Source organism: Amblyomma americanum, chromosome 11 (assembly GCF_052857255.1).
Source record: "Amblyomma americanum isolate KBUSLIRL-KWMA chromosome 11, ASM5285725v1, whole genome shotgun sequence".
NCBI lineage: Eukaryota > Metazoa > Arthropoda > Arachnida > Ixodida > Ixodidae > Amblyomma > Amblyomma americanum.
In genome coordinates, this window is record NC_135507.1 from 48021725 (window position 1) to 48093813 (window position 72089).

Here is a 72089-nt window from a genome sequence, read left to right on the forward strand (position 1 = left end):
GCAGCCGAAAAGGATGATGGGGAGAGTGTGGCGTGGTGGTCACCACATAGGGAGCATGCAGTGGATGTTCCGCAATAGTGGGATAAAAGCTGAGGGGATGACAGAGAGCGGGTCTGGAGGCGTCTGAAAAGGATCTGTTGGGAGTGGGTAAGAGAGGGGTGGGGAGGAGGGTAAGTCCGACGGTCCAAACGGGGTATTTGCGTGAGCTCCGCAAAGGTGTGCGCCCGCTCCCTCGAGAATCCTTGATCGAGATTGTCCTGAGCCCGACAAATCAGACCTCGGGCCAATTTATCGGCAACCTCGTTTCCAGGGTTCCCCGAGTGAGCCGGCACCCACTGAAGCTCTACCCTGCGCGGTAAGTTTTGGGTAGGGGTGTTCAACAATTGCCAGGCAGGGGCGTGAATCCTGCCCCTGAAAATGTTGGACAGAGCCGTTTTGGAGTCGCTTAAGATGTATTGGACGTCCGAATGTGCAAGGGCTAGGGCGATGGTGGTCTCCTCTGCCTCCTCAGGCGTAGAGCCCGAGGGAAGACGGTGAGTTAGAGGGTGAGGTAGGGTTGGATTGTAGGCAACTGCTACCGCTTCATGCGCTGCATTGCGGCATCTACCCAAACGGCATCGTGGGCTTGCCCATAGTACTTATGGAGGGCATTAGCGCGAGCTACGCGGCGAGGGATGTGATACTGGGGATGGACGTTTCGAGGAAGGGGTTTCACAACGAGAGGTGTATGGATGTGTCGAGGGATGGGCTTAAGGGTTGACTGGTTAGCGGGTATGTTGATGCGAAGGGAGAAGAGTATATGGCGGCCAGTGGCGCACGAGGCAAGTCTAAGGTACTGTGTCTGAAGGTGCGTGTCAACTAGTTCCTGAATGGTGTTATGCATGCATAGTGCAAGAAGTTTGGCTGTGCTAGTGCTACGAGGTAGGTTTAGGGCTGCCTTAGTCGCAAGGCGGATCATTGCGTTCCCGCGTTCGGTTTCCGTGCGGTTCAATTTGAGATATGGGGTTGCGTATAGAATGCGGCTAAGCGTAAATGCGTGCACCACTTTCATGTTGTCCGCTTCGTCTAAACCCTTGTTAAGGGAGGACACTCGGCGTAGAAGGTGCAACACGGATTGCGTGGTGGTGGTGGTAGTGGTTTATTTAAAATAACATAAAAGGAAGGTAAAAGATTTTTGCTAGCCCCGGCATCGGCCATCACGTGCGGCGGCACCTGAGCTGGGGCAGCGGAAAGAAGGGATAGCAGGCAGGTGGGAGAAATGAAATAAAAGAGGTGAGGGGACAGAAGAAAGACATGGGGGGAGGTAAATAGTACACTACATAAAATAGATATACACTGCATAAAAACATTAAAAGTGAACATTATAAATGCAAAATAAATATACTATATACATTATTTACACAAACAGTCAAAAAGTCAGTTGTCTTCGCGGCGCGCGTGTGCTGATGACGGGAAACTCGGCAGTCAATGGTCACACGCGCGCCGCACTTTGCACGCAACAGCTGGTGTGGGGCGCCCAGCTGTTAGAGCGTCCGAGGTAGATTGCGTGGAGGCCTTGAGCCTTTTAAGGGTATGTTCATTTCGTCCAGAATCCTGCAAGTGGAGGCCACGGATGCAGAGGGCGGGTGTGATGGGGATAGGGGATCCTTTTAAATTGATGTGGATGGACGAGGTAGCGCTAGATTTTGGCCTAATTAGGAAGAGCGCGGACTTAGATGGGGAACATTCGAGCCCGATGGGTGACGCGTGAGAGGAGATGGTGTCTGCTGCTAACCGAAGGGATTTCATGCGGGGTTAACTGCCGACTTAAGTGTTCTCCAACTATAGGGAGGGAAAGCTATGTGACGTAACAAAGAGGATGCAAAAATGAGAGGCAGTACAGCTACCCAAACAGAGGTAAGCTATTAAAGGGTAACTGCGGATTACTTGAAATTTGCTGAAAATGATCGATTACGACCCCCTCATTAAAAAACGCTACGTTTACACAAAAACAGGCATGATAAAAGCGAGGGAACGGTTAAATATAAGGCACAAGTGGTGACACTAGCGGCCGCTTCGAGCAGCTCAGTTCGGTAACGTCACAAGAGATTACTTGCGCAGTGCACATATTGGAATATAAGGTAAGTATTGCATCGCTACCACTATTGGATAATTACCGCATAATAAACGCGAATTCTGGGTAACCATAAAAAAACACCGAAAGAACATCATAGTACTCAGTATCATCACCAGCGCCATGATTTTCATCCAGTGTGCCAAGAGAGAGTATTTCAATTTGAAGTTTACAATTCCCAGCATTGAACGCGTCTTTTCCTCCTGATAAAAACCGACAGAATCAGGAAAAGTTCAGCCGTTACAGTTCGTGGAGTACAAAACCAACATTAGTTTCTTCAGTGGCACCCTGTACAAATCACCTTCCAGATTGACACCGGTGAGTAGTTCGGCTGAGTAACCGTTCGTTTTTTTCCATAGCTAGGGAATAAAAAAGGCCAGCTCTATCATTTGCTTTTTCAGTTGAGCATTTGGAGGGGCAATTTCCCACTTGAAAAATTTTAGAAATCTTTAAATATGTGGAAGAAGATAGATATAGGGGCAGAGCGATTATTAGAAAGAGGTCACATCGATGTTAATGTGCAGCGTTTGTGGTGTTTTCAGAGTTTCCCCAGCTTAGTCATCTTAAAACAAAAAAAAATGTATTGTTCATGACACCATATCTTCTATTATTGTGACCGCTAGTTAATTAGACAGTAGTCTGAAGCCCTCGATGGTGAAAACGACATCTCGGCTTTGTCCAGGATCAACCACAGATGCGGGAATACTTGAGCACCCGCGATGTGTGGCTCGCTCAGCACCATCTCTCGGCGTGTCGCGTAGACAGGGTCGCCATGTAGAATCAAAAGGGCAGCGCGAAAATGCTCTGGCGCTGTGCCAGCTTCAAGATGTGCACGCTAGTGGCACTGCGCAGTGTTACCACGGTGTCCACTCTGTACATCTGTCCAGGCATGTACCGCGAAAAGGGAGGCTTTATCTTTGGTTGACAGCAGCCGTCCTAAGGCATCTTAACGATGTGGCGTCGTGAGCAGACCGCGGCGTATATTACTATGAGTGCTATTCAAGCTGATCAGTAGTCGAAAATAGTCGCATTTAATATTTATCGCCACCACTTACAGGAACCAGAGAAAAGATGCTCCTCTTCTACATAAAAAAATTTAACATTTCATAAATGCATATCACTCCTCAGGCATAAAAAACCCCGCTAACAGTGTTTCTAAACTCTCATAAAAAACCGAAAAGATCATTTTAGTGTACCGGAAAAGGCACCCATAAGAGGAAATAACCAGTACTAGAGACTTAAAAGTTCTCGAAGCACTAAGTTATATTTCATGTAACACAAAAATGCAGAAAAAAATAACCTCTAGAGTGACTTTTCTAGCGGCAAAGGAAAATAAATTAAAGCAGATTTCCTAAGCTTTACACAGGTAAGTGTTGTACATCCACTCCCTGTAGCATGAATATTGGTATATCTCATTTGTTAATGCTGCGTACTAGTGACGTATCCTGCTAGCTATCATTAACGCAGAAGCTGACTGCGGTCAATGGTAAAATGGCGAAGCAACAGAATGAAACGTAAAAAAGCTTTCAACACCCGGTACTTAAAATTTGTGATAAAAAAAAATTCACGTTTCAAGTAGGAAGAGAACTCGCTGCAGCCTTCACGAGAAAGAAACTTTTTATTTCTCAACAACTTCTTTCCGGAATGTGTCTGTAAAATAGCTCCTGGTTAGAACCATTAAATTAAAGGGATAGGAGTTTCAATACCCGGTCCCTAAACTCCGACACAAAACTGAAATTCACGTTTCATGCTGGAATCACACTCGCTGTACATTCGCGAGAAAAAAAAATGTTTTTATTCCTCTACAATTACTTCCTGGAAGCTTCCCGGAAAATCTTCTGCATTGCAGTCCTTACGTATTCAAACCTTACTTTCTCTTCCGAAACTGAAGTGGAAGCCCGAGAGCAAACTGCGCGGTGCGAAACACGGTTTTGCTTTCAAGGCGCCTACATACACTTGCTTGAAAAGAAAACTTGTTTTCCTTTTGTGCCAAAGTAAAGCAACATCGCCACCCGTCTTGCGATGTTTACTCGACGGCGTTGCAACAAGAATATAGAAACGATACCCTTCGTCAAGGAGATACAGAGTACTACGCCGAAGCCATCAACTTTGATCGTTGCTCATTTTGCGGAGCGCAGCTTTTCGAGGAAGAACCTATGCGTACCGTAAAAAAAATGCCCCGAATACGGCCATGAAACAAACTATCTGACGAACCTCGAAGCCAAATTACCCCCCCATGAGCAGTTTGCGCGTTCAGGCATCGCTATCGACGCCAACCAATACATCGTAGCGGTGGAGCGCTCAACCGGTCAAAGTGTGCATTCTTGGTGTCTTCAGTTGCTTGCAGTAGATATAGGTCTAGCACAGCTTGCTCCTGTCTTGAGAGAGAGAATATCTCACACATTCAAATTAATATCCTCATTTAACATCTCTTTGGAAATTTCTTGCAAGTTCATTTATTATTTCACTCAGTTCGCGTTATCAAAACAGCATATAGGCTTGCCTGAGCAGCAGCCGATATATAGTTGAGAATTGACGAGGTGCCAAGAAGTTCTACGTACCATGCAACAATAATAAAAAAATGGCTTGCATATTTCAAGACATACCATTGTGCTCACACCAGCAGCAGCTATACCGAAAATTGCAACACATGGTAGATTTCTGCCGCTCATAAAAACACTGGGCAGTGTTGGCCAACGAATGTTTAGTTTTTTTTCTTTTTGACGAAAAAAAAAGTCCTCAGTTGGGTTGATTGAGAAGCCCTCAAATCAAAAATGAGAATCTTTCTTTCTAACTTTTTTTCATACGATGTCTCGTAACCGTTTGAGGCACGCCGTTCTGTCAACATACTGCACATAAATATCCGAATCCGGGTCCTGGTTTGTATTGACTGCGTGAGCCAGAAGCAACAGAGCGCTAGATTGGCCTCCAACAAACCAGAAAAAAAAACAATAAGAAAACAGAAAAGGAGCTTAAGGGCGCCTAATCATCGACCGTGAATGAATGGGAAAAATATTTATAAAGAAAGAGAACATTCCCTCCTTTCGGCATCTCTTCTCCGCTAGTTGGGAAGATATGAAGCTAGGCGTACATGGGCTGCATCGTGGAAGCACCGTGCCAGCGATGGAAAGAGCTGGAGCCGTGAATCATTAACGGACGGCGATGGATACACGCCGAGACATAAGCTTATCTCCTGTATGGCGCCCTCTGGAATAAGTTCCCTAAACAAAGATGTCGGAGTTGGTAAATACATGTGCTGAGGAGCCGCGCCAAATTCACTAGTAGTTCTGAAAGACAAAATGTAACAGCTAATTGCTTTCTCTTCGTTGAAACTAATTAGGTTGCATAGTTTTTACTGCTCATCTTACAAGAATACGAAAGGAAAGCACACGCGGTTTAGAAAGTGATGTGCTACAGTACGACATATGGGAGGCTGCCAATGAATGCCAAGAAGCTAATCCAATTTAGTTCACTAATTTATTCCTATTTCAGCCCACTAATTAAGGTCGGCGGGTGCAGAAGAGCCCGAGGAAAATTGAAACACAGTTAGAGCACATTTCAAGCTCCGAGAGATGAAAAAAAATAGTTTATTTCTTTATCTACATTGAACTTAATTAGGTTCCATTTTTTTGCTGCCAGTCTTACAGGAATTCGAAAGCACAGCACACGCTGTTTAGAAAAAGGGTACTATTTTGCGACGCACAGTATGCTGCCAATGAATGCCAATAAAGTAATTCAATATAGTTTACTAATGTATTGGTATTTCAGCCCACTAATTAAGGTCGGCGGGTGCAGAAGAGCCCGAGGAAAAATAAAACATTGTTAGAGCACATTTCATGCTCCGAGAGGTGAAAAAGAATAGTTTATATCTTTATCTACATTGAACTTAATTAGGTTCCATTTTTTTGCTGCCAACCTTACAGGAAATCGAAAGCACAGCACACGCTGTTTAGGAAAAGGGTGCTATTGTGCGACTCACTGTAGGCTGCCAATGAATGCCAAGAAGGTAATTCAATTTTGTTTACTAATATTTTCGTATTTCAGCCCAGTAATTAAGGTCCGCGGGTGTAGAGGAGCCCGTGGAAAAATAACACATGGTTAGAGCACATTTCATGCTCTGAGAGATGAAAAAGAGGAGGTTAATTTATTATCTACATTGAACTTAATCAGGTTCCGTTTCTTTGCTGCCAACCTTACAAGAAATCGAAAGCACAGCACACGCTGTTTAGAAAAAGGGTGCTATTGTGCGACGCACAGTAGGCTGCCAATGAATGCCAAGAAGGTAATTCAATTTAATTTACTAATGTACTCGTATTTCAGCCCAGTAATTAAGGTCCGCGGGTGTAGAGGAGCCCGTGGAAAAATAACACATGGTTAGAGCACATTTCATGCTCCGAGAGATGAAAAAGAGGAAGTGAATTCTTTTTCTACATTGAACTTAATTAGGCTCCATTTTTTTGCTGCCAACCTTACAAGAAATCGAAAGCAGAGCACACGCTGCTTAGAAAAAGGGTGCTAATGTGCGACGCACAGTAGGCTGCCAATGAATGCCAAGAAAGTAATTCAATTTAGTTTCCTTATGTATTCATATTTCACACAAGTAATGAATGTCGACAGGCTTAGAGGAGCCTAAGGAAAAATAAGATACCGGTTAGCGCATATTTTAAGCCCTATATATCTATATTTCTTATTAAGAAATAATCAAGCGTATATAAAAAATTCGGGGGGAGGGGGGCACTTTGGTGAACTAATGTGCGGTGAAGGGAAAGCTTTTAGCGCAGTGTTGCTGCTTGTGTCGCTGATGTCTGGTTAAGATGTTAAGTGCACAATTCTTCGTGAATCTTAAATGCACGAGACACTGGGAGGCATCTGTCTTATTCGCCGCTTTTGCGCAAACATTCTCCAGCGTCCTAGACAAGGAGAACTACAAAAGCGTTGGCAGGAAGTATCGTAGTCGTTATCACGCTCAGCTGCGGAACAGAAGGTGTGGTTCGAATCCCATCGTGCACAAAGATTATTTTCTTATCAATTTGAAGAGCGTAACGGACGGCCGGATGGCATGACGTCACTTCCGCAGTCGTGACTTCCGGTTGGCAATGTAACAGACGGACAGGAGCTCGACCGCGAATACGAGCCATTAAAGGCTTTCGTCTTAAAGACACCTTAGCACGGGTTTGTTGAAAAGGAACGTTCAGTTCCGAGCATCATTACCAACCTTACAATACCTTAAATATTTATCTTGGTATCGGTTGCATCAGGAAGAAAGATAAACGGTGACATCAGAAAAAGAGAAAACAACAACCATCAAGAATTTAGTTGTTTTGTTTCTGCTGTGTTGAGGGACCTTTTGGAATTTCTAATCCTTGTAATCTAAGTGCGGTAATCTCTAGTAACCCATCTAGGTTTACAACAACGCAGATGCTGACGAATATACGAGAACATCTCTGCAAACAGATTTGCATCTTGTGCAGTAGAAGAGAATTTCGCTCTATAAGTTACGGTAAAACGAAAAGAAGAGTGCAAACTTTTTTAAATACAAGTTGTAATTCTTTTTGTGCAGTGAGCAAACGCGGTACCAGCACTAGTGTGTTTTGTTTTCTGCAGTGTTTTTGTTGCAATAAAAATAAATAAATGAGGGACTAAGAGAAGAAAGGAAGAAAGGGGTGCTGTAGTGGAGGGCTCCGGAATAATTTCGACCACATGGGGATCTTTAACGTGCTCCGACATCGTACAGCACACGGGCGCCTTTTCAGTTTCGCCTCAATCGAAACGCTGCTATCGCGGATTTGGACACTACTGAAAGCCGCGGTTTTTTCTCAGTCGTTTATGCGTGCCGAATTGTACGCGTCTGCACAACCCAGCGCTCTGAGGAGCAGTGCTGGCAGTGGTTAGCAGAGTTCGCCACCTAGCTCCGTCTTGTTGCGAAACCTGAGTGTCTAGCGAGATCGAAGTGCTGGTTTGAATCCAGAATTGGTTCATGAGAAGTGCCGGAGGCGGTTTTGTGAATGACGTTCCACGGTGCAGATAGGTGAGAAGCGATGGACTTCTTGGCAGAAATAACTAAAAGGCGCATGAGGTTCTAATTTTAGCATATCGGTGCTCGTAAAACCGGCTTGCCGGGCATTTTTACATGCTCTCTTAAGTGTCTTCATCGTCACACTTTAGTCAGACAATATTATTGTGCGCTTAGCAGGAAGATGTTATCCCTCCTTCGAGGTCGACAATGTATTCAACATAGTGCTCATGGGGTGTAGCTTTAAGCCTAAGAAAATGATAGCAGGTCTACCTCAAGGAATGAAATGTCTTGACAGGGAAGGACAGTAAGCTTGTCTGATTCTAGCTATTGGTTTGCTTCTGGGAAACAAGTTCGTCAAACGCTCTTCTTCAAAGTGCTGAAAAAAAACTGTGAGGTCGCTAGCAGCGCTCTCTTCCCTCCTCCACTCTTCCGTCATCACCACAGTTCGCAACTCCGGCATCAAAAACCAATTTTTCAGCTGTTGAGGGACCTTCGCCAGAAGCTTGCGGGAGCGAAACTAGCTGGGCCTTTTTTTGTGCAAGCGAAACGGTATGCAAATCAGCAACTGTGAGCTCGGGCGGGTTGATTCAAAGTTTGTCCTTCCTTCTCAGAATCGAGCAAATTTCCCAGGGTCTATGCAACTCAGAACAAATTAAGAACACTAAACCTGGCCCGGGACTTTCGCAGCTCCTTATTCTAAGAAATGAATACCGAAAAAACATTCACAGGAATGATGAGAGCAGAACATTGTTTTTTTAAGATAGTTAAACCCTGCTCTGTAACATGGATTGTGGTTCTTGCTTAAGTTATTGCGCAAAAAGGGTACTTTTACTCTGCTTCCAATCAAATAGTGGGGCTTATTTAAGAGGAAACAGAATTAAGAGAAAGCCAAGCTCACTATTTCGCAAATAAGACAACATTGAGAGCACTGATACTGAGAAATCCTAACTGGCTGTTCCCTGCTCGACGGTCGAAATCGAGCTTCAAGTTTTGTTTCTCTCGTTACATTGCTTGCTCACAACCGGGCCTTTCACTCCGCGTTGAGAATTTCTCCGCACGCCGATGAACTTCGAGCAACCGCACAGCAAGTGCAACGACGCCGATAGTTGTCGGGGTGTCGACAATAGCCGCAACTACTACTGATTTCCATCAGACGCAGATTATTCAAAAATTTATCAGTGCCTACCAGTCTTAAGGAATAACAGACTATGTTAAAATGGTATCTAAACACTGAGAAAACCTGAAAGGTCACTTTAGACTAACAGTGAAGGCTGACTTTTCTGTGTTTGTGCTTGCGCTCAGGATGAGAAATAAACTCCACATATCTTTTAAAAAGTTTCAAAAGTACTTATTCATTTATTTTCTATATAGCACGAACTTACTGTAAAATATACCTTAATGTCATTTTTTCAGTTCAAAAATAAAACAAACCTCGTTGAGCCATAACCGGGTAAGCGATGTGTATCTTTTGTTTGCTTGTGGCCTGCAAAAAAAGCATGCCCAAGTTTGTGACACAGCCTACCAGTGATTTTGAGCCGAAGTCTCTAATGGATCATTCTCGTGGCCACGAGCCTGTCGTCCGATGTCATGCTCTTCTGCAACTCGATAAGAAAAAAGTACTTGTGCGCCATGGAATTCGAACCACCATCCTTTCGTTCCGCGGCCGAGCATGCTAACGATGCGCTACTACCTGCCTTTTATTCATCGCTATTGCACGCTACTTCCTGCCAACACATATGTAGTTCTTGTCTGGGACGCTGTAGGGGGGGGGGGGGGGGGAATCCGACTTTGAGGCCTGGGATTATACCCGCGATACAATAGTGGTGCGGGAGAGGACGTTATTCATTTTCATTTTGTTTCCTCAGCATACTATATGTCTAGGACGCTCGAGAGTGCCTCCCAAACGCTCTCCAGTGCCTCCAGTATTTAAGATTCACAAACAATCGTGTACTCAATCAACATCTTAACTCATATCAGTGGCACAAGCAGCAACATCGCGCTAAAGGCTTTACCCTCCCCGCGCTTTAGGTCAACAAAGTGCCCCCCCCCCCCCCCCCCCCGAGTTTTTGGTTGCATATCTCATTGTTGAAGCAAAAACTGATTGGGACCTATGACATAATCGCGAACCAATAAATAAAGAAAATAAATGTTTCAACACTCGGTCCATAGCTACGTGAACAAAACAGAAATTTCGTGTCTCCAGCACGAGCCGAAGTCGCTCAGAATTTCACGCGAAATAAATTTTTAACTTTCCTTACGAACCCGATCAAGAATTTACGAGCTATTAAGCTCCTGCATCCTGGTGCTCATGTATTCAAAGCATACCTTCCTTTCCGAAACAGAAGAGCAAGCCCGAATGCAAACTAGGGAAACACGTCTGTCTTTGCTTTCAAGGCACGTACATCGACTTGCATGAAAACTAAACATCTGTTCTTTTGGGGGCACCGGTAACTAAGAATCTCACACGTCTTGGGATAGTTGCTCGACGGTGAACAAAATACAATAAATAAACACCAGTCTTTGTCAAGCAGATACAGAGTACTGCGCGGAAGTCATGAGCGTTGATAGTGCTCTTATTGCGAGACGCTGCTTTATCGGATGAAAACTCTGTGAACCGTAAAATAAGAGCGCCATATAAGGCTAAAGAACGAACTATCTAGATGAACTCGAAGCCAAATTACTCCCACGAGACCAGTTCGCGCGTTCGTGCATTGTCATCGAGGCTACTAATAGATCAGAGAAAAAGGCACAACGATCCAAATTATGCATTCTAGTTGTCAGTTGCTTGATTTAGAGGTTGAGCACAAACGTAGTGCGCTGCTGTCTAGAGAGGCCGAGTGCCGCACATATTAACGCGATAGCGTTAAGGAGCTATAGTGTCGCAGAAAACCCGGCGTCGTTGTCATCGACGGCGTATTTGACGGTAAACGAAAAATCCACGAAAAATCATGATTGAAGCAACCTAGGAGGCAGCTGGGCCACCTTGGTCACGTAACCATGAGACCTAGGTGGAATGGAGCAGAGGGCTTGCTCAGCGCTGGCTGCAAACACACTGATAAAAAAGTCCAAGAGAGATTCGCAAAGCTTCCTAGCATTGGGAAACATGCAATCACCAGATAGACAATCTACATAAACTGTGACAGACTTTCTAGTTTTCTTTAGTTTCTTAGCTTCATACCCATACACAACTGTCCGGAGTTTATGGCTGCAAATACGCCATCTTCGCAATAAAGTACCAATAAACGAAAGGTTAATGACATTTAACAGATGAACAGCATTGCCGCCAGACGTCGTACATGGCACTGCTTTGCTGTTTCGGCCGCCATCAGGATTTCCTCTCGAAGTGACCCGCATTTTCGATCCGTGCCTCGTGGTAGAGGGCTTAAGGCTTTCATACGTCTTACTTCAGTCGTAGCCTGAGGGCAGTGCCAAGGAGGATACAACGACTTCTGGCGCGAGTCTTCTAGTCTTCCATTATTGTATTCTCTTGCTTTGCTTTTGGTTTGTGCTTTTTATGGTGCTCCACGCGCAGGATGGGGATCTCAAGCTATGCGGGTCGGCTTGGTAAGACGGCTATTCGCTAAAGGCATCGGCCCATGAGGCATGACGGGCTTTCTTGCCGTCAGAGGCGAGACGTCCTGGAACCTCGTGAGAAAGAAATATAGGATACCCAGTCTTGCGGAGGAGACGCCTAGGCGAGAACGATGCGACGAGTAACGAATGAGTTAAGGGCTGTTGCCAAATCCTTTACATCCCACACGTTGTTTTCCTTTCTATTCATACTCTCGTACAACCCTTTAACAATTCGACTTGAAGAAGGAGTCCGTGGTGTTCTCCAGAGTAAATTCAAATATGCCGTGAAAGTTGAAGCAGTCCTAAGAATAAAATCATCGCTCCACATTGGGTTCACTTGCTCAGATGGCATGAGAAGACATTTCTCTTCGAGCTTCAATGGTAAGGTTTTGCCCAAGTAGTATTGCCATATCCTTGTAAGATAACGCTTCCATTATGAAACAAACCTGCCGTTTGCTATGTTTTTGACGCATACGTCAGATCCAGCAGCCAAGGCGCGAGCGGATATCAAAGAGTGGTCACTGCCTTGACATCTTTAAGTATTGTCTTGACGTAAGGGCGGTCTGAGCATCCTCTCAAATTTATTGTCTTGTATGAATCAGCTGTATGCTCCCTACTTAATATTTCCAACGTCTCTCGCTCTGCACTGGAATTTTTCATTTATTATGTGTTCAGCTGTGTAATTTTCAGCAAAAGTTGCTTCATAAAACGGTGTGCTACGTTTCTAAATGCACAGCGACTCGTATTTCAGAACATGATTAGAGATCACAGCAAGAAAACTGTTCGGCCTGCTGCTGCAAATTATATGTAGTGCACGTTCATGTGACCACCTAGATTTTAGTAATAATTTCTTCAATGCGGAAAAATCGAGCTTTTCTTTGGGCTTGACAGGTATAGCCTCGAAGGAAAAGCAAAGAATCGACCGCAAGCAATATGGGCGGCTTCGATAAAAAAATATTAGTAGAGTGTTTTATTGAAGCAAGAAATTAGAGTACGAACAAAACTATAAGCTTGTTCGTTTCGGATAACATTCCTCAAGTAGGTGACAATGTGAGCTTTATTTGGTACGATACTAGGCAGCAACGTAGGACGCACCTGAAGAAAGACAAGAAAAAGGCAAGTCAAGAACTTCTTTACTATTTCAAATCCTATCTGGAGCGCTGAAAGAACATTGCTGGTGAGTGTGTACAAAATTAAACTGACGAGTTCTAGGGAAAAATATCAGAGAAAAGGGAAGTAAGGACAAAGGCGCAACATATCAAGATTAATGAAACAGAGCACTAAACAAGTGTAGAACAGCAGTACATTCCTTCCAAAATTATTGGTTCGAAACAAAAGTGGAACCAGAAATTGCCCTTAAAAATATGGCGTCTATGCTTTTATGGAGGCAAAACGCTAAGGCGCCCGTGTGCTGTGTGATGTCAGCGCACGTTAAATATCCCCAGGTGGCCGAAATTATTCCGGAGCCCTCCGCTACGGCACCTCTTTCTTCCTTTCTTCTTTCACTCCCTCCTTTATCCCTTCCCTTAAGGCGTGGTTCAGGTGTCCAACGATATATGAGACAGATACTGCGCCATTTCTGTTCCCCAAACACCAATTATTATTATTATTATTATTATTATTATTATTATTATTATTATTATTATTATTATTATTATTATTATTATTATTATTAAAAATATATTCCGATGAACTTTCAGATATTCAGAGGGTATCTTATCCAAGATATAAATACTGCGGTGAAAAATTAAGTACTACATGGAGATTGATGTCCAAATAATTCCACACTTTTGAAAACATTGGTCTCTCCTTCTAGAAGTGTATTCTTGTGTTTTGAAGTAAGTTTGCTTATCAACGGCTGTCTACTCCATCCATATCGAGTGCAGAAGTTCGAGCATTTGCTTCTAGTGCTTGATCTGTAGCGGTTCTAGTTAAATGTGTTTCTCTATCTGAGTTAAGCTGACATATCCGGTCTACTGGTTTAATATAAATCTAGTTCCGTGGTTTTGTATGGCTTCTCACCAATCAATCATTAAACTGATGGTGGAGATCCCAGACTACTGATGCACATTCCAATTGCGGCCTTACGAGTGGCATGCATGCTGTACTTTTAGCAACCGAGGAGCAGACCCGAGGGTCCTTATAAAGAGGCTAAGCTTTTTGACATTCTAAGGCTAAGGCATTTGACAGGCTAAGGCATTTGACAGTCATACCTACATTGGTTTGAAAAGGGAAGATCAGCAATTAGTATAAGACCCGTCACTCAATCTTTCAATAAATCGGTCAATCAGTTTTGACGTAGTTAAAAAACGTGCAATTGAGAGGCACACTCAAAAAGCGAAGAGAGGGCTTGACGACGAATGTGCCTTCTGTGCATAGGGCAAGCGGTTACACTGGATATTTAACTTTGTTTGCATTACTGGGAAAGGCATTGCTTAGTTTGTATGATATTGCTTAGGAGATACCTGAACAAGTATGTTCCGGTGCAAGACAATAAAGAGAACGGTATAGCTGAGATCTCTCAAAATGTGTTCTATGTAAGCTCGAAAGACAAAAAATGTTCATTTCAAGAGCCGGCTAGGCGCTAAGCTAACCTGCTAGGTCGTTTTATCAAATCACCCGAACCAAATCGTCAGTTTTATCAGGAGAAGGGATAAGGGAAAGGCCGTAAGGGAAGTCATAAAGCAGGGAGTGAAAGAACAAATGAAGGAAGAGGTGCCGTAGTGGAGGGCTCCGGAATAATTTCGACTACCCGGGGATCTTTAACGCTCACTGACATTGCACAGCACTCGGGCGCCTTACCATTTTGCCTCCATAAAAACGCAGCCGCCGCCGTCGGGTTCGAACCCGGGAACTCCTGATCAGTAGCCGAGCGGCCTAAGCACTGAGCCACCGTGGCGGGTGGTTCAAAGTTCAGGTTTTGTATTCAATATCGGTGTCGGTGCCTACAAAAACAGTACTGTACACGTCCGAGCTACTTGCGGAAGCCGCGAACCTGGATTCGTCCACCTCTGAAAGCATAGTTGGTATCCTAGGTTGTCGAACCTTTTATCCCTGTTCAGACAAAAGGTGATTCTTCTTCTTCTTCTTCTCCTCAAGTAATATGGCACATACCCACGTGGGGGGGATTGGCCAAGGTATAGAGTAGAATGCCAATGAAGCATTTGCGCGGGGAAGGAAACGTCAGAAGACTGAATCAAGATAAAAAAAAAATGGAAAAATAAAATGAATTCAAGAGGTATGAGTCATCCGGAATAGAATCAATCTAGCCTTTTTTGGACATGCGAAAGAATTTTGTATATAGCTAACAAGATAATCGATTAGTTGCACTTATGTAATCGTGAAGGTAGCCGCATACACTGCTTAACGGGAATCCGTTGGCACTCGCACCCAACGATAGAAGAACTGGAAGAGACAGAGGCAGTCCTAGTCTCGAAAGAGGAACCTCCAGATATTGCTTTCTCTGAACCGCGAACCGCCAGCAAGAGAGGAGAAAATGAGCGATTGATTCAACTTGCCCACATGATACACAAAGGTTTGTCGCAGCGAACCCGCACCTGCATAAGTACAAGTTTAAGTGAGGGATTCTACATCGCAGGAGCGTCATGGACATTTCACAAAGCCTTGACTTACACCACCGGATATTCCATGGGTACTTTAGGTGTTGAAAGTCCACGGTATTGAGCAACGGATCACTCACAGTGGCTGAAATATGTTGGAACCGCTGGAAACGTGAAGCTGCAAACAGAATGAGGTGAGGGACGGGATATATTACAGGTGCGCTGAGAGCTGACCTTGCCAATAAATCAGCCACCTCGTTAAAATAGACGCCTGAATGCCCAGGTACCCAGACCAAACGGATCTCGCGCACTGTGCTCGGAACAAAAAACCTAAGTGAACGAGTCAAGAAAGATTTTTCCGAATTTTAGAGAGAGACAATACCTGAAAGGCAGTCTGTAAGAATAAGAACCAGTGCGACATGTCTGGGAATTTTGAGAAGAGCCAAACCAATGGCCAAAAACTCTGCGAAGAGTATAGGAGTATAATCAGGGATACGAACGGAGTAGCTCCAAGCTAGATCCTGTGAATATATGCCAATCGCCCCCTTCTCACAGCTGCCGGAGGCATCAGTGGAGAGAACAGTATGATGTGGAAAATTCTGTAGGTGTTCAGAAAGAAGACCATTTAGGGTATGTGCGGGCATATGCTTCGCATGGGACGGGAGAATAAAGTCGTAATAGAAGACGGGATCAGCCTGCGTGTCAGCAACTTGTTGCAAGGAGATCAGATCAACCTGAAGCGGAGCTAACAGATTCTGCGTGAACCTAACTTGCGGAAGCTGATGATGTGGCCAGTGATTAGTCAAAAAAAGGTGTGGTTGGGATACAAAAATTGGATCCAAAGAGCCAAGCGAAAGAAAGAAAAATATTCTGGTAAGACTAGTGCACATTGCAAAAAAAATTTCTCTTTGGTTTTCAGTGAAAAAAGTAAGTGCAAAAACATCAATAGCAAGTAAATAAAATGAAAAAGAGAATCAACATAGACTTAGGTCTCGAAAATGCCAAGTGGATTAAAGGGCGGTGAACTGCGCACCCGGAAATTACAGGGAAAATTTCTATTCTTTAATCCGTTATCGATCCCTTCAACGCAGACAGTTGTTAGCTATAGGAAACAAAAACTATTATTATTTCGTGGTATTGAGAAAAATAACGATGTTACAGGCACAGTCATGTACCTCTATGCGAATTCATTAGATTCCAATGTTTATATTAGACCTTGACATTTGAAGCTAGCCGGATTTCTTTCAAAAACAAAAAGCTTTCCTTTAATCCAAGCACTGCAAACAAGATGGGGCTGGGAAACTGCGCTTATATATTTAGCCAGGAGAACATCAGATATTCAGTCTCTTCTAGATTGATTATTCCCAAAGGACATTGCTTGTGACTATTCGACGAGAAGGGTTCAAACTATCTGCGCGCGCAAAACGTTAATAAATGATTTTTGAAAGGAATACTGGGCCTTTACTAAACGCTTTTCACTGGTAATGCTCCCGTTGGCGTTATCTACCATCCACTGACCAAACTGGGGTAGGTGCAGGTTATCCAAAATAAAATTTGACCTACTAAGGCAAAAATATAACTATCTATAACAGTGAAAACTTCGTAAAGCAAGTTTCTTCTTTCCGTAGAGACAACGTCCGCAAAGATTCCATTTATCACAGTGTGCATACTGAGAACACTCACGAATTTATGAGTAAAGGAATGTCTGAAGATACTGCGGAGCGAAACAGGTGTTTTAGTCCTTGTTCCATCACTTCCTTTTCGCTGTATGAAAGACTGCAGAACAAAAAATGTCTGCTTCGATCAATAGACTAATTGATTGTTTCATTGATTCATAGGTTGATTCGTTGATTGGTTGATTCACTGATTAATTGATTGATTGACTAATTGATTGATTGATTGATTAAATGAATGAATGAGTGTTTGATCTATTGATTTATTCATTGAGTGATTGACTGAGTGACTGACTGACCGATTGTCAGAACGGTTACTCTGGCTCTCTTAAAACCCATGCGTGCTCTTTTCCTGCTTTTGCATTCACTAGCGTAGGGTTAGGTCATCATCGGTATTTGACTGACAAACCATCAGAGCCGTAAGTTCCCCGAGAGACGGCAAATCACTAGGCACTCATAAAACTGCCACAACTATTGCGCAGTTATGACTAAGCTTCTTTTTAAGAAACCAGTCATACAGGCCAACATGTTTTTTTCAATTTCCTCGCATGCGGGAGGAGCGGGGTTCAGTCGCTAGTGGTGCTAGATACTCACTGGTGATACAACAGGTACAGGATTAACCTGTACAGGTGCAGGTTTAACAGGCGGAAACGCGATTCTACAAATATTAGTTTTTATGGTGTTACCATGCGCTTTAGAGTACTGTTTAGACAAGGACTTGACCATGCGTTAATATGTGTTTTTAGCATACCGCAGACGTACTACCGGATACGTATACCGGTTTACCGGACCCCTCTCGCGCATACGCAGAGGCATTGTTGGGGTGAGGGTGAGCCACTGCGCGTGCGCAAGAGGGGTCCGGTAAACCGGTATACGTTTCCGGTAGTACGTCTCCGGTGTGCTAAAAACGCCTAACAACAACAATTTTCTTGAAAAAACATAGCGTAGAAATATCTAACAGAGTTGGGGATATTTAAAAGTGATGTAAAGAATGATACTCTGACTTCATGTCTCCTTCACGAAGAAAATGCTAATGTGTTATAGAGTATTGTCTTATCAGAGTAATAAGTGCACATTGTTAAACAGATCTCGTCTCAACCAGGAAAAAATAAATTGAACGTTTATCACTTCGGCACCTGGCCCATAACGTGATAAAATTTAATATTGCTTAGAAACTCACCTGCCAGAACACAACCACAGCAAGCACAGTCCTATATATATTTTTTTCTAAACATGCCTCTTCTTCTCTATGTCTCTTATGAGTTAAAAGAGTAGAAAACTTAGCTAGTTGGTTCATTCTTCTTGGTGGGAACAGCCGAAAAAACCTAAACGCAGACACAGAAAGGAACACACAGAACGTAGACGAGGCTGACTGTAAACTAAAATTTTTATTGGAAAATCCGCGCTTTTTGTTTCCTTGTCAAAAAGACCTTGCTTTTATCTCCCGTGGGGTTCGTTCAAGAAGGAAATTTCTTTTCTTGATAGAGAGATGGATGGTGTGCTGACGCACTGCTGTCCTGTTTCCCGTATCGCCAATGCCTCAAGGATCTCACGTGTCAATTTGTCTGCATACCTTTTCATGACTTGAACTTCATGCAACTTGGGCTCACACTTGCGCACTTGTTTGCCTTTTTTGTTTTCTTTACAATCTCTGCAATGCAGGGCTAGATTGCTGCTTGGGGCACCTGATAGCGATGATGCATGTTCTCTTATCCTATCATTAAGGCACCTTCCCGTCTGTCCTATATATTGTTTTCCACAGGCCAGAGGGATAATATAAACCACACCTTTAACACACTCGCTGAATCTTGTTCGGTGTGCGATCTGGCATTGCTGCTTCTTTTGCCTGTTGACTCGAGCACACATGCTCATTGCCTTGTTCGGTGCAGAGCAAACAACCCGGACCCCGTGCCTCTTGCCAATCTTCATGAGGTTGTGGGTCAATCCATCTCTTGCAATGTATCTCAGTTGGCAACTATGTGCAATGATTGTATGCTAGAATCTGAAGGCTGCATATTTAAAGCACAATGGCGAACAAACGGATGTCTATAGGTATTGAGAGCACGCAATGTATAACGCAAAGCGGCGAAACGTCCATATAAGTGGTGACTCTAATTAAGTGGTCATTCTAACGTGAATCTGCACCCCTTCAACCTTAAACCAGATACTGTTCTGCGCTATGCTTTCGATACTCCACGTGACTTCTGCATACGCCGGAAATGCACATAAGTACATGCGTTTCTCGTGTGAGGTGCGATAGTCGACGGATCTCGGTGCAATGCTTTGTATGCGCCTTACTAACGATATTTACTGTTCTACTTCAACGATCAACAGCCTTGCAATGGCATTTGCTTCATGCACGAAATAGGCAGAACTAACCCCTTTGCTTGCCAATGCCATGTAAGTCAGTTCTAGTAAATAACCCGTCTCGTAGTGGTACATCTTGTAATATCCCACTTGTAAACCATCGTACCCGCTCAGGAAGTGCAACGTAAAGGGCACAGAATTCCAGAACTAGCAACACATTGAGGAAGGAAGGAAGGAAGGAAGGAAGGAAGGAAGGAAGGAAGGAAGGAAGGAAGGAAGGAAGGAAGGAAGGAAGGAAGGAAGGAAGGAAGGAAGGAAGGAAGGAAGGAAGGAAGGAAGGAAGAAAGGAAGGAAGGAAGGAACACATACCCATTACGGGGGAGTGGCCAAGACACAGGTGGTTAATTGCTGAATACAGGAAAGGAACACAGCTTTGAAGTTGGCCTTTTCTTTTTCTTCGCGAGACGGTGGTTTATATAGAAGCATTCGCCGACCATGCAAGCCGTTCCCGCTCTCAAGAAAGCAACTGATTGTCACTAGCAGGCGCACCACGAATAAACAAGCAGGGTCATTCATACCAGTCCAACAACAAAGCAAGCCATGTGGCAGGCTGTGAAATTGAGGAAGCTGTTCGCAGAGAAAATGAAAATTACCGGCCGGAAAAATTTGTGTCGCACCTATCGTGTTTCTTACTACAACGGAGCCGCGGTAAAAGCTGCTGCTGCCGCAGGCACAGAAATTAAGCTGCAAAGTGTGTCTTTAAAAAAAGCATTCAAGCATAGCAGGAAAATCGTGGAAGCAAAACTGATAAAAAATTCTTATTCCATGTTGCTTTGCTGTCTGCTCTGTGGCATGCAGGTCGATATTTTTTTATGTTAGCATCGTCTAAATGTGTTTCAATTTTATAATTTATGTTTAGATAGTGTGCATATTTGCTATATTGTTTTTCCACAAACTAGGCTTTTGAAAAACGCTAAAGAATGGAAATTTTCTTCTGAGTTTTAAGTTGTGTCTCCAGCACGAGCGAGACCTTTGGCATAAAGGCAATTCAGATGAGGACGGGAGAGTCTTCAAAAACAAAACACTCAGCGATCCAACAAGTTCGTTGACTGCTGCAGACAACACACCAAAAAATCAAGCAAAAAAACACAACATAGCAGAGAAAAGGTTCGTATTTCCCCGACCACGGAGGCAAAATGAGGAAAACAAATTGAAACTCCATCCTGTGATAACGTGCTTCCGGCATTAGCGTGCGAGCAGAAGGAACTGATTTGTTTCCGTCTGCACTTCTCAGCGTTCCACTATGCCTCAGTTGGACTCGTTCTGCATTTAAAAGCAGACAATTTCCAACGAGCACAGATGCCTTGTTAGCGAGATTGTCGCTCTCCCCGATTCTCAGCAGCGTAATGGAGGTGGTGGGCAATGCACTCTTTCCATATCTAGAGCGAACAAGTTTATGCATTTCTATTTGGGCCTCTCGGTCCTGTCACTAACGTGCCATCCAGCTAAATTGTAACGTAAGTTTTGTGTGCTCTCTTCATTATTTTAATTCTGTCGTATACGGGACGACAGCAGCTGTCTCAGTCATGAGGACCAGCTCTTCTCACCAATCATCAGGACAAAGCTCTGTCAAGTTCCTGTAAATTGCTGGTCATGTCACCCTAATTAGTCGGGCGAACCATTTGTTAGTTACATTGTATGTTCGTTTACATTTTTTTGGTCTCCGGATGACAAAGCTATATCGCAGATTCCGGTTTACCCAGATTCCGGTTTACACCTGCTTCCCCAGAAAGGAACATAATCGTGATTTTGGTGTGTGCAGCATTCGTATATTTTCCGCGTGCAATTGAATGTAAAGTGAGTCATAATAACTCTACTTTAGGAGTACTACACATAAATCACCCAAAGAGATCGTAGAAAAAAATTGAAAATTAGTTTTTGGGGACAGGAATTATGGCGCAGTAGCTGTCTCACCTATCGGCGCACACCTGAACCGCGCAGTAAGGGAAGGAATAATTAAAGGAGGAAGTTAAAGAAGAAAAAGATGCCGTAGGGGAGGACTTCGGAATAGTTTCGATCACCTGGGGATCTTTAACGTGCACTGTCATCGCCCAGCACACGGGCGAATTATCGACTCGCCTCCATTGAAACGCAAACGCAGCCGCCACGGTCAGGTTCGAACCCGGGAACTCCGGATCAATAGCCGAGCGCCTTAACCACTAAGCCACCGCGGCGGGAGATCTTTGAATCCGAAGGATACGGGCTTGGGAGCTTGGGGCTTGAGATCTTGGAATCCTAAGCATCTGGTTTGGTTTGGTTTTTGAGGAAAGGAAATGACTCAGTAACTGTCTCACATATCGGCGGATATCTGAACCGCACCGTAAGGGAAAGGATAAAGGAGAAAGTGAACGAAGGAAGAAAGAAAGAGACGCCGTAGTGGTGGTCTGCGGAATAATTTCGACCACCGGGGGATCTTTAACTCGCGCTGACATCGCACAGGAAAACTTCTACAGGCATACTTAATTTCAAGAGGCAACAATAGTACTAAGCGACACTGCTTCTCAGCCCAAGGTTTCAATATGTATCTCAAGCGGCGGCGGCCGCATCTAAGTGCAGAAAATAATTGGTTTTTGGTGGAAAGGAAATGGCGCAGTATCTGTCTCATATATCGTTGGACACCTGAACCGCGCCGTAAGGGAAGGGATAAAGGAGGGAGTGAAAGAAGTGAGGAACAAATAGGTCCGTAGTGGAGGGCTCCGGAATAATTTCGACCACCTGGGGATCTTTAACGTGCACTGACATCGCACAGCACACGGGCGCCTTAGCGTTTTTCCTCCATAAAAACGCAGCCGCCGCGGTCGGGTTCGAACCCGGGAACTCCGGTTCAGTAGTCGAGCGCCCTAACCACTGAGCCACCGCGGCGGGGCGCATCTAAGTGCAGAAGAAATCGAAAAGCGTCAGTGTGCTATGCGATGTCAACGCGCGTGTTAAGGAACTGCAGGTGGTACACATTATTCGCCAGCCATTTCCAATGACAACCACTTTTTATTAAGGCATGACCTTATGTTCTCCTCTCTTTTTAACTTACCATTCTTCTGGAAGCTGATAGCTTCCTGTTTGCGTGTGTGAGCAGCAGAAAATTAATGCACATGTTTTTGGTTTCGTCTCTTGCCGCGTAATCCGGAGTAGCCTGCCAGATAGACTACGAAGAAATCATCTCCAGCGAGCATTAAAGTGTGCCTATTTCCAAGTGTTTAGCGAATTTCCGCCCAACTCTAGAAACGGTCATTCACTTTTATTTACGATGTTATGTTAACTACCGAGTTTAAGGAACACTGGCTAGAACAATCCACCTTGAGGTCGATACACTTTAAAGCCTCACCAAAATGCAATGAGGCTGCCACTGCTGTTATCTGGCGGGTGGCTCAGTGGTTAAGGCGCTCTTCTGAGCCGGAGCACCTGGGATCGAACCCGACTGCGGCGGCCCCGTTTCTATGGAGGCAAACGCAAAATGCGCCGGTATGCTGCGCGATGTCAGTGCACGGTAAAGATCATCAGGTGGTCGAAATGGAAGGAAGGAAGGAAGGCCTCAGTCGAAATGATTCCGGAGCCCTCCACAACGGCTCTTCCTCTTCTTCTGCTCCTCAAGTAATATGGCACATATCCACGTGGGGGGGATTGGCCAAGGTATAGAGTAGAATGCCAATGAAGCATTTGCGCGGGGAAGGAAACGTCACAAGACTGAATCAAGATAAAAAAATTGGAAAAATAAAATGAATTCAAGAGGTATGAGTCACCCGGAATAGAATCAATCTAGCCTTTCTTTCTCTCCTTCCTTCTTTCCTTTCTTCTTTCTTTCCTTTTTCTCCCTTTATTTTTCTCTTTCTTTCACTCCCTCCTTTATTCCTTCCCTTTCGCTGCAGTTCTAGAGTCCACTGAGATATGTGAGACAATTACTGCATAATTTCTTTTCCTCAAAACCAGTTTTCAATTTTTCCAACGCCGTCAGCTACGATAATATGCCGACTCATTTCGTTCCTCTTCCGATGCTGCGTGCACTGAAGCTATAGTAGAATGCAAGTAAAGAAGATAGCGCCTAATACCGCTCAAAAGAGGCAATCCAGTCAGTGGCGTGGAATGGTGTTAATGATCGACGTTGCGGTTAATCCCATCTCACGGAGTTGCTTGTACGGACTCCTGCAATTTCAAGCCATACATTCGAAAAGCTTTTTATGGCTATTTCGCAGAAGCTAGCTAACTGTAATTGATAAGAATCTATTGGTGTGATAAATCATGCAGCAGGTCTGTATTTCCTGATGTCTTCTACTACTCAGTGTTTGTAATTAATGTTAGCGTACTCTGCCACCAATGTCTGCTGCCGCTGTTTAAACGGCTCCAGGGCCCCAGTCAAGTTGTAGGCAGCAACTTTTAGCCCTGGAGACCGTCCAGCTTTCTGGTAAATAAAGAATTGAATTGCAAAATTGAAATTGAATTGAAAGGGTAGGAGGTAGTCTGCATCTATTCTGCGGGGAGTGGCCTTCTCAGCGCTAGAGACCCCTGACTCTTTTTGCACCTTTCCTTCACCACCACTCCGCAGACCTAGCCCAAGTAAAGAACAACTCATTCCTCATGTCACGAAGACAAAGGACCGTCTCTTCCCCTTCCTGCCTAGTCTCTGCTGCATTTGGAACTTTGACATCATGGGAACCAGTCGACGCCATTTGACAGGAGGGCCTCCACTGAGAGGCATTCTTCACTGCCCTCTTGAAACGTGTTTCACTACAGAAAGAAATGAGAGCTTAGGAGGATGAGTGCTCTATGAGGCTTGTAGCAGTAAGTGGTTTTTATTAAAATAATAATGAAAAGGAAGGAAAAGATTTTTGCTAGCCCCGGCATCTGCCATCGATACTGAAGCACCTGAGCTGGGGCAGCGGAAATAAAGGATAGCAGACAGAATGTATAAACGAAATGAAAGCGATGAGGGGAAAGGAAGAGAGGATTGGGGGAGATGTAATATACACAAACTATTTACACAATAAGAAATGTGTCCACGTAGTGCGCGTGATTAGTTCATGTTGGAGGAATAAAAACACACGCGCACAGGGTGTGCTCCAGGTGCACACCACCACTCTGTACTCTGCAGCAGCTGGCCAGAGCCGTCATACACGAGAGCTCCAGGACCATCTCCTCGTGTACACCGACGGCTCAGTGGCCCGCGACAGCTGCTCCCTTGCAGTGCGGCTACCATCCCCGCCCTGCGACTGCACAGCCAGCAACATGCAACCTTCCTGGGCTCCTCCACCACGGCGGAGTTGACAGGGATCGGCTCGGGCTGGACCTGCTGCTCACCATCGGCCCTCCGCCGCCCAGGAGAGCTCTGCTGTGCGACTCCCGCCGCCCTCTACCGCCTGCAATCTAACGGCCGCGGTACCCCACTTGTGTGGGGAATTCGCACGCGCATCGAGCGCCTCGCGCGGACAGGATGTGCCGTGCGTGCATAGTGGGTGCCCTGTCACTACCGCATCCCCAGCAAAGAAGCAGCGGACGACCTCGTGACCGCTGCACACCAGCTACCTGCCAGCGATCTGCCCCTTGCGCTGGAGGACGTGGGTGCGGCCATCCACAGCCATCTCTGAAAGCAGCACCCCGACCCACGCATCGCAGGAGGTGACCGCATCGACAGTATCACCGGCTGTCGCGCACTTACACGGTCACAACGTGCGATGATCCTCCGCGCTCGCAATGGCTGCGTGTGGCCCGGGGAACGACGGGTGCGTCACGGAATCGCGACGAGTGATGTGTGTGACGGATGCGGTGCAGGGGAAACACTAGAACACCTGCTCCTTCACTGTGCCGTGTCCGCCAATGCTCGTCGCGATAAGTTCGCGGCCTATAGGGCTCAGGGCATACTACCAGACTCCATCAAGGCGCTATTGTGGCCGCAGGGCATTGCGCGCACTCGTGAGCCAACTTCGGTGAAATGGGAGGGAGTGAAACAAGATAGGAAGAGGTGCCGTATATGCTGTGCCCCATATAGTCAAAGACGGCTGTCCTTGGTTGGGCTGAAGTTCGTCCAAGGTCGTTGTGCTGCCTATCCGAAAACTGCTTTACTTAGCGTAGTGAAGCTTTTCCCTCCAACATTAGCTGCAGTTTAACTACTCCTGATCCTCAGTGGTTAGCGCGCTCGGCTACTGACCCGGAGTACCCGGGATCGAACCCGATCGTTGTGGCAGCATTTCGATGGAAGCGAAACGCATAGGCGCCCGTGTGCTGTGCGATGTCAGTGCATGTTTAAGATCCCAACGTGGTCAAAAAAATTTCCGAAGCCCTCCAATACGGCACCTCTTTCTTCCTTTGTCCTTTCACTCTCTCCTTTATTCCTTCTTGTACGGAGCGGTTCAGGTACCTGCCGATATGTGAAACAGATACTGCGCCATTTCCTTTCCCCAAAACCAACTTTGATTTTCATTTTCTGGTAGACCTTCCCTACGGCACCTCTTTCTCACTTTCTTCTTTCTCTCCCTCCTTTATCTCTTCCTTGTGGCGCGATTCGGGTGTCCACCTACTTATGTGAGACCATAACGGCACAATTTCCTTTCCTCAAAACCAATTTTTAATTTCCATTTTTCTGTAGTGCATCGGGCAAGTAGACGCGTTTCGGGTGTTTGTAACGTTGAGTGCGTTCCGCACAATAAAGAGGTAGCGCGCCCACCCTGCCACCCTGGAAGGTGTCAGATAATGTTCGATCGCCAGAGGTTGGTCCCCTAATGAACGCTGCGGCCTATTGCTGTAGTGCGCGTATCTGCAATAGCGTGTTCGGCGCTAATGCATGCAGCCCACATCACACTCATCACCGCCACCTACCTCAAAGCACGATTGTGGTGTCCACTGAACAAGGGAGCCAGTTATGCACCCTTCCTTCCCACAAATTCATCGGAACCTAGAACGATGTCCACGCCAAGGTCAATGAGCACAATGAACGCCGACGGCCTATAGAGACAGAAAGCAGCGCTCGATTTCGGCGGCGGCTGATTGTCGTCATGTGGTTTCTCAGGTGGTTTCTCCTCGGTTCAAGTTCAAACTCTCGCACATGGCGAAGGAGCTACGGGAGAGGGATGGGGAAGTTTTTGTTTAACAAAATGATGCCACCACCGAGTGGCGGCATCGAGGGACCCGCCGGTCATGAAACATTCAGTAATTTCCGTATAAATATCATTTTTCTAGCAAACCAAACCCAGCGTCCCGGCGCGCGTCCGTGTGAAAACAGGACGCATTTCAGAAGCGTTTCTTTTTCTTGTTTTATGCGCGCCAATAGCACGCGAGCATGATCACGTGACACTCGTCCACGTATTAAGCCAGTCCGCGAAGGGAGCAGAGAGCGAGAAGACGCAGCTGTAGTTGGATGCTGGTTGTTCGTCAGCTCAGGTCCCGGAGAGACAAAGCTCCGTGAGTATTGTTATTTGCTGCTTCGCAATATTTTCCCGTGCATTTTGTCATACCTCTCTGAACGAGATCTCTAAGTTCGTGGTGTGTTGAGGATTTTGGCAACCAGTTTTTTCTCTAATGATTTGAGATGAAATCTGTCGCTAGGCCTGACGGCGCGCTTCACGAGTGGTGTACCGAGTATTTATCATGGCGCTTTGCAATTTCGGTCACGATTTTTCCACGGTCGCGATGTATTACCTGGGTATTAGTAAATACAGATTGATTCAGCGCGTCGGAAGCTTTTTCGAATGATTGATACGGGTGATACGGGCTTGCAATTTTCCGGGCGCGTTGTAGCATGCGTTTAGGCCCGACCTCGCAAAAGCATTTGCACGAGGAAGTGGGTCAATAGTGGACGTTTTAGAAGTGGGGGATGGCGTCTAATTATTGCGAAAATGCATTTTGCAGTTTCATAATCTTTCCCAAGAGTCAGAATTTTTGTTGATCTTGATGGAGAATGCTTTCAGACCTGCTAAGACTGAGCGTTCGAAGTGAGCACGGATGACAGAGGCTGCTTTGGGCTTGTTTGCTTCAACGTCGCATTTCTTCTCTGCGTTATCGAGTTATTTTTGAACCTCGCTGCCTGCTTATCGTCACGATGCAGTAACCGAGACGTTCATCTTGCCGCTTACGTATAATGGCTATCTGGGTCTATCAGCTGGGAGAAGTTACAAGGACGGACGCTTGTCATAAAAAAATGGTCAGTGCGGGCAGTTCATAAAAAAATAGTAACGCGGCAACCTAAGCGGAGCAAGTTAAAGCTGAATTAAGTGAGCGTTGTGCTTAGAGTTGCGCGGTCTTCAGACCAGCGTTCGAGCGACGCGCCGGCATTCTCCAGCGTTGAGAAAAGAAAAGCCGTGAACAGCTGTGAATAAAAACGCGCTGGTAGCTGGCGTTTGGCGAAAATTGCGATTTTCATTTTGGAATAAGGCTTAATTTCGTGCCCATTTCGGACGACGAGCTCCTCCGACAACCACGAGGGAAGGTAATTGCGAGTCAGTTTACCGTTTCCTGAAATTTAAAAGGTTTTCGCCAATTTTTGCTATGTGTCATCTTGGTTGTTTCATGGCTGAAAGCTTCGTTGTGCGTTGCCTAAACCCCTGGATCCAGATGCCGTTTGGCGTTGTTGCGTTCGAGTACTGCGCGCGCTATATCCTCCTCGAACGCTGCATGCCCTTGGCTGGTTGTGCCGTTCCGTTCGGAGTTTAACGCGATCGCTTTAAGGAGCTCGTTTCGCACGAAAGTCGGCGTCGTGGGCCGTTGGCGTTGTTACAAGAAACACGAGAACCACCAAATAAAAATTTCTGAGGGCACTTAATTCTGCTTGCGCGCAGATAATGCCAACGCATGGAACTTTCTAGAACGCGGGGTTTTTCCAAGACGGCAGTAGGCGTTATTATGAAAAGTTTTTCTGTTGTTTTTATTTTCTATTCGCCATTTCAATTTCTGTTTCTTTTTAGATATTTCAATTACCTGTGTTTTTAAATTTCCTTTTATTTCTTATTGTTTTTATTTTTCATTCATTTGTAAGGTTTTTCAGTTTTTATTCGGTTCTTGCATGCTGACGTCATTAGTTCGATTGACAGCTATACTGTAACACGTTTCTCCGAACATCCCCGCTGTCGAGTCATGGGCCTATAAAGGCTTTCGGCATAAAAAATCGCTTATACACTGGGAATGGAACCAAGGTCTCTCAGATTGCCATGTGAGTACGCGCAAACGCGTCGAGAAGGCTCGTTGGTTCGAACTGAATAGAAGGTGGACCTAGTGAATGCGTCATGGTCTCTGACTTCGTGAAGTGTCTTTGTGTACTGATGCGCTCATGAATAATTTTGAGTGTGCAAATTTTGAAATGTGACCCCATAAAAATCGCGTTCTGCTTTATAATGCATTTTAATCTACTGTCGTGATCTGTTTGAACGCAGCGCTATCTATGATATAGAGATGAAGAGTAATGCGAATAGCTTCCACTGAGGCATGATAGGTGGTATAATGACCGTGTTCGCTTTGGGTTGATATAGTTCGGCGTTCCAAAACGATTCAGGCTATGAGAGGCTCCGTAGTAGAGGGCTTCGGTAATTTCGCCGATTTGGAGTTAATAACGTGGACTGACACCGCATAGGGGTTGTGTATTTCAATTTAGGGAACCAGCAAACGAAATCATTGGACGTTCACTGGTCCAAACGCTCAGCCCGGTGATAACATGACGGTTCCGCCCCTGCGCGCGGCAGCGTGGGTACAACACATCGCGACCTCTTCGGGCTTTGCAGACGGGCAGGCAGCAGTGGCCGGCCCTGCGTGCGTCCTGTTTTGTGCGGGTGCGAACCATTGCGATGTCGTGGTGCTCGCACTGCCCGAGCGCATGTGATGTAGATCGCGCCCGTGTGCACTTGTGTTCAATGAATGCGACGCCAGAGAGGACGCACACTTCCATTACATCATTTGTCTTTCACTGCAAACTTCCTCCTTTCCCTGACGGCGTGGGTGAGGTGTCCACTGATATGTGAGGCAGTTACTGCGTCTTTCCTTTCCTCTAAAATCGCAACGGAGACGCACAACGGCCAATTCAGGCAGCAGCGTCTCCGCGACTTTTTCGCGACCTCTTTCGGCGGCGGATGGGCTTTCTTCAGAGGCCTGCTGGGGACTCCAGGCCGTTTGTTTCATGGGCACGGCGTTGCGCCGAACGGGCGAAGGCGTTCCGTGGAGACCCTGGCAGCTCTGCAAGCACACTGTCGGTTTCCGCTCTTAAAGGCGAAGCTTAAGCGTCCTCCAATTTATTTGCGCCGCCTTGTTGAATTTGTTTGGCCAATGCTTTTATCTTGTATGCTATGTTAACTTAATTTGTCTACCTCGTTAAAACAGACGAGGTCGGCCGAGTTACCCGCTACTCCGTTACACGGTCACGTGGTCACCGACTGCATGCACCCCGAGCCTTGCTGTTCGTGCAGCTTTGAAGGCAGACGCTGCAACGCGCTTCAAACGCGTCTTGGACGCTGTACGTAGTTGCGAGCTACCTGCAGCGCTCGTGGATACCGGGTGTGTTTCATGTGAGGCGAAAAGGAATATCTGCACAGCAACGCCCTCGCGTACTTGAGCTATCGGTGCGCTGTTCAGAGCCACATCTCTTGGTGGAAATGAGGAGGAACCGTCGAACTAGACACGTGTAAATGCGCAGTCTGCTCCATCCTGTCGTAATTAATTGGCAGGAAGGATATCCACCGAAACGATCAGCGTCGCAGTGCATTTTAGTGATTGCCTGGATATCTATATGTTTTGGCTGGTGGAACAAGAATCTTTAGTATAGAGCGACGGCCGACTGTCAGATCCCTGATGCGTAGCGTTCCAGTAGTACCAAGCAGTTTTGGATCTTAGTGTGTGACTTAGCTGTTGAGGTATACACGTTAGGGAAGGAATTAAACGCCCCAGCCAATGCCTTGGTTGCGTTGTACCTCTACCCAACCTATCCGGAAGGCAACGTCGCAGGTACTGCCTAAATATTATTCTTTTCAATTCAAAATCAGCTAAGGCGCACACGGAAAGCCATATTTCGGTCGGGCCTTATAGCGAACCAGTTGGACACCCAGGTAGCTCTCTTGAGTCGTGAATCTCACCATTTGAAGCACGATACCACGTGAGTAAGCTTCGTTGCTGTTGTCTCTGCACTGTGTCCTGTCTCACTGCATCGAAAGGAATATCATGCCTTTTGAGGTACAAGTTGCTTTGGTTTGGTTTGATATATGGGGTTTAATGACCTAAAGCGACTCCGGCTATTAGGAACGCTGTAGTGGAGGGCTCCGTAAATTTCGACCACCTGGGGTTCATTAACGTGCAATGACATCGCACAGTACACGGGCCTCTAGAGTTTCGCCTCCATGAAAATTCGACCACCTTCGCTGGGATCGAACCCGCGTTATTCGCGTCATTAGCCGAGTGCCATAACCACAGAGACACCTCAGCGGCTGAGGTGCAGGTTGTGTTATCCCTTGAAGGAAAAAAAAACGCGTGTTCTGAACGTCAGCGCTCGGGTACGGGTGCCATGCAGTTGCCTCCCCATATATGTTCCTTTTGTCCTGCTTGCATTTTAAGAGTGACGATCATGTCTTTGTTCGTCGCCGCAGGGCTTCTGCTGCGCCCCATTTCCGCTATTCGAGTCAACGAGGCGAGCACATAGACCAAAGCCGTCTCGCCCTTGACGGGTCTTGTCTTCAACACCACCGCAACGAGTGGGCATCGCTGTAGATCAGCGGCTCGTTGTAGAGCCAGATGGACAAAAACAGCGGCGGTCAAGCACCTCCGCCCCTCGGTCGCGCTCGCGGCCGTTCGCGCGGCAGGGCACGGGCCGTGGTCGTATTGCCCGGAGCACAGGCGGCACCTACGGTGCCTCAAATTCCTGCTGCCATGGCGCCACCAGCGGCTTTGCCAAGGACGCCTGGTGTTTTGAGGCCTGCGACGGTGTCCTTGCCGTCGATGCCCGCCGTCGACAGCGTGGCGGGCCTGTCGTTCTCCATCGACAACATGGCCATCGGCGACGGGGCGCACCTCCACCAGATGGCGGCGATGGCCCCTTCAGCTGTGGTGCCGCAGGTGAGTTATCTCTCGTTTACAGCGGCAGCTCTTGAAGGGCTGTTGGCTATGTTTTAGGTCTAGGTCTATGGGGTGAACGTCCCAGATCAACTGAGGCTATGAGCGCAGTGAAGGGCTCCGGAAAGTTTGGCCACCTCGGGTTCTTTAACGTGCACTAACATCGGACAGTACACGAGCATCTAGAATTTCGCCTGCATGGAAATTCGAGAACGCCGGACGGGATCCAACCCGCGTCTTTCGGGACAGTAGCCGAGCTCCATAACCACTGAGCCACCGCGGCGGCACCCTTGGGTTTTGCGTCGTAGTAGTAGTAATTCGCAACTGAATAATAGCTGCCACGGAAACCGTCCGAAGAGTTGCTACCGTTAACAGGGGAGGGTGAACGCGGAATGTGCAAAGAATGGAGAGAGCGGAAGAATATGCAATCGGAGGCATTTCAATTTTATAACAACACCTGTTAAAGGCCCGTTACCTGGGATTCGCGTCGTAGTGTTACTCGAGAACTTAAAAGCGTTGCTCTGTAACTATACGCATATGCATGCGCTCTCAAATTCTTAAATTCTATTGAATGAAATGAAGATAACCCCTCAGGTGGCCCTCAATCTGGCATTTCACAGTGGGGACACAGAAGACAACTTGCCGAAGTTCGCCCGTATACATTAAACGTCTTAGCGCATTAATCTAATGACGGGAAGCTGCTTCAACGGGAAACGGAGCTTTTCTACGCTAAGATGGTGCCGTGGAGCGCAGGCGTCGACGTTGCCGTCAGTTTTCGCGGGCAAAATGAGGAGACTTCGATACTGTTCATAGCATCACCTCATTACCTGTGGTCCCAGCATGGCCGGAAATCTACCTACGTGTGACCTTGCAGGGGGTACGCAGGGCCTCACTGAGGTAGCCGTAAAGGTCCGCCGGGATTGTGCTCTTTTGAAGGCAACGGGTAGCATATCCACGTTTCCCGTGTATATTGTGTATACTGATGCGGGGGTAACTGAGTGAAGGAGCTGATGGTGTGCACAGCTGGGATAGTTTCCAGGGTGGAAGCATTAGGAGATTGACCGCATGGGCTGGAGGTGTATGTGTGAGACGAGAGCGTGTGGGGCTGTACACATCACGTACGTTGCAGCGCCCAGCCCGTGTGAATATGAGACCACCGCGTCATTGTAGGCCACCGTCCGGTTGCGGCACGGAGTTGTGTGATGTGTCGCGTGTACAAGCCGCCTGTCTTCATCTACCCTTGATGTCATGCTATGGGGGAGGAACCAAAGATTAGGTTAGATGAGACGGGGGTATTGACAACGTGTAGAGGGAGATCGAATGGGGAAAGGCTGAAATGATGAAGTAACCAGGGGTCCCTTGGAAGGCGCAGGATAATCATGCAATCTGTCGTTTCCGGTGAATGCCAGGAAGGCAGGTAAGAGGTAGGAAGAGACCGGTGTCATATAGTCTGATGTTGACTGGGGAGGTAGAGAGAAGCTTCGTGTAAATTGTTTAGGCAGAAGCGAGCCATGTGAGTTGTTATTGGGTAAGGAAGATCTAATTCACTGATAGCATGAAGATAGCTAAAGTCATAGTTATACATAAAGGAGGCCGGCGTGACTACATAAACAATTGCCGCCCTATCTTAGTCTTGCCTGTGTCCTCAAACATTATAGATCGTCTGCTGAAAATACGGGAGACGAGACAATTAACGATTGACGACCTTGAGAATGTCCGCGACCATTGATTTCATGCTGGTTATGACTTGCGTTATGCAGGCGATTTTTTGTTCGCATGATGCCAAATACTCCTTAAAGGCGGCACATTGCTGTTCGAGGCAAGTACTTGATGAAGGGTGGTTGGATGAAGTTATCTTGTGTGGTACAAGGCCAGGGAGAGGGCCAGGATGGTGCCTGGCTGAGGATAATACCTGGCTGAGCAGGTTTTACTTGGGCAGCCCACACTAGAACAAGGTTAGCTTTCCAATCAATGAATGTTGGATTGGATGGTGATACCTCAGCTGCTGTCCACTTGTTCCGTCGCGCAGGTGTCCGGTGTGATCGGGAAGGGGGTTGCGTTGAGGTAATTTGCACTGTAAATCGTTCTAGTCTGGCCCAAGTTGCCGCATGAGACAGGACGAGTGTCGGTTCTCCTTTCGATCTGTGTCCAGGGGCGGATGGGACAGGCGATCACTAGAGGTGTGGTCCGACCGGAGTGCTATGGAGGGGGTTAGGATGAGCTTGTGGGTTTTTGAGTGTCAGAATGGGTGTCACTTGCAAGGATACGGTCTAGCGTTCAGCGAAGTTGAATTCGGTGACAATAGGCCGCCTGTATACAAACTCGGTCTCTTCGCTGTCGCACAAAGCACCTTGTATTGAAAGGGCGTGGTCCTCTCCGCAGTGGTAACACCACGGGGTGCAGGGATGCGGCTGTTGTTCATGACGGGTTGCTGCACAAGGGCAGCAGCGCTAGAAAGTTGTTCTGAGGTTTTCATTACGCGATGCCCACACTGTAGGCAGTTATCGTGTTTTAGAGCCTTAGTTCGATGTGGTTGGCAGCCATATTGCTCGGACCTATTTCCGGCAGTCAAAAAGAGCTGGAGATTTTACATCAGCGCGTATCTGATGTAACAGTTGTACGGGTTGTTGCAGTATTCAAGATCATCTCTTTGATCAACTCAAGAGGAGTATGAGTTAAGGCATAAGCCTATCTTCGCTCATGAGTGCCGTGGACGGAAGTTGTGGACGGAGATTTTTAGGACGAACTCTCAATCATAAGGTGTGTAGTAAATAAATGTAAAAAAGCTAAGCAACAGTTCACAAGCAAATAACATATATGCAATGGAATAAAAATTAGAACAAAAAAAACGTTAAAATAAAAACAGAAATAAAAACAAAATTACAAATTACAAAAATGAAATAGTAAAAGTTAACAAAAGTCACTACAAATAATGAAATACTGAAAAATAGAGGGAAAGCTGTTTTTGAGTAAAGGAAATGAAGTAACTGTCTCACATACCTCTGCGGACACAGGAATAGGCTTTGTAAGGGAAGTGGTAGAGGGAGTGATAGAAGAAACCAAGTAAGTGGGGACATGTGGTGATCTACGGAATAATTTCTACCACGTGGGGATCTTCAACGAGCACCCACATCTCGCAGCACACGGGCGCCTTTTGCGTTACACTTTCACCGAAACGCGACCTGCATGTCGAATTGAACCCTGGAACTTCGGCTCAATAATCGAGCGTATTAACCACACAGCCAACGCGGCGGCTGAAAAATGGAGGGAAGAAACATAGGACAAAAAAGGCTTCCGTAATTGCGCTCTTAAGCAGACTTAGTGCATTCGTGAAATTTTAAGTATATGCGTTGTGTGAGCTGCGGCTTTGTGTGGAAAGCTCTCTCTCTCCCTCTCTTCATCTCTGCTTGCAGCAGTTACAGTTCGCACCGGCCGTCGCACCTGGCGACAGGGGCGACGGCGGCCGCCTAGAGACCCGGCGTCGCCGCGACGAGTTCGCCGTCATCGAGACGCGGCCTGCGCACATCGACAACAAGAGGGGCACTTCGGGCAGCCCCATCAAGGTTGTGGCCAACTACTTCCGGCTCATCTCCATGCCCCAGTGCTGCATACACCAGTACCATGTGGAGTTCACGCCGACGGTTGAGTCTAGTCGTATGCGGCGCGCCCTCCTCGCGGACTACATGCACATCTTCGACAAGTGCCTCGTGTTCGACGGCATGTCTGACTTGAAGTCGCCCAAGCGGCTGAACCAGGACATCACCGAGGTGTTCCCGCAGCGGCGCACCGACGGCAAGATCATCTGCGTCCGCTTCAAGTGGGTCCAGGAACTGGCCCCGTTCAACCCGGAGCTGCTGCGCCTCTTCAACACGCAGATGCGCCGCAACCTGGAGCGCCTGGACTTTGTGCAGATCAACCGGTACTTCTTCGACAAGCGCGCCGTGGCGAGCATTCCGCAGCACGCGCTCGAGCTGTGGCAAGGGCTCGTCACGGCCATTGGTCAGCACGATGCGGGCGTCCTGTTGGTGACGGACACGCTGCACAAGGTGCTGCGTCGCGACAGCGTCTTCGACCTCATGTCTCAGATCCAGCATGTCCCGAACTACAAGGACGAGTGCGTGAAACGGGTGGCCGGCTGCATTGTCCTGACGCCCTACAACAACAAGACATACAGGGTGGACGACATTGACTGGGAGCAGAACCCGGCCTGCACCTTTATAACCAAGGACGGGTCCAAGACCTACGCTGACTACTACCGGGTACGTGTTGCTACTAGTGGCATGTTATAGGTTCTGTTCAAAGTGGTGAATTAACTGGTGGCGTCGTCACCATCACATGACAAATTTCTTCCAATATATTATGCCAAGAGGGTCCATACCGAAGTGGTACCCGAATTTTTCCAAGTTTCTCTCTCTATCTGGCTCAGCCGCCTTTCACTGAATCGCGTTTTCCTTCCATTGCTGTCATCTTTCTGTGGCAAACCACTAGCTATCTGGCATACAGCCCATTTAGTTTCCTCAAAAATTTATTCATGTGTTGCAAAGCCCAGTGTAAGTGAGAGTGCGTATGCTTAGCAGTATAGATGCAAGTACGACCGACCCCATCTGACATTGGGCGATGCCATGTGCAGGAGCAGTACGAGAGGCGCATCCGCGACATGCGCCAGCCGCTGCTGGTGGTCCGTCCCAAGGAAAAGGACCTGCGCGCCGGCCGCACGCAGAACATCTACCTGGTGCCGGAGCTGTGTGTCCTGACGGGACTCACTGACGAGGTGGGCAGTCGGTTTGAATGTAGTCCTGTTTGACCTTTTCAACGGCGGCCACTGTTTATAATGGGTATAACTCCTGTGTTCGCGACTTGGCCGTAGACGTCCGCACAACCAGGGGCGTTTAAGAAGGAGGCGGGGAGAGATCAGGCCATCCTAGCTCCACCGCTTGGCCAGTACTCTCGCCCATAACGCGTCGCCAGCGTGCTGCAGCCATCAGGCTCGGAGTCACGTGAGCAACAGCTCATGCCGTGCCGTGTCCTTTCATGCAGTAGCATTTGAGTAGCTAGGGTTTATGCACCTCTGCTTTCCCACATTTATAGAATTTAGGCGAAAATTCTCTCTCCTTTTTATTCGCGCACTACCACATAAATTCGTTATTCTATTATATGCATAGAGGCTATGCCAGCGCAGCTTCAGGGGCGTTTGAATCAACTCTAAATTTCCCCACTAGGCGCCGGCAGATTTCTCCGCTAGGCCTCGGCCGTATTGGTTGAACAGGCGAAGCCCGTCTTAAGTTTCCTCGATTGCGTTTCGACAGAAGCAACAGGGTCCCTATCGGACAACGCTATAGTGACGCCTCAAATGGACTGTCTGTCTCTAAGCAAGCAGAAGGCGACATTTTATAGAGTACCTTTCCGGTGTAAACTATTACGAGCACTTCGCAGGCGTTATCTTTGGCGGTGGTAAGTATTCGGAGCTTCGCTCCCTTTCCTCCCACCCAGCGGGCGAAGGAGAGGTGTTTTGTTAGGTCACATAAGTGCTCGCTCTCCGAGCGTGTCAGCAGCTTTAAGCGTGCTTCGCTGTATCCGTATCGGCGTATTTCCCGTGAAGCTTGCTTTCTTGCGATGCGCGGCGTACTCGTGGGTTTGCGACGAGATATGCCTTCAGCCTTTTCCGTGATTAGTACGCGGTAACAGGAACATTCGCGATAAGCCGCTACGCCTTAAGCGGGCATCAAGATATGTGGCTGAATGGACGCGGAGGCGGGGGATTTCATGCTGCAACTTCCTAAGCGCATGTATTGCTCATGCGAGTACTCCTGGAGCTGGCTTGACGTGGTTTTACTGCATTACAAAACTGGCACTGCAATGCTTAGGACTTAGTATGTACTAAAAACCTGAATATAATAGTGAAAGATTGGAAAGCAGAAATAGGGGAGTTGTGCTTCTTCTACATAAGGTTTTTCTTCGAATTAATTTGAAGGCGCTACAAACGTTTTCCAGCAACTGACTTGGGGAAGGGAAGGCGTCAGCATCTTTTACCGTTCCTTGTAGAACCATAAAGCGCGCCAAGTTTAAGCCACGGCCACATGAATGAATGCATTTGGTGGGAACTAGAACATTGCGGACCCCGAGCTTTGTCGTGGTCGCTAAGGGCGCATGTGCTCCTACAAAGTCTAGTCTGGGCAGTTTTTAAAACTGGATTAGCGTATAATGGGTATACGGGCCTTCTGGGACCCGACCCTAAAATCTTTGGCGGACTCTGAACCGTTGGAGGTACCCAGATAAGTGCGGCTGTCCGCCACCACCGTGGCTGAGTGGTTATGGTGCTCGCCCTCCTACCTGAACGACACGGGCTCGATCCCTGCCGCAGCGGTCGCATTTCGATGGAGGCGAATTTGCGGAGGCCCGCGTACCGTGCATTGTCAGTGCAGGGTAAAGAAGTCCACGTGGTTGAAATTATCCGAAGACCCTCCACTGCGGCGTCCCTACATAACCTGAGTTGCTCTGGGCCGGCCATAGACCCCAAACCACAGTTGCCGTCTAACGGGCCCTTATTTCCCTCGCAGATGCGGGCCAATGTGTCCGTGATGCGGGACCTGGCTCAGCACATGCGCGTGGAGCCTTCCAAACGGGTGCGGAACCTGCTCGAGTTCATGGACCGCATCAACAACAACGAGGCTATCCGCAACGACATGGACAGCTGGGGTCTCCGGTTCGACGACTCGCTCGTCAGAATCGACGCCCGCGTGCTGCCGCCCGAGAAGGTGATGCAAGGCAGCAACGCGTACCGCTACAGCGCGGCCACGGCCGACTTCTCGCGCGAGACGCGCGACCGGCCGCTGCACGTGGCCGTCGCCGTCGAGTCGTGGATCGTCCTTTGCCACCGGCGCGAGGAGGCCAACGTGACGGAATTCGTGCGCACCCTGATGTCCGTGTGCCCGCCCATGGGCGTCAAGATCGGGCAACCGCGTCTGGTGCTGCTGGACGACGAACGGCCCTCAGGCTTTGTGGAAGCCCTGCGCCAGCTTGGTAGAGGCGGCAATATTCAGCTGGCTTTGATCGTGCTTCCCAACAACCGCAAGGACCGCTACGACCTCATCAAGAAGGAGGCCTGCGTCGACCTCGGCCTCCACACACAGGTGGGCCGAGGCTTTTGTTCTTTGTCGCCCGAAGCGTGTAGCGAGATCCGGTAAAAACTCGATTTACTTTTCAAGACTTCTCCGGAGCCTGTTTTTGCGATACTGTAAGATGACCATTGTACAGGGGGCCTGCAGCTTCGTCAAGTGGTCTTCATGGCAGCTTTTTCTGCATACCTTTAGCATCCTGTATATTGTATTTGATGCAAACAAGCATTATTATTATCGTTATTATGAAGCGCTGAGTTCGGCTTCCTTGAAACACAATTAGAATCAGTTGTAATGAGTGTCCCTTATTGCGTTTTACTGCAAAAATTGGGAAATGGTGTGGTAAAGTGTGATGTGGTGTGCTTTTCAGGACTCAAATAATTTTGAGTTACCTCATTTCAGTCGTTATTCGGTTGGTTCTTTTGAATAATTGGAGGCTCCAGTTGGCCATAACTGGCCAGAACACTGTGCGCAAAAAGAATAATCGCGTCATTTGAGATGCTGAGCACCGAGCAAGTCTCTGGCCATCGCATCCATGACTGGTTGGTCGTGCTGTAATGTATATTACTGTCAAGATTAGCTGTTGCCTCTTTTCCCTGCGCTGTGAACGCTTACGTCAAGAGCGATGTGGTGGCTGTCTAGGTGTGAAAGTTTGTCGACGTGTATGTAAGAGTTTATATAGCAAGGAGCTGTAGGGTAAGATGATGCAAGTAGACTGAGGAAAGCAAAGTCATTTCTAACGCAGTACAGTGCATAATGGTGACGATGGCTACTAGTTTTTTTTTCGGTACACTTTCCAGGTGATGCTCGCCCGCACCATCGGCAACCGCAAGACCATTCGCTCTGTGGCCACCAAGGTAGCAGTGCAGCTGAACTGCAAGCTGGGCGGCGAGGCCTGGTGCCTGGAGATCCCTCTGGCCAGCACCATGGTGATCGGCTACGACACCTACCGCGACTCGAGCTCACCCCATGGCTCGGCGGGCGCCTTCGTGGCCAGCATAAACAGGAGCCTGACGCGGTGGTACTCGCGCGTCTCCTTCTATGACACCCACCAGGAGCTGGGCCACTCGCTCGCCTCACTCCTGCGCGACGCGCTGCGCAAGTACTCGCAGTGCAACGACGGCGCCTCGCCCGACCGCATCATATTCTTCCGCGACGGGGTGTCCGACGGACAGATCCCCCAGGTGGGCAAGGCAACTTTTTACCCAGAAAACCCGGCGTTGCTGGCGTTGTGAGCGAAAAGTCTCGTGCATGGATAGGACAGCTGGTTGTGCACAGAGACCAACCCACTCTCCAAACACGAAAACGCTTGCATGGTAGTAGAATGAGACTAAGCTTTCCTCTAGCGCAGCGCCTTTCATGAAAGCGGGTGTGCGCTTGAAGACAGCTTACTCCCCTTTTTATTCCTTTCTGTTTATAGTGTAGGAGGCAGGTGGGCAGCATACGTCACATGACATTGCGACGTCGTCATAACCTGCCCTGAGGATAGGGAGCAAACTGCCCTCCGTGGCAGTTTAAATTATTGATTGGTTACCTGAAAAGAGAAACCTCTGCCACAGAAGGCCCACGGCCGGGAGAACCTGCCATCGCAGGGCAGTAGCGCATCCCTTAACTGCTGCACCACAGTACCACTACGCTAGGAAAGTATGAGGACTCTCATGGTTCTATGATTGTAGCGAATGACCTTCTGCATATCCGGGAATCAACCTATTATGCTGTCACGTCATACCTTTAGGGTGGAGCTTCAGTGTTCTCTCCAATTTTAGTTCTGTGGCCATTGAACTATTACCATTTATTGGATTTGCGAATACTGCTTCTTTCTACAAGAGTGGAATTAGCCGGGCCCGTTGGATCATGGCACATAAATAACAGCGTGACAGACCGGACAATAAGGATGAGACACAAACACGAGCGCTGACTATCAACTGAAAAAATAAAATTTATTGCACTGATGAAATTTATACTCCAGTGTCTCACCCACAGCATAAAGACATAAAAAATTTAAAACCAAGCACCACGATTCTCCCGCGTTCGTAGCAATCAAGGAAACTAATCTGTTTCCTTTTCAAAGTGATAGAAGGTGTACTCACGCAATTCACTCCTTTTTTATGAATGGCATGCCCTTCGAATAAAGCGCGCGCAAGCTGTAGTATCTCCTGAGTACTTTGCTTTTGTCAAGAATTGCAGTGTACTTGCAGGTGGCCACGTGTTCAGGCAGATTCTTCCTCGTGCTGTCTTTGATATATAAATAGTTTTTAGGCCAAAAAAGAGACAAGACACATAGGGTGACAGGACGAAGCGCCAACTTCCAACTGATGTTATTGCATGCATGAAACGTACTTAAACAGCTTGTCATCACATGTGCAGATGGGTCACCTAAAGCTCAAGTACGGCTTGATAAGGCGCGCTCCAGGAATTTTTTTTCACAGTCGTACAATACTATCGATGTGTCCCTTATGCACAGGTCGCCTTTCTTTTTGATAAAAAACGTTTCTATCAACTCTCTAGCATTAGTATTCCAGCTTTTGCCCAGAATGCGCACATCAGTGAAGCAAGGCTCACAATTGCGGGACGGGCACTTACTAATGTGCTTAGTTAGATTTGTACCTTCCTTTTTCTGCTCTACGTTTCTCTCATGTTCCCTCGTTCGCTCATTCAGGCACCTGCCAGTCTGGCCTATGTAGGAGTGCCCGCAAGACAGGGGGATTTCGTAGACCACCCCTTCAGCACATTTTACGAACGGTCTCCTGTGCTTTGTTCCGCAGCCTCATTCCTTGCTGTTCTCTTTATCAGTACGGGAGCAAAGGCCACCTAGCTTTCTCGGTGCCGAAAAGGCGAGCCGTACAGCATGGCGGCTGGCAACTTTTTTCAAATTATGGGCCACACGATGCACGTATGGCACCACCACTGGTCTTACCTCTTCTCGGGGGACCTCTGGCTTTGCTCTACCAGTATCATTCTTTGTCTTGTAGAAGCGTTTTTTTATCAAAAAGAAAGGCGACCTGTGCATAAGTGACACATCGATAGTATTGTACGACTGTGAAAAGAAATTCCTGGAGCGCGCCTTATCAAGTCGTACTTGAGCTTTAGGTGACCCATCTGCACATGTGAGGACAAGCTATTTAAGTACGTTCCACGCATGCAATAAAATCAGTTGGAAGTTGGCGCTTCGTCCTGTCACCCTACGTGTCTTGTCTCTTTTTTGCGCCTAAAAACTATTTAATTATGAACCAAAACCAACTAGCCCAGCAGCAAGTGCTCTTAGACCATATGTCTTTGATATCTCTGCTACGTTCTCGCAGCCTATCATTTAAACAACGTCCTGTCTGTCCTATGTAGGATGATCCATAGGACAAAGGCACAAAATCGTAGACCACTTCTTTTTTTTACATTCGGTGAAAGGCCTTTCGTATTTCCTTTCGCACTGTTTTGGGCACTTCTCTTTTCGATTGATGATTTTGCGAAGTTTGTCGAGTTTGTCAAGGTGCAGTAAAAAAGCACCCTTACGTAGGACTGCCCCAAAGCTCTCTTCAAAGGATGACTCACGCCGTGCACTTGTGGGATCACAACAGTTCTTTCATGTTCCTCTTGTACCTGTGTCGTCGTGGCTTCTCGGTGGAAATCTTTGAAAATTTTCTAGCCAACACTACAAAGAACAGCGTCCGTGAATCCGGCGATGTGCAACCTTTGTAGTTGGATCTTTAAGCTTTCTTCGCTACGATGCAGACATGACTTATTGAGGGTGCTTTTCAAGGCGCATGTTGATGCTGCTCTCTTTAGTAGTTTCGGGTTATCCGAACTGTAAGGCGTGAATCCTTTCTTTGAGCGCGGGGTGTAGCACCAACAAATGTGCTCTGGGTGCACGAACGCGAGCAAATCCAGGAACAGGTGTTGCACAGGTTGTCTTGCGGTAATTCCTTCGTCAGAGTTAAATATTTAAGAGTGCCTTCGAATATCCTCAAAAGTTCTGCTACCCCACTATGGGGTCCCATGGCAGAGGCCTTGTAGACGATCAGAAAATCGTCAACATAGCAGAACACGTTGAGCGAGCTGCTGTTTTCGAGGGTTGTTTTCAGTTTTCTGTCGCAGCGGCCAAGTAGAAGATTGCTGAGAAGCGGCGCCACGCATGATCCTATATACATACTCCTTTTTTGCTGGATGTGAAGTCCATTAAATCCATTTTTAAAGATCATGAAGGCTGATCACAGATAAAACCCCGGGACTTAAGGAAACTCGCACAAGTAATGTCACAGGCAGTTTGAAACCTAACGGTTCCCATTGTTTTGATGCTTTCCTTTACCGCCTCGAACAACAACTCGTGCAGAAGAGAGTAGTAGAAGTTTTTAAAGTCGACCGAAATAATGTTTGCGCTTTGCGGGCACTGTTGTTCGAGCTACTCCCTCAGGTTCCTCAGTCAGGTTTTTTTTTTACCAGGAAAGGGTCGTGCACTGTTGGCAAGAAAAAAGAGTTTTATAAATAAATAGTAACAAGAGCCTTGATAAGGACCCTCAATAGGTCATGTCTGCATCGTAGCGAACAAAGCTTTAAGAACAAACTGCAAAGAATGCGCATCGCCGGATTCCCGGACGCTGTTCTTTGTAGTGTTGGCTACAAAATTTTGAAAGATTTCCACCCGGAAGCCACGATCACTAAGGAACAAGAGGGAGGTGAAAAAACTGGCAATCCCACATGTGCATGGCGTGAGTCATCCTTTGAAAGAACGCGGGAGAATCTTGCTGCTTGGTATTAAAGTTCTTATATTTTTATGCTGTGGGCATGACCCTTGAGTATAAATTACGTGAGTGCAGTAAAATTTTCTTCCATTTGTTAGTTAGCGAAGGTGTTTGTCTGCCTTCATTTTTGCCCCATCTGTGCGCTGTTATTTATGTGTAGTTCTTTCTAGTTCAATTTTCGTCATCCTGCCATGACCATTTGAGCTCTGCAGTATTGTGTAAATAAAATCAGATAATGTAGGTGCGGATAATGCCGTGCAGGTGCGTAGTGCAGGCATTTTGCGCTGCAACGGAAGTGGTGGCGAACATCCGAAATATTGGGAACACTTCAGCAGGGCATCCCGCATAGCCTAATTCTCTTTGAGACGTTAAACCCACACATAATCAACCATAAGCATCCAAATACTATCGAATCATATTTGCAAGTATGCTGCTTAGCTAAATTGTGATCGCTTGCTACATGACTATTGTGGTTTTTCAGATAGTCTCAATGAGAGACACGTAGCTGGCCGATGCTAATGCCATCCCCTAAAAAAATTCCAATAAAGTTTCTGTTGACTTTCGGAAGAAATACATCGAAACTCTAGTCCTGTCAGCAGGAGTTATTGGCAGGGGATGTCAGTTCTTAGAGTTTTTTTTTTCATTTAGGAGTCGAGAGGCACACCCACCTTCTCATCGCGGCTATTGGAAAAATCGAATTTCGTAGACGTTTTTATGTCCTGGTATACGGCATCGCGTGGCCTCGAAAACTGAGTGGCTTGGATGGTGCAGGCGTTGCATCATCTTGTCTCTCCCGGCTCCACAGACGGGACACTGAAGGTCGCAGCAAGAATTTGTCTCATCTTTCTGACCTGTTTTGAAGCGTTCGTCCCCACTCGCAACAGATACTTGGGTGCGAAGAATCAATGCATCTCGGCAAGTATTTTTCGGCTGTTAAAACGTCCTGGTGAGACAGAAATACCTTACTCAATTTGGCCCCTCCAAACTGCGAGCTCTTGATAAATGTCTGCTGTAGAGTGTTTCGTAGCTGGGAAGACAAAAAAATTTACAGCGATCAGTTCGATTGATGCAGAGGAAATATGAAAACCTTCTTCTTTGCCTCACCAGTCTATTCGTTTTCCTTTTTATTTTTAATTATGATTCTATTGCAATTCTTGGTGCATTGTCATCCACTGCCCAGTCAACTTCAGTTGCTTTCTATGCAACTATGCAAAATGTGCGAGGTTGCGGCGACTCCTCTTACCACTGCCGGCGAAGTGGGGGACCGGTTATACGATATGTCTCCACACTGGACGGTGGCCGTTTGAAACACAGTCACCGGTGGGCCTTTGAGTACCAGGTGGGTATTGCTGAGCTCTGTGAGAAGGAATAGATCAAGAAACCCACAATTTCTCACACATTGTTCTTTGGGAGGCTATTGCCACAGTACCAATCCATCCAGTCGCACCTATACCGCGGCCGAACTGTTTTAGCTGGGACTTTTCATGCCTTGCGCATTCGAGGGGCTAGATGATTGTCATATCTTCGCTCGAGCGCCCTGCTGTCTTTCTCTCCCAGCACGTCTAGTTAAACCTGGTCTGTGTGCTTCGACCGTCAATCGGTGACATATTTGGTGGAGCCGCTGGGTGGTGTCCCATGTACTCTGACTACGAGGGCACTCTTGACGCCTGTTCTCCACGCGTGAACTCAACACCCGTCCACAAGGCGAGCCGCCGTCTGCGAGGCCTACAACCGGAGTTCGGCCAACTGACAGCACCTGTAAGGGTCATGACATCCTAAGCGGCTAGTCTTCACACACCTCGGTCGCCGCCACCGTTCCATGGAGACAGGTTCTAGGACGTCGAAGACTGGTTGGCCAGCTTTGACCGAGTGGCGGGTTTCGATGAGTGGGACGGCGAGCGCAAGCTGCGCAACGTCTACTTTGCGCTGCAAGACTCAGCCAGAACGTGGTTTGAGAACCACGAAGCTTCTTTTGCCACCTTGGAGGCTTTTCGTCGAGAGCTGCTAGCGAAATTTACCAGCAGCGAAAGAACAGAGAAAGCTGAAATCGCCCTGCACTCGAGATCACAGCAACCGAACGAGGGTGTCGCGATGTTCATAGAGGAAATGACGAGCCTGTTCAATCGGGCCGACACTGCTATGTCCGAAGCCAAGGAGGTACGCCACTTATTGCGTGGCGTAAATGAGCAGCTGTTTGCCGGATTGGTCCGTGACTCGCCAAGAACAGTGCCCGACTTCACCAAGGAGGCAACGGTTATCGAGCGCTCTCTTCAGGAACGGGGTGCCCACTACGGACGTCAGGCTACTGTAGCAGCCGCTTCCCAGTACACGCATACGTCGCTGCACGCCGAGGAGCTTCGGGAGTTTTTAAAGAGCCTTGTGCGCGAGGAACTGGCGAAGCTTCCCTTTAAAGCTCCACAGGTCAGCGTCGCTGCCGTAACGGACGTGGTCCGTGAAGAAATTCAACGAGTTGTGCAGCCACCCCCCGCTCCACACCCGGCGCCCTCCGATATGACGTACAGCGACGCGCTACGAAGTCCCGGGCCAGCGATGCGAACCTTATCTCCCGTCGCTCCTGTGCCACCTCTACACAGTACCCAGTCGAAACAGTACCCTCCGTGCCGTAGGAGTCCAGTCCCCCCATGAGCAAAGCGCACGTGTGTCATACGCCAAACAATCGGCCGCTCTGTTACCCCTGCGGGTAGCCCGGCCGCATCCTCCGCCACTGCCCCTACAGCAGAATGGGTTTAATCGGATTTTCACCTGACGCACCTTGACCGCGCTACGGTGAACGACCAAGGGATATCGAGCAGTACCTGGCTCACAACGTGCAGTCCTCGACCTCGCAGCGACGTCAGTCCCGATCGCCAACCCCAAGGCGGTTCTCTTCGCCCGGCCGGCCGTCGTCCTCTGCTCTGGCAACTTCAGAGGTACCTCCCCACGTCGGGAAAATTGGAGACGGCGTCTTCCGGGCGTAAGGCCACCGCGACTGGACCGAGTCAAGAGCCTCCACCCGACGATTCACCGCGACCCTCCGACCGCCGGCGACCTCGACGACGAGCTGGGACCGACTGGTTTCCGCCGAAATTCCGGTACCCGCCGACAACCACGACGTTACCGCACACGTGGATAACGGCGCTGATTTTTCTGTAATGAGTAGACGGTTAGCTACGGCCGTGAGGAAGGTTCTTACCCCTTGGTCTGGGCCGTAGATCCGGACAGCTGGTGGCCATGTGGTAACTTCGATCGGTGTGTGCACTTCGCGAATCCAGATCCGCGGTGTTACTTTCCCTGGTTGCTTTCCTGTGTTAAGCGAGTGCTCCATGGACCTCATACTCGGTTTGGCTTTCCTTCAGGAGTACGGTGCCGTTATCAACTTTCAGGAGCTATTCTTGTCGTTTTCCACCCAAGGCTCTGTCGACGACGATACCGAGCCGCGCAGGGCTAAGTTATGCGTCTGTGATGACCAGATATTGATTCCGTCGAGAGCCAGCATGTTTGCTGCCTCAGAGTGCGATAACAACCCCAGTACTCGTGGCATCGCTGAAACCAACATCTTGCTGATCCTGGGTCGGCAAGTCTGTGTAGCTTGCGGAATTATTGAATTGAACAGTGCGCGAACCGAACTTTTAGTGACCAACTTTAAGCAGCCCCAATTTTAAGCAAAAATTTTTTAAACAGCCCCAACTCTAGGTCGCCGGTTAGAACCGCTGCCCCGAGCTAGACTCGAACTGGCTAGTCAATCTTATGCTACGCGAAACGCTGAATCGTATGACACTTTCGCGACATTCTACAAAAAACGGTTACAATGATAGGAACCTGCATGAAAGCTGCGAGATATCGTGAAGTGGAGGGCGCGGGGATTTGGACCACCCTTATCTAATCTATCTTTACAAGTTGTTCTTTAAGTGTCGTTTACAATGCAGACTACGCAGGTATTTTTACATTTCGTGTCCGCTGGAGCTGATGCGGCCTCCGTGTTGGAAGTGCGATTCCGCAGGAAACTGCAGTAGTGGACCACGCATAACGTTTTCCCGAAGATTTGCAGTGGCTACAGAAAGCTTTTATTCCAAAGTAAACTTAAATTTTCTTCCAAGAACGGTACCTTTCCATTGCAAGGCAGGCTGAACTTCGGACTAATAGAATAGGATTAGGAATCAAGAGACTGGAGCTCTGAGCATCTGCCACGTACGTACGCACTGATTTGATTCCCGGGAGTTCCGAATAGCATGAGAAAATGTGCGGAAATGGCAAACTTTGGAGATGGGACCTGCGTGGGAGGTAGAGTTTCCATGAGGATGACATCATAGCTAGAAATTGTCATGAGTTTCCATGAGGATGACATCATAGCTAGAAATTGTCATGAGTTTCCATGAGGATGTCATCATGGCTAGAAAGTATGTGACAGGCATGCACGTTTTGCTCGGGACCAGGCTCGCGGCAATACAGTGCGGTAATCGAAAGCTTTAGCTTAATGTTTTTTTGGTGGCTTCCGCATGAGGTGACGGGGGCTGTACGATGATCTGCAACATGTAAATTCGATGTTTGAAGCCTACCTGGAGCCCTAGGTAGCGCGTGGTCAGTTGGCCCCGGATCGGCTTTATTTGAATAATGCGTAAGCAACGCATGGCATTTTTTTTTGCGGTTTCATGTCATTAGGAGCTTGTCATCACGATAACGTTCTAACGAATTGAGTTATAAGAAAAAAATGTTTGCATTAAATACAGCATCAAAAAATCTCGCAGGGGAAATATTGAGGTGCTAGTGAGGTAGGAATTAATTAGAGCCAGAAATGTCCCAAAAGTGTGCGGGGCCGGAGCAGATGTGGCGCAAAAGTTTGAAACACTGGAAATGGGTGGAGCTACAGCTTAGTGCCGAATCTGAAAAACTGGAAGTGTAGACGTAGCGAACCGTGGCGACAAATTTAAAAACGAAGCGTGGCGCCAACTTTTTAAACTCAAAATGGGCAATGATAGAACTTAATTTAGGCAAAGAGGGGCAAGCAGGCGTCAATGCTTACGGATGCCTCCAGTGCGGGTGTCACAGTGATCTCATAAGTTTTTTATTTAACTGTGTTATGAATTGCTTTTATTATTCTTCGTTTTCAGTCCTGCACTTTAACCTTATGTCACCTCCCCGCTTTTGCGCCACCATCGTCCAATGCCTTTTTGGTAACTTCCAATGCCCTGTGCTGTCAGCAGAAATGCACTGGCAGGTGATGCTGGTGGCGGCAGCGGGCGCGATTGAAGCCTGTCTCGGGTGTGCGCGGCGCAGGTGAAGGAGTGGGAGATCAATCAGATCGTGGCCTCGCTGCAAGCGCTCTTCCCGGGCGTGCAGCACAAGCTGGCCTTCGTGGTGGTGACCAAGCGCACCTCCACGCGTTTCTTCCTGCCGAGCCGTGAGCGCGTGGCCAACCCGCCGCCGGGCACCGTGGTCGACAGCGATGTGACGCGCCCCGAGCGGTACGACTTCTTCCTGGTGTCCCAGAGCGTGCGCCAGGGCACCGTGGCCCCGACACTTTACAACGTCATCTACGACACGACAGGCCTGAAGCCAGACCACATGCAGCGCCTAGCGTACAAGCTGACCCACCTCTACTTTAACTGGCCGGGCACAATCCGCGTGCCGGCCCCGTGCCAGTACGCCCACAAGCTGGCCTTCCTCGCCGGCCAATCGATGCACGCGGAGCACAACCCGCGCCTCTCCTCTACCCTGTATTACCTCTAAACTCTGGCATTCGGGGTTTGCCGAGGTTCGCTGGTATGAGGAAGGTGGGATGGGAGGTTTGCGCCCTCTGCCCTCTTCTGCACACCTGCGCACAGCATCTAAGGAGCACGGAAAGGGGCTAAGCAGGTGTGTGTGATCATCCTCTGCATGTTGCCATGGCAGTTCATGAACGAAGCGCCGGCGTCTAATAGAAGCAGCGAGGGGTTCAGGCTTACCATGGCTCAGTAGTAAGGGTTGCTTTTTCAGGTGAGAACTCAGTGGCGATGTGTATGGCGTGTCTAATGATTGTTTGTGGAAGGGTTGATGCCTGAGGCCTTCGCTGTAGGAGCTGCTGCGTGGCAGCAAAGGTCATTGATTCAAAGTTTATCTGTGCTAGATGGCTTATTTTTTTCCGCTTCACCTTAGGAGAGCAATCAATTCGATATGTTTTGTGAAATTTGTTTCTTGATGAATGCTTCACTTTTTTCGCGTTTCCTTTGTTGATATATTTTTGTTTGTGCCCATGCGCAGTTTTTTTATAATGAACGGATACTCGTTCAAGAATTGCGGTGCCATTCTTCCATGATTTTGTTGAACTAAATTACATGCACTGCCATGCACACGGCCATCAAGTTTTCACAGCAGGTATTTTGTATATTTATTGGAAAATTTCTGGTTGTTCGAGAGCATTCATCTGTTTTTGGAGTTATGGATCTCTGTAATGAGTTTATGGTATTCCATATCAAGTCATCTATTTTTTTTAGATGTCACAAGTGATTCACCGATTGAGATAGCGCATTTTTTCAGACTTTAACCAGGAGAGTGGGTGAATGAATAATTTGGTTTATGATGTACATATTTTTTATTATAATTGAAAAATGTAAGCAGATTTTTAATTTTTTCATTAGCTTTGTAGGCATGTCATCATCAGACATGTAGTCAAGGTATGTTTTCTGTATCGTATTTCAGTGAAGTATGTTGACTTGGTTTTCTTTATTTAGGGAGTGAAGCACATGTCTTGATTTGGCCACTTGTGGCCAGTGGCTTATTTTCTTTGCATGATTGTATTCAATGAAATGTAATTATGAGTTTGCATAACAAATACGTATTGTTGGAGCAAACAACATAAACAGGTTAGGAATGTCTGGATGTAATACAGGTAGAGCGATGTTCTCTAACCTTTTGCAGCGAATAATATATTGAACCAATTGGTGTTCTTCCAATTGGTGTTGCGCGTATTGTGTGGATGCTAACGCGATTTTCTCTCATACGTGGCGCTAGAGAAGCATTCACGTTGATTTTTTTCCTTTTGTTTTGCTGGATGAAAATTATATTTAAGCGTCTCATGTGTTTATTGATGTGCAATTATGTTTCATCTTGACTTAATCGTAAGAATTTCAAAAAATGTGTGCTTTTGATGCGGCAGTTAGTCACAACAGCATGTCACTCTTGTACTTTTCTCTCAAAATATTCAACAAAAATCAAATTTGTTTCTCTATTTTAATTTTTTCAAGATTCATCTTGGAACCTCTGTGAGTTATTATGGTGACTGAAAGCCCTCTGTTTTTTCTTTCTCTGGAAATTGTGAGTAAGGCATCGTGCTTAAAATAGATCTGCTTTACTTTTTTCATTTATTTTGTTCAAAATTTTTTATGTCAAAAATTGGCGGAACATTTTTGTTTCTACCAATGGCTTACTTTCTTATTTCTTGCGTTTCTTTTTTCCTTCATTGTGTCCATTTTCTTGTCAGTAGTTGGTTTGCTTTCAAAAGGTACCGAAGCAGCTTTTTGTTTGTTGTGTTGTCTTTACATATCGGTTTGCTTTGAATTTGTATTGAAAGTTTTTGAGTGTATATGTTGTCAGTGGGTTTGCTTTCAAAAGTTGTGGAAGCACCTTTTTTGTTTTTGTGTTGTCATTACATGTTGGTTTGCTTCGAATTTGTACTGAAACTTTTTGTGCGTTAATGTTGTCATGTGGTTTGCTTTCTAAAGTTGTTGAAGCACTTTTCTTGTTCTGTTCTCTTTGCATGTTGGTTTGCTTTAAATTTGTATTTTAACTTTTTTGCAAAATTTTTCGCAAAAAATTCACTGAAACTGATTTGGTTGGAGACGTTGTGCCGTTACCATTTAGTAAAAAAAAACCCCTTGAAGCCTGCGAGGTCCCTACATGAGAAGTTGGTGACAAACCCCATTTCTCTGCTTGCTGCCTTGATTGGTCTCAAAGTTGAAGGGACCATTTGGAATACTCATGTGATCAAGAGGGGTTAACTTCATGTGTGAGAGTAAATAGACAGAGGGCAGCGGAAGCTAGGCCTTCAGAACGGAAGAATGGTGTCACACTAAGCAATGTAGGGAACTGAAATTGCTTGGCTTGGAGTTTCTCTTCATGTACCATCTGGGCATGGAATTATCCGGCATAGATTTCTGTTGTTTTACATATTTTGATTTGAATTGCGACTGCAAGCATTTTTATGAAAAACAGTGCTGCTGTTTTGGCTAGAATAGTTGCGTAATTTCAGCATGGTATGCTCAGGAAAGGCCCCAAATGCTTCCAGGTTTCTACATGTCGAATGTAATGATATTTCCCCGATCTCTTAGCTTAACGTCTTAGTTTACGAGATGGGTTTCAACGCTCATGCCTCAAAAGGGCTAAGTATGTCAGGAGGAGCAGGCAGATGGCAATGGAAGCTCTGCTATGCAACATAGGGATCTTAACATTTTTCTTTTGTGAGCATAAAAAATCAAAATTAGAATCTAAGCAACGAACCTCAGTCGCATGCATTTTATGCGAACTAAAATTCTCAAATTTTAAAGGACTTAAAAAAGCTAATTTCTTTGGAAAGAAGGGTGCTAAATGGAATTAAGATATGCCAAAAGTGCAGTTATGTGTTTTATACAAGGTGTGCATTAAATCATTGAAGGATGTGTAGCGTAATTTGTCGTATTCTTTCCGATGTTTCAACAAGCTTGGCAGTTACCGAGTTTGTGTTATATCGGGCGCAGTGTTTAGCTTGGGGGGTCAGGTGTGTAGCTTCCACTTTTTAATGTGTCAAAGCATTGTGTTTAATGGGTATCAAAAGAAGTTGGGCTTCATGTCAGTGAAGTGTTTCTTGTATGATGTTTCTTATTTGGGATATCATACATATCTACCAGTTGCCTAGCTTGAATTTACTTTTCTGCGACTTACAGTTACTTTTGGATGTAATTTGCAGTGTGTTCAATAAAATTCATACTAAGTTTCCCGCTTGAACACTTGCGCTTCATTGACGAAGCATTGGCACGGGACAAGTACTCTGGCTTCCTGGCTGCTGTCTATGCAAACATTACGTGGCTGTGTTCTTCGCTTCGTGTTGTGTAGTGTTACGGTATTGCATGATACTTGTAGCTGTGGTGCTTAATGAGATAGCAAAGTGAAGAGTTCAAAAGCTGCGTAAAACTTTCCCACGCTGAAGTTTTCGTTTGTTGGTACCAAAATTTGGAACACCAAGAAACATGCTTGACCGCTTGTGTTATTAGCTGCCCTGCGTGTTTTTCATGCCGGGTCGGCATTGTAGGTCAAAACTCATTCTCGACGGAGGCGAAACGCAGAAGACGCTCATGCGTTAAGCATCCCCACGTGGTCGAAATTATTCAGGAGACCTTCAGTACGGCACCTCTACCTTTCTTCTATCCCATCTTTTATCCCTTCCCTTACGGCGCGCGGTTCGGGTGCCCACCGTGATAGGTGAGACAGTTACTGCGTCATTTCATTTCCTCAAAAACAAATTTTCATTTTCGATGCCTAAAACCCGCTTCATATAGAGCAAATGTCAACGCAGCGCAGTGTATATGAGCCGTTTTGCGACACCAATTCGCGTCACTGTAGTCGCAGGCCTACTGCGACTGGCTACCAAGAAGTTTGGCGCATTGCCGCACAGTCGGTGCGATCATTCTGAATACCCCAGTCGTCAGTTTGGGTGCCTTGAGGCACCCTACGGCCAGCTTGGTTCCGACGGTGTGCCACCTGGCAGTAAAACAAGCAGTGGAAGCCGGATTTTTGTGAAATAAAAGTGCGTGATAGGTGAATTTATACAACTCTGCAAATTTAGACAACAAATTACAGGTAGTTTGGTGGTGTTGTATTGCTAAGTGCGAAACATTGCGGGAAAGCACGGTTCTTTGCAGGTGGGCCCCAGAGTCGCGTACCTGAAAGCACGATTGAGGTGTCCAGTGACCTATGGAGCCAGTTATGCGCGTCTTGAGCTTTTTTACCGTCGTGCCAATTCACCATTTATAAAATACAAGTTTATGCAGCAATGTCTACGCCAACGCGCATGCTCTATGTGCCGTGTTTCTCCTGCAACACTGTCCATGCCAACGCACGCCGCGCACATCTGTCACTACTGCAATATTAGTTTGACAATAGTATTGACGAGTAAATTGATGTGCTATGCTCAGCGCGAGTGTGTGCTGCAAGGCTCTCAGTCGCTCTGTCTGTCTGTGTGCGTGTGTGTGTGTGTGTGTGTGTGTGTGTGTGTGGGCGTGCGTGTGTGGGTGCGTGTGTGTGCGTGTGTCCGTCCGTGCGTGTTGAACACATGCGTATGTGATCGCGCCTCAACTTTTTCATTAGGCGTGATCGCCTGCGGTGAGAGCACAGTGCTTTCGTGCCCTGCACCACCTGCGCCGATCTTCTCACGCCCTCGAGAGTTCGAATCGCACTGGGGAAATGTTCATTTCATTCATTAATGGTTTGCCCAAGGTGAAGCTTCACAAAAAAACCGGTCAGCCAGCTTAACGTCGTGAGGTGGTCATTTCGCACTAAAACTCCGTTATCTGACGAGGGGCATCAAGAACAAAATCTTCGTTGTCTTAAGGGGCGTAGCACGCGAGAGGCTCTTTTCAATGACACAGCCGCCGCAGTTTTCATCCTTGTCGTACTTTATTCGTAAAGATGTGCAGCAGGGGCTCACGCGACCCGAACTTCTCCAACCGAAACCGCCACAGGCCATGCTATACCCGAAGCGGCGGCTGAGTGGATAGGGCGCTCATCTATAGAGCCGGAGTACCCGGGTTCGAACCACGAAGGCCACCGCGTTTCGATGGAGTAATAATAATTGGTTTTGGGGGGGGAAAGGAAATGGCGCAGTATCTGTCTCTCATATCCTTGGGCACCTGAACTGCGCCGTAAGGGAAGGGATAAAGGAGGGAGAGAAAGAAGAAAGGTGGTGCCGTAGCGGAGGGCTCCGGAATAATGTCGACCACCTGGGGATCTCTAACGTGCACTGACTTCGAACAGCACACGAGCGACATTGCGTTTCTGTTCCATCGAAACGCTGCCGCCGCGGTCGGATTCGAGCCCGGGTTCTCCGGATCAGTAGTCGAGCGCCCTAACCACTGAGGGCCCTAACCAAGCAGGCGAAACGCAAAGGGCGCCCGTGTGCTGTGCGATGTCAGTGCACGTGTATGATTCCCAGGTGCTCGAAATTATTCCGGAGCCCTCCACTATGACACCTCTTCATTTCTTCTCTTAGTCCCTCCTTTATACCTTCCCTTAAGGCGTGGTTTTGGTGTCCACCAAAATATGACAGCGTTATTGCGTCGTTCCTTTCTTTAAAACCAATTTTAAATTTTCAATGGCATACGCCGCAGCCGTTCATCGTGTCGGCCCACGCAAAAGCGACGTCTGGCACACTGCCGATCATTGCCCTCTGTGCTGCCATTGCTGAGGGGCTGGTCACGAGTACCACAACGGCCTTTACCGGGAATCGCTCCGCTAGGATTTAGCCCCAACGCACCAGGAGCGCAAAGCGGTCAGCGGCCGCATCCATTAGCATATAACTAATCCCGGTCGCCTTTCGCGCGTCCTTTCTTTTATACGACGGTCTGAAGCAGAGACGGTGGCCTAGACCCCGTCGGAAAAACCAGATGCGCAAAATTTGGGGAGTGGCTGTTCCTCTGAAACCAGGAAAAAAAATAATGCAGATTACCAGGATATACAAAGCGAAAGATGTCGGCGTTCCCTCTGTTCATTAGCGTTGACAGTGTTCTAGATGGCGATTGCTTTGAGCAAAGGAAGGGCGCATAACTGGCTTCCTGTGTATGTGGACACCTCACTCGTGCTTTGATACATGTAGCGGTGGTGAGAGGGGTGTGTCCTGAATGCATTAGCGCTGACAGCGTTGTGGCTGACATGCGGCACTGCATCAATAGCTGGGCTGCAGTGTTCATTTGGTGATCAATCTCGCGCGATCAACCATTAACTGCACGCCACCTTTCAGGGAGGCAGGGAGGGGGCGCTGCCTATCCAGTCTGCGGAACGCAATCAAAGCAGGCTTTTGCAGTTAGAAACCACAGCCACGTACATGAAAGCGAGATTCAGGTCTCCACTGACCCACGGAGCCGGTTGTGCGCCTTTCATTTCGAGAATAAGAACGGCCTTTGCAAAGTTGTCAACGCCAATGAACTCTGAAAGCCGTCGGCTCACTGGTTTTGTTTGGTTTCTGAGGAAAGGAAATGGCACAGTAACCGTCTCACATATCTCGGTGGACACCCGAACCGCGCCGTAAAGGCAGGGATAAAGGAGGAGGGAAAGAGAAAAGAGACAACTGAAAATTGAAAGTTAGATTTTGAGGAAAGGTGCGGAACACCTGTGGCGGAACACCTGTTGCTCGATGCTACTAGCGGCGCATGCGCAATAGTGTCTAGGGAGCGAGAGAGAGAGAAATATTCGCGGCGAGGCGCACGTTGTGACGTCACGTTCCTCCTCGGAGCACCGAAATTCTATGTTTGCGGACAGTAAAGCTTTCGTTTTAAATGTTATTTGGGGAAAGGAAATGGCGCAGTATCTGTCACATCTTGACGGACACCTGAATCGCGCCGTGAGGGAATAGCTAGAGGAACACAGGGAATGAAGGAAGAAAGAGGTGTTGTAGTGGAGGGCTCCGGAATAATTTCGAATAATAAACCGGCTTGGCAATCGCCAAGTCGCAGCCGTATGAGTAGCACGTGGGACTGTTCTGCCCGAGCAACTCAGGCATGACCGTTGCAACGGCTACAGACACAGGTGCCGAGTTCTCTGTTCTAAGTGGGACATTCTCCTTTATCCCTTCCCTTACGGCGCGATTCAGGTGCCCACCGATATATGAGACAGATACTGCGCCGTTTCTTTTCCCCAAAAAACCAATTATTAATATCACAGCTCCAAAATGGGAACTACGTATTGTACAGGCCCCCAGATTTCTGCTGACGGAGGTCACTTGATCACTCCTACTTGCACAAGCAAGTCCAAGGTAACGGTTCGAAGAGAAACCTCCATGGCAACATTCGCAGTACTCGACCAGTGTTCCCGCAACGTCCACCCTGACATAGATTTCGTAACAGAAAGTGTCGCAGTTATTGATCTTCAGTCCAAGTCAGTAACCTCCCCGCGAGACGACGAAGCCGACACTCAACTGTTCGCCTCATCAAGCCTGCCACTTTGTGGCCTTGCATCCTTTGTGGTCTTTCTCCATAATCATTTAGCAGTGACTATACGTCTCTTGGAAACCTGTCTTATAAAGGTTTTCACAGGTAGAATATTTCGCAATATCAACGATATTTTGCCTCCGAGGTTACAGCCGTTACGGTGGATCAGCCATGTATGTTCCAGACGGCGAAATATATCATTGCTGACATGAAATCTCCTTTTCCTGCTCCAAGTTATTCCGTATAGTTAGAATGTGACTGTTTCTTCTCAGGTAATAACCGAATTCTATTATCGAATTCATTTATCGGTAAAATGGTGGCCATACAATGATTTCTGCTCCCAATTTCATGACACCTTAAATCAACTTAAAAGTAAAGTTACACAGCGCTAATAAAACACGAGCACATAGACATTAGACAGGACGGGCGCTGTACTCCAGTAGAGAGAGATTAGTTGCTGAAAGACAATATTACGAGTTATCTTCGCCGAATGATGGCACCAACCGTAGCATTTGCAACTAACTTTAAGAAATCGCCGTATTTTATCCGGTTGATCACACGCAATTGCAGGCACATTTTATGAATCCGTCGAGTGTGCCGTATTCGTTAAACAAAGCACGAGAATTCAAGCACGTTGACAGAAAACAAAAGGATGGGTGTTCGCATACTCAGTTATAAGCCAAGCCCTTTTGAGCTTATTTTCTCCGTGCTTGACGAAACCTATGAAACGCAGGGCCGCTGGATCGTATTTCATGACAAAGCCTTGGTCACATTTGCGACGGACGGTGTAGCAAATAGCACTGGACGCCCACCGAGCCAGTTTGAATAGGTTTTTGAATATAACATTTCACACGAACATTATTGTCATTTAGATGTTACTGAGCATGTACCCCAGGTACACATTTTACACGGTACGCTTTCAACTAAAAATGGTCGAATCTCTCCACATAACTTCTCAAAGCGAATCCAGCCGGCACGCGTAAGGAAGAATATGTTACTAAAAACTAAAATAACGTGCAGAAGCCGTTCCTGCTCATATTGTGGGCGATCCTGCTGCCCCCGTGTGGTCGGTGTCCCGACGGCGAATCTGAGCACACCGTAAGGCAGGCCCTTTGGAGGAACGTCCGGAGCAGGGAGGTCTTCTCCCCCGAATTTAGCGCCGATGTCGGCCAAGTTTTGTACAATTCTAGGGAGGAGCGGAGCCCCAAGGTGAAGCTCAGGGAGTCCACCACATCCTACGCATGCTTGGCATCACCCGCCTGCATGTGGCACTCGGTCGCAGTCTCCAATAACGAGGTGACGGCGCGCTCTTCGTCTTCTGTCCTCGTTTTGGGCGAGAAGAAGGCATGCACCAATCATGTTGGCCATGAAGAAGCCCAGAGAGGCGTAGTTGAAGAACTTGTCCACCTCCCCGTACACCATGGCCTGGAGCAGGACGTAGGGGGACAGGCACATCTCCTGGCTCACGTCGGCGAGCAGCTTCCCATCCACGCAAGTGTCGAGCAGTTCTTCGGGCACCAGGAAGTGCGCGTGCCACATACTCTCCTGGTACTGGTTAGGCATGACTGGAAACGCTTTGTTGGCGCTCTCCAGACGACTCATGTTGAGGGATGGTCCCGAGAAGACGCTCTTGTAAGAGTACAAGCGCAGGCTCTGGCTAAGCAGAATGCGCGCCGATGTCTCGACGCGCCGGTTGAGAGACACCCGCTTGACCAGCTGAAGCGTGACCAGGGTCATCATCTCCTTGATGGCGATCACGGTGCGCTGTGGAGCAAGCGTAGAAATTTTGAAGGAGCGCCGAGCAGCGGACAGTAACTTGACATTGAACCGCAGAAGACACGTCTGGCTGGCGCCGTCCGGCCGGCCATCTACCTTCACGTTGAGGTCGTACACGGCTGAGGCTGCATTCACGACGTGCGCGAACGGTACACCGAGCGGGCCGTGTCGTCAGCGAGGGCGAACAGCTGCAGGCTTGCCTTCAGCAGCCTGGGAGCGTCCAAGGCCACCGTCGAGTCATTGGTGACGTTCTAGCGAGTGTGTCTTTCCACGGCTTGCAGCCAGCTCGCAGTGTCGCCGAGTCCGAGGTGGGGCAAGGCAGTCTTGGCGTCGCCGAGGACCCTAGACTCGTTGCGGCCGCGGCTCCTGTATGCTTCCAGGACCTTCCGGTGGAGTTCCTGCGATCGGTTCGTGGTTTCTTGTGGATCTCCTTCCAGAGAGCGGTTCACCAGGACGACCTTCTTCTCAAGCAGCGTGATCAGCCTCGACGGGTGTATCAGCTTGTCGTCTTCGAGAAGAGAAACGACGAAGCTGTACTTCAGCTCGAGCGTGACCACCTCGATGACCACTAAAACGGCGAATCGTGCTCTCATGGCGACCAGCACGTCGACCAGTTCGTGGGGGCTTCTCTTGGCGATGAGCGTCTCCCAGCGGAGGCCGGTGGTCTCCGAGCTCGACGAAATAGGCAATGTCGTGGCGACTCTCCATGTCCTGCGAGCGAGACAGTTTCACAGAGTGAGGAGATGCACTGCCATTTCGTTCGGTCTGCAACTGTCGTGAGTGTGGCATGAAACCAGTAGGCTCGGTACAACACGTATTGGGCGCAGTGCTGCCTTACAGTTTGTAAAAATAGTAAGTGCTGTGTGGACAAGAAGAATGTTCTGCATAGTATTATTGAGAAAGGACTCAAACGCTCACCAGCATAAGCCAAGAATCTTGTTTCCGTACGTACGTATAGGTGCCCACAAAATTTTTCGGAACACGAGCATTGCAATAGAGCATAATTATTAGGCAGCCTAGGCATGTGCAGCCATCAATTTAAGAGTGTGCGTTCATGTTCCCAGTGCGACCTGCACAACGCATCCCTCAGTGCCTGGCTGCGCTTCTAGTCAGCGAGGAGATTGACGTCATTCTTAACTTCGGCGTTCCGAAAAGTTTTGTGGGCATCTGCACGTTCGTTTTATCTTCTGCAGTTGCCTATTAAGACGAGTTACTACCCAAGCTCAGGTAAGGTCGGAGGCGCGTCACGCCAGCATTGCGAGAAGTTGTTAGGGAAAAGCAACATTGGTCGCACAATCACCTGGGTGGCTGTGCCAGGAACAGCCACCTGCCAGTGGATTGGCGCATGGCTGAGGCGCTGTGGCAAAGCGCTGGTAGTGGCAGGAATACTCGCTGCCATCTATGAACGTCAGCTAGATGATTGCTAATTCTGTATTTACCCAATAGATATCGTATCGTACCCTCAAGGCAGAGGTTAAGTGTCCCCTCCTATTCAAGAATGAATACCTGGTTTCGCACTTCTGCACGATTTAACTACGTTAAACCCCTACTAAAATCGGATAGTGTTAGTCCTGTTGAATCTTGAATGTTCCGTGGAGTAGAACTCGGTGTTTAAATAGTTTTGAAAGGTCATAAAAAGGCGAGCCTCCTATGTTGCTCAACAAGCGCTCCGTCATCTAGACACAAGGAAAACTCGGCGAAACTTTTAATTGTTCGAGAATTTTGCGTGGAGCAACGAGCGGCACCCTAAGCGTCACATTGCCTCCGTGAAGAGAACTTCAGTGTAACACTCGGAAATATAGAAGGCGCTGTTCAGAGCAGACCCACACCAATCACGCTGAGTGCAGTGTAGACATTATATGTCTCATGTGTATCATGCATCTTTTGAACTTTATTCTCAGGGAAAAGGGCTTCGTTCGGAGAAGCATGGGGGGGGGGGGGGGGTGAGATGGTTGCCATTTGTGACTACTTTGCGCCAAATAATTGGCTATTTACAACACTGCCTTCCAATAAAAAGTTTAATTTGGCTCCCTGGCTACTTTCTGGCTACGCTGAACTTCTATTTTGGCACATTTACGGGCCCGTTAGCGTTTTTATGGAGGAAAAACGCTAAGGCGCCCGTGTGCTGTGCGATGTCAGTGCACGTTAAAGATCCCCAAGTGGTCGAAATTATTCCGGAGCTCTCCACTACGACACCTCCTTCTTCCTTTCTTCTTGCACTCCCTCCTTTATCCTTTTCCTTACGGCGCGGTTCAGGTGTTCAACGATATATGAGACAGATACTGCGCCATTTCCTTCCCCCCAAAACCAATTATTATTATTATTACATTTACTGGCCAAAATTTACTGGCATACGCTAAGGCGCCCGTGTGCTGTGCGATGTCAGAGCACGTTAAAGATTCCCAGGTGGTGGAAATTATTCCGGAGCCCTCCACTACGGAACCACGTTCTTCCTTTCTTCTCTTAGCCCCTCCTTTATCCCTTCCCTTAGGCGCATTTCAGGTTGTCGCCGAGGTGTGAGACAGATGCTTCCTCATTTGTTTTCCCCAAAACCAATTTATTATTATTGCAGTCCCCACATCATCATCATCTCCAGCCCAATTTCATCAACTAGGCCTTTCCTATATTAGGCGTCTCCTACATATCTCCAGTTACCATGTGCTGTGCCAGGTATCGCTGCTCTGGCTCCGTAAGCTTCTGAGTCTCATCCAAGCACCTTATTCTCTACCACTTTGACTTTGCTGCCCTTGTCTTACGTTGGAACGCACTCTATATGCATCAGCGGCCATCGGTTATCTGCAATCTGCATTACATATATTTACTGCGGCCATTTCCTGTTCTTTTATCTTAGATGGATATCACCTACTCGCGTATGCTCCCCTACCTATTCTTCGCTCTTTCTGTCTCCTAACGTTATACCAATCATTTACCTTCGCATAGGTCAGCGCTCTGTCCTAAATTTAAATATAAGCTTTTATTTTACCCTCGAAGTCTCTGCGTCTTAGGAGTGGACTGGAGAAATTCAACTGTTTCATGCTTATACTAGCAGGCTGCTATTCATGACCTCTTATTTAAATACACCCATTTCAGTACTTATACAACGCCCTAATTTTGAGATTGTTGTGAACAGATAAGTGTGTGAACAAAAAAAAAACAAAGTACACTATTGGAAACGTGCAAAAGCACCATCAATTCTTATGATTTTAAGATTTACACAGCGGTAAAATACAGCAAGAAAACCAAAACTTGTAGATAACAGCTGTGTCAGCAACTAGGCCTTCTAGAATTCAGATTAAACTTAGCACTACTATGGCAAAAAGAATCCCGGATAACAGGGAATAACCCTGCAGGTGCTGCAGAAACAATATCAGCCATCAGGCAACTTATTCCTCTTTTTTATGGCGCAGGGAAAAATGACTAAGGTTCGCCTTCACAACACTGCCTTTGGAAAGGAGGTCAAAGCGCAGTTTACAACTGGAGACAAAGTAAGACGTCGGCTGCACAACCTTACCACATATTGAGTCTTTCGAGTACGGCGCCCTCCCCTCCTTTCTTATTTCCTGCCCATCTTACATTCCTGACGCTAAAAACCTTGTTACTATCCGCAACAAATTATTTTCAGTGATTCTTCACAATATTTTCTCCTATGATTCTGTGTCGCTCTCCTAGACCAAAGCTGTTGGACACGCATCTTAACCTCTATCACAAAGACTTGTTTTTCCCCACCATCTACCCGGACAAATGCCTGAGGTGCCAGCAACAGCGCCGACCTACACTCTACCATTCCTTTGGGGCCTGCGCAAAATTACTCATAACCCTCCCCATCGTTCCTCTTGGGAAGATGCCCTTTCCAGCATGGAGCCGACCCACCAGTGCCGGCTCATCGAGCATGCCGAGAAGATAGCGGATGCCAATGGGGCTATGGACTGAGAGCCCTTCTTTTCAGGAATGCTCTGACCAGCCCGAACCCGCAAGACCACGGACCACGGGATCGCAGCTGGCCGGGACCGAGGGCTCCGTTCAAGTTTTTCCTCCTCTTCCTCCTAGACATGAGGAAATTAAAATATTTTTTTTTGCATGATACCACATGGCAAACACGTATACTGCGTAAGGGTTAGAAAGCGCTAACTGGCATGGAAAGGACACACACAAACACACAAGACGTTTCCTTACGATGGAATACCAACTATAGCCTCCATAGTAGCTCTTGTGACGTATCCGATGTCCATGACGTTTTCCGTTCGGGAACTCACGGGCTCAGTTCACCCTCCGACAGGACGTCCAAGTCTTGGTTCATCCCTTCCTGGTGTGTGCCGGATGCCGGGAGGTAGCACCGTGGGGATTACGCTTCCCACTGTTCAGCACAGATAGCCCCGAAACAATGGCGACCGATGGTCTTCCACTGCGCTTTCAGCTGGTCAGACCATAAAAGGAAGGACGCTGAGTTGTTGTTGTAGTTGCCTGAAAAGATGATGGCACATACCCACGATGGGGGATTGGCCAGGTTTTGGTGCAGGTCCAAACACGGAATGTCTAATCCAAGTGAATCTCAACCGGCTTATCAATTAAGACGATTGTGAGTGAGAAGGAAATCCCAAATTTGATTGAGCATAAGGAAATCGAGTTGGAAATAGAGGAAACAAATCTGTCCGAGTAGAATTACTAATTTTAAGGATTGATAATAAAGCAAATAATTTTGAGAGAGAGAAATAAAAAAAAATTATCGAGAAGTTAAGACAAAAATCTCCCGGTTGCATTGATATACTTGTGGAGTAGTTGGCACACTTGCCAAATGGCATGCCCTTTGACGGTTGCACCGAATGAGAGGAGGACGGGAAGAGTAAACGGCAGTCCTAATTAAGCGAGCGGATTTACCAAAAACTGAATTCTCTGCCGTGCAAACCGCCGGCAGTAGAGGAAGAAATGATCTATGGATTCAACGTCCCCGCATGACGCACATAAATTCGGCGGCGTGAACCCCGAACGGCATAAGTATAGATTAAGGCGAGGTATCCTACAACGCAGCAGTGTGATTGAAACCTCACGTTGTCTTGATGTACAGTAACGTATATTCCATGGGAATTTCAAATGTTCGAAATCCGCTGTACCAAGGATGGGCTCATGGCTCAGGTAATGGTTAATTTGGAAGCGTTCATACCGGGACGTGGTCAGAACTATGAGGTTTGGAACGCCCAGTAATGATTGTGGCTCAGCGCATGTGGCCGTGTTATGGCCACATGCGAGAATGACTCCCGCGTCATAAGGCGAGATGGGCGCAGGGAAAGAGAGGAAACGAAAGCTCTTTTTAAAAAAAGGTAGTATTCAGCGTGTTAAATCCGCTGCCATGTAACTCGGCGCTTGGCACGGGGTTTACAGACAGAAAGACGGTTTGAGAGGAGCACCGAAAATAGCTTCAAAAATGTTTTGTAAAACATGCGGCCAGATAAGATTCATCAAAAAAAGTTAAATGTACCAAATACTGCATGAGGAATAAAGATAAATCGGAACATGTACTCGCATCCTCCGGCTGAACTCGGCGCCAGTTTAAACCACGATCTAACAATACGTCCTTGCTTCACACGCACTACCATCTTTCGCTGTTGCTTTTTCCCTGATGTGATACAGCTGTGAAATCAACTGGCTACTTGTGTTGTACATAGAAACCTATAAGGGCCTTTCAAGCAAGTTTTCACAAATATTTTAATCAACGCTACCCTATTGTTTCCGGCGTGCCGTATTTTAATATATGTGTGCATTTCTTTTTGAGTTCAGGGTCGTTAGTTCGAACGTAACAGCATTTGAATGTTGCATTTCGATTACATTAATTCGACGTGTTCGTCGTTATTTCTTGAGTTTGAAGTTTTGATATGTATTAGTGTTTTGTTCGAATCATTTGTATTCCCTCACCCTCGTGCCCCTGAAACCAGGCTTAAAAGTACGAATAAATAAATAATTAATAGATTCCATAGTAGGATACAAAATTAGAGATGTCCCCAGGTGGTCGAAATTATTCCGGGGCCCTCCACTACGGCACATCTTTCTTCCTTTCTTCTTTCACTCCCTCATTTATTCGTTCCATTACGGCGCGGTTCAGGTGTCCAACGATATATGAGACAAATACTGCGCCACCTCCCTCCCCTCCCCAAAAAAATTATATATATGCAACGCCCTGTAGACCAGGGAACGAAATGTCACTGCTGGAGACTGCCTATTATATTTACTTTTAATAATAATAATTGGTTTTTTGGGGGAAAGGATATGGTGCAGTATCTGTCTCATATAGTTGGACACCTGAACCGCGCCGTAAGGGAAGGGATAAAGGAGGGAGTGAAAGAAGAAAGGAAGAAAGATATGCCGTAGTGGAGGGCTCCGGAATAATTTAGACCACCTGGTGATCTTAAACGTGCACTGACATCGCACAGCACGCGGGCGCCTTAGCGTTTTGCCTCCATTAAAACGCAGCCGCCGCGGTGGGGTTCTCTGCAGATTTTATATCTGGGAAAGGCAAAAAAAAAACCAGAAATCTTTGGTTAGCCGTGACTGGAGTGCCCTGGTTAGAATGCCACTCAGCAGGAAAATGTTACCGGATTGCGTCAATGTCTACTTGGTCCGAATTCTAAAACATGCGCTGTAGTAGCTACCACACCGCCCCCTCTTGGTGGCAAGCCGTGTTGTTAGTACTTGTACCCGGGAACCCCAATAGATGGCGCTACAATCCCATGCATGTGAAGTTCGCTACAACTTTGCCGGGAATGGATTTTGCGGTGCAGCCAACTTTGCTGCCGTTGTCTAATGAGGTAAGTCATTTAGAAACACTTCGTAAAGAGCGGACACTCAGGCCGTTTCGCTGCCGAGCAAACAAGGGTCCGATTACCCGCCAGGCGGCCTATGTTTGCTTCCACTCTATTTCAAAGGTCGACAGCTTATCACACGTCGATCGGGTTGCGTCTAAGCGCTCCATTTCCATATAGAAGTTGGTTCTGCACCTGTCATGTGCCGCGGGTACGCTCACCTCCCCGCGCTTTTCAACGCGTCGCCTCGTTTTTCCAGCAAGTTGTTTCCTTTTGCCCGCAGGATTAATTTAGATGTTTCTTGAGCTAAGAAGATATTAGGAAGTCGTTTGTTATGCTGCGTGAGCGTATTTTGCACGCGTAGCATATAATATGAGACGTGAGTCATCCGTTTGTTGTCTTTTCTGGAAGAGCACGTGCATTACTTCGAAAGCGTAATTTTCAAAAGTCACTCGCAACACGTTCAGTTTAAAACAAACAATTTATCGATGGCCCACCCGTACCGTAAAGCAGACCTTTTAAATGGCGTGGGTCGAGCAGTGTAATGCACATTTGATGTCGACCGCGTGAAGACACCTTCCTCACACGGGAAGCGGGCAGTTTTGATCGTGATCGGTCAGATCCTTATCGGGCCTCAATATGCCCAGATATTGTTTTAGCCGCGTTTAGGAATAGTTGACTGCCTCGGAGCATCGTAATCGAGCTGCCCGATTGCGTTCAAAACCTACTGTTAGCTTTTAGGTGCCATAGAGTGCTAGGAAACGAACAGCAAAAGAGAGAAGCCTTAAATATAAACAAAATAGGTTGTTTTATGCTGCAGTACAATAAATGCAAATACGTTTCTCATATCTGTGTAAATACCACCGATATGATGTATTTCAGAAAATTTCAGGTGATCGGCATTGATAAGTACGTTTTTTGTAGCCATAATACAAAATTGAATTTTTTTTTTCTGGAAAAAGTAATATACAAGGACTTTTTTCTGCCAACTTGGCAAATTTTGTTGGTTGTTTGCGGACCTACTTGGTGACATCTGTTGCGCTAGGGCTGCTCTTACTTCCGATCCTTGGACCGCTATATCAGCGATCATTTTCCATCGCGATTGAAAGTCGGATCCCAGTCGAGGGCTCGATCACAATCGAAAGTGCCCACGTGAAGGGGTATAAGAAAATCGTTGCGGATACTACTATGTACGCAATCATTACGACAGTGTGCGATCACTGTAAAATGAAAGCTTATTACTGGCCCGTACCTTACATAGGTACGGTCTGGAAGAAAACCATAGAGAGAACATTGACAACAGTCACTGCTTTATAGACACAAAATCAGTTTACGTCAGCTCGCTTCCGTGAGAGATTGATGCTAAATAAAATTTTTCATGAACGATATGTTAACATGCTTGCCTGCAAGCATATTATAAATAACTGTCATCACCTAGTTTAGTTTTATTTTCTATGTTTTTTGCTGCGATATATTTATCTTTGCCATTTGATGACTGCAACAATCTTTACAGTCTGTACACAAGCCCACATTAATATGCCCGAAGCGGATTAAATTACGGGAGCTACTGCTGCGTTTCATGGTGTGGGAACAACAGGCGAAGACAAAGGAAACCGGGGACGAAGTTATTCCGCATTCCTCGCGACAGTAGGTGATTGCCGCCTTTTCTGTGTACTTTAAAGAAAATATAAAACAGTGCTGCCAATCTCTTGTTAGAACCGGCTTATGCGCGTGCTTTTTTTAGTCAGTCAGTGAAGCGAATAATACATGTTATACTGCGCCACAGTTGTTTCAGGACTTAGGCTTGGATCGAGTATGGCAAGAGGGGCGACCTGTTAGAAAAGTCGCCGACCCAGCTGTACGCAACGTACCGCATCTGCGGGGACCATTTCACCGCAGATGACTTCATGGACATCGGGATGACTTCGCTGAAGAAGACGGCTATTCCTGCTGTTCAGCCCACAAAATACTGGGGTTTTGAGCTCACTCAAGGTCATTTTCAGAGTGCGCTTGTCGTGTCGTGGATTTCTAATTAGGGCAATTTCTTAAAAATACATAGGAAGAATGCACATGCTCCGAAGTGCTCATAATAAATTGTAATAATAATATTAATTGGTTTTTTAGGGATAGGAAATGGCGCAGTATCTGTCTCATATATCGTTGGACACCTGAACCGCGCCGTATGGGAAGGGATAAAGGAGGGGGTGAAAGAAGAAAGGAAGAAGAGGTGCCGTAGTGGAGGGCTTGGTGCTACAATTTTGTCATCTTCCATGGAAACTTCTTTGTTTATTCAACTGCACCTTGGCCAATCCGCCCGCGTGGGTATGTGCCATATACCTGGGGTGAAGAAGAAGAAGAAGAAGAGGTCTCCGGTATAATTTCTACCACCTGTTGATCTTTAACGTGCACTGACATCGCACAGCACACGGGCGCCTTAGCGTTTTTCCTCCATAAAAACGCAGCCGCCGCGGTCGGGTTCGAACCCGGGTCCGAAGTGCTCGAAGATGAGAATTGCGGCCTAAGCAAACCGCATCCGTATTTCACCATGCTCAAAGCCTATCATATTCCGGGTAGTTTTTTTTTGGTAACTTGACAGCTATTTCTGAAGCAGCTTTTGCATTTATACAGCAACTGGAGACTCGATTCCTTTCTGTAATTGAAGAAACATCCCATGTACGCCACGTCTGTGGCACACTGTATGAGCTCATGGCAAATGGCGATTTTCCTTTTTGCTCCCTGCAGTGTTGTGAAAAGTTTCTGGGGATATTCTGCAGAATTCGCCTTTTCTGGCATGTACGTTCGATCAGTAGAAACTTAGATAGCATTCGGTTGAAGAAATCAGTGTCTGGCAGACAGCTGGACAAATTTAAAGCCTGATGTCTGGTTGTTTCTTATCGCTGCCAATAGAACACAGGGTTCGCTTACATATATCCGTCGTTATGTTCATTATTGTGCTGATCATTCATTGCATCTTTCCTTCCCTTTGCTAAGTTCGATAATTAGTAAAGATATAAACTTAATTCTGTGCATGTAGGACAACGCTTGTAGAAAGCTGTATTTTTTATTGTTCTCGAAGGCAACTGCAGCCTTTTTCGAAAGACGATTTACGTTGTTGTTTACCATTTGTCCATATTTGTCTTGTTTTATAACAAGAGCGTGCAGCCCGAATGTGGATATTTTTTTGCGTGGTGTCTACACCTTGACCAAAAAATCCCAATAATCGCCTTTTACGAAGAGTGCATGCTTACTGTTGTGTTACTAAGATGTATTGAATATGTTGTGCTTGTATTTCTCAATATCATATGAACCTATGCATATCGCTCAAAGCTGCTGATGTGCAGGAATCGAGAGCGCTATACGTACCTTTTTAACACATTACTTGTGTCTCGCCGTTGACCACTCCTGTTCTGTTGTTCGCACGGATGATGTTTTAGATGGCAGACCCGCAGAGCGTTATGTGCAATATTTTTTGTTCGTGACATGATGCCATCCGCTTTACCATAAGTTCTTTCCTGTCGCATTTGTATTCTGATGTGTTTTGTAAAATGTGTGTGATCCAGCATTTTTTCTGTACAGTTCAAATTCTAAACAAGAAAAAATAAACTCTGTGTGGAAAACACTCCCTTGTATGTCTGCCACTGAAAGAGGCGGCTCAATGACGGCACAAAATTAAAGTAAGAACAGCTCTGATTGCATTATTCCAATCTGCATGAGCTAATTCAGCTTGCGTACTTCGAGAAGCTAGGTGGTATTTCGAGTAAAGTTCTGCGATCATCTGCGATCCGACAGTTCATTACGTCTATATGTATGGCATGCTTAGAAATAAAATATTAAAGCCCTTGTGGTTCACTTGGACTATGTAGTTGAATATTTTAATTGCCAAAGCTAAACCAGAATAGAAAGCATTGCTATCGAAACCGAAACTGAAACAGTTGAAGCACACGCCTAAAATCTAGGAGGACGAAATTAGCGGCCTGACCACCCGCTCGGGGCGCTGGCGGCAGTGTAGTAGCTCGGCCGCAGGGCCCTACGGGAGTGTCGGCTCTTTACGAAGTATGTTTCTCCATGCGTAAGTGACAATGAAAGGCTGGCTAGTTGGTGGTTTGAACGAGACTGAAAGAAGGCATACCTCACGCAAGATGTGCAGGCGTGCGTGGCCTCTTACGATGTCCCAGGCTGCGTTTGACGTGGGGGCTTCGCCGAGTGTAAACACGGCACGCCGAACGTTGAGGTTGACCTCACGTCTCAAATTTCAAAGCGAAAGCGTTACTATTCCCTTCCGTAGCTTGTTCGGCTTCTGATTACTGACCCTATAACACCTATCCGAAGCAAGCTGAACTTTCATGAATCTTACTCTAACCCTGTTTGCTTTATGAACACCCTCTACTAAAACATATAATTGGGATTCATATGTTCTCAAGTTCAGCATTTGGTAACAAAATCAGCAGTTGGTAACGATGAACTATATGTCCCATTACTCCGCTGACCAAATGCACCACTAAGCAAAATCAGCATTTTGATGTTTAGCTATACCAAATAAGCTACAACCCGCCGTGGTGGCTCAGTGGTTATGGTGCTCGGCTGCTAACCTGAAAGACGCGGGTTCGACCCGGCCGGGGCGGTCGAATTTTGTTGGAAGCGAAATTCTAGAGGCCCGTTCACTGTGCGATGCCAGTGCACGTTAAAGAACCGCAGGTGGCGAAATTTCCGGAGCCCTCCACTACGGCGTCCCTCATAGCCTGAGTCACTTTGGGATGTTAAACCCCATAAACCAAACCAAACCAAAAAAGCTACAAGCATGAAAATTCTTGACTATCTAATTTCCTTTAACAATGAGCTTTCTGTCTGGGTAACAAAAACTTTCTTTTTGAAACGGACAGACAGACAGAAAAACTTTATTCAGCAAGTGAGTTTTAGACCCAGCTAGGTCCCTGGGCCACTGCGCGGTCCTGCACTGCATCAAGTAGGTCATGCCGGGACATGACGTCGGCAGCCCGAGTCACCGCAGCAAGCTGCGATGTCGGATCTGCAGACATAAGCAGGACCTCCCAGTCCTCCCAGCTCGACATGGCGTGCTGTCCCCGCGGGGGAGGGTCAGCAGGGCAGCCGAAAAAGATATGGGGAGAGTGTGGCGTGGCGGTCGCCACATAGGGAGCATGCAGGGGATGTGCCGCAATAGTGGGATAAAAGCTGAGGGGATGACAGAGAGCGGGTCTGGAGGCGTCTGAAGAGGATCTGTTGGGGGTGGGTAAGAGAGGGGTGGGGAGGAGGGTAAATCCGACGGTCCAAACGGGGTATTTGCGTGAGCTCCGCAAAGGTGTGCGCCCGTTCCCTCGAGAATCCTGGATCGAGACTGTCTTGAGCCCGACAAATCAGACCTCGGGCCAATTTATCGGCAGCCTCGTTTCCAGGGTTCCTCGAGTGAGCCGGCACCCACTGGAGCTCTACCCTGCGCGGTAAATTTTGGGTAGGGGTGTTCAACAATAGCCAGGCAGGGGCGTGAATACTGCCCCTGGCAAAGTTGGACAGAGCCGTTTTGGAGTCGCTGAAGATGTATTGGGCGTCCGAATGTGCAAGGGCTAGGGCGATGGCGGTCTCCTCTGCCTCCTCAGGCGTAGAGCCCGAGGGAAGACGGTGAGTTAGAGGGTGAGGTAGGGTTGGATTGTAGGCAACTGCTACCGCTTCATGCGCTGTAATGCGGCATCTACCCAAACGGCATCGTGGGCTTGCCCATAGTACTTATGGAGGGCATTAGCGTGAGCTACGCGGCGAGGGATGTGATATTGGGGATGGACGTTTCGAGGAAGGGGTTTCACAACGAGAGGTGTATGGATGTGTCGAGGGATGGGAATAAGGGTTGACTGGTTAGCGGGTATGTTGATGCGAAGGGAGGAGAGTATATGGCGGCCAGTGGCGCTCGTGGCAAGTCTAAGGTACTGTGTCTGAAGGTGCGCGTCAACTAGTTCCTGAATGGTGTTATGCATGCATAGTGCAAGAAGTTTGGCTGTGCTAGAGCTACGAGGTAGGTTTAGGGCTGCCTTAGTCGCAAGGCGGATCGTTGCGTTCCCGCGTTCGGTTTCCGTGCGGTTCAATTTGAGATATGGGGTTGCGTATAGAATGCGGCTAAGCGTAAATGCGTGCACTACTTTCATGTTGTCCGCTTCGTCTAAACCCTTGTTAAGGGAGGACACTCGGCGTAGAAGGTGCAACACGTATTGCGTGGAGGCCTTGAGCCTTTTAAGGGTATGTTCATTTCGTCCAGAATCCTGCAAGTGGAGGCCACGGATGCGGAGGGCGGGTGTGATGGGGATAGGGGATCCTTTTAAATTGATGTGGATGGGCGAGGTAGCGCTAGATTTTGGCCTAATTAGTAAGAGCGCGGACTTAGATGGGGAACATTCGAGCCCGATGGATGACGCGTGAGAGGAGATGGTGTCTGCTGCTAACCGAAGGGATTTCATGCGGGGTTAACTGCCGACTTAAGTGTTGTCCAACTATAGGGAGGGAAAGCTATGTGACGTAACAAAGAAGATGCAAAAATGAGAGGCAGTACAGCTACGCAAACAGAGGTAAGCTATTAAAAGGTAACTGCGGATTACTTGAAATTTGCTGCAAATGATCGATTACGACCCCCTCATTAAAAAACGCTACGTTTACACAAAAACAGGCATGATAAAAGCGAGGGAACGGTTAAATATAAGACACAAGTGGTGACACTAGCGGCCGCTTCGAGCAGCTCAGTTCGGTAACGTCACAAGAGATTGCTTGCGCAGTGCACATATTGGAATATAAGGTAAGTATTGCATCGTTACCACTATTGGATAATTATCGCATAATAAACACGAATTCTGGGTAACCATAAAAAAACACCGAAAGAACATCGTAGTACTCAGTATCATCACCAGCGCCATGATTTTCATCCAGTGTGCCAAGAGAGAGTATTTCAATTTGAAGTTTACAATTCCTAGCATTGAACGCGTCTTTTCCTCCTGATAAAAACCGACAGAATCAGGAAAAGTTCAGCCGTTACAGTTCAAAACCAACATTAGTTTCTTCAGTGGCACCCTGTCCAAATCACCTTCCAGATTGACACCGGTGGGCAGTTCGGCTGAGTAGCCGTTCGTTTTTTTCCCATAGCTAGGGAATAAAAAAGTCCAGCTCTATCATTTGCTTTTTCAGTTGAGCATTTGGAGGGGCAATTTCCCACTTCAAAAATTT

General features: G+C 47.2%; 1 protein-coding gene across 1 annotated transcript; it reads left to right on the top strand.

Moving 5' to 3' along the window:
• The first annotated feature begins 26600 nt into the window (after positions 1-26600).
• Positions 26601-49331, top strand: LOC144110173 (piwi-like protein 1). The gene is made up of 7 exons (XM_077643008.1): positions 26601-26688; positions 30846-31311; positions 34722-35567; positions 35939-36079; positions 37866-38438; positions 39224-39607; positions 48431-49331. The coding sequence occupies exons 2-7, from the start codon at positions 30991-30993 to the stop codon at positions 48881-48883; spliced, it is 2718 nt and encodes a 905-aa protein (XP_077499134.1). The 5' UTR covers positions 26601-26688; positions 30846-30990; the 3' UTR covers positions 48884-49331.
• Positions 49332-72089: the final 22758 nt, after the last annotated feature.

Coding starts and splice junctions, on each gene's coding strand:
- LOC144110173 (XM_077643008.1), top strand. CDS start 30,991: ATGGACAAAAACAGCGGCGGTCAAGCACCTCCGCCCCTCGGTCGCGCT. Junction 38,439..39,223: donor ACCTCGGCCTCCACACACAG/GTGGGCCGAGGC, acceptor TACACTTTCCAG/GTGATGCTCGCCCGCACCAT. Junction 39,608..48,430: donor CCGACGGACAGATCCCCCAG/GTGGGCAAGGCA, acceptor TGCGCGGCGCAG/GTGAAGGAGTGGGAGATCAA.